The sequence below is a fragment of the Gastrolobium bilobum genome, unplaced genomic scaffold (genome assembly GCF_033153095.1).
Source record: "Gastrolobium bilobum isolate Gb01-03AN ecotype WA unplaced genomic scaffold, APGP_CSIRO_Gbil_v1 utg5503, whole genome shotgun sequence".
Classification (NCBI taxonomy): domain Eukaryota; kingdom Viridiplantae; phylum Streptophyta; class Magnoliopsida; order Fabales; family Fabaceae; genus Gastrolobium; species Gastrolobium bilobum.
The window spans coordinates 57,674-120,399 of NW_026897634.1; the positions used below are offsets into that span (position 1 = coordinate 57,674).

The window sequence follows — 62,726 nt, forward strand, 5'->3', positions numbered from 1 at the left end:
CCACCATAATTATGCTAATTCTGCTACTACAAAAGTGAATGAGGATCCATACTCAGTTGAGGCTGCAATGGATGTATTGAATGACATGGTAGGATTGGAGGATGAAGTGTACCGTAAAGCAGTTGATCGAGTAGTTGAAAGCGAAGCATGGAGAGTAGCATTTATAAAGGCTCCACCTGAGAGGAGAGCTTCACTCCTATAAATTTTTAAATGAATGAAATTGTGTTGCAACAAACTTAATTTTGTCTTGTTTAACGGTGTTGAAGACCATATTTAATTCTTTTTTCGTATGACTATGTTGTGGATATTTTTTTAAATTTTCATTTTTCGTATGACTATGATGTGTGATTTATTTTTTGTTAATGTGAATTTTTTTTTTTTTTGAAATATGTTAGCATTAAATTAATGATAACAATATCTATTGATGCAGTATTGTCATGGCTGATGCTCCTGTTTGTCTGACTTGTGGGCAATATTTTGAACCTTATACTGACGACGAATCAATAGATGAAGATCTTGTTATATCAAACTTGTTGAATATTATTATTAATAATTCAATACATACCAAAGAACCCATTAGGGATAGTAGCTTGACAGGTGCTGAATGGGTTGCAGAACTTAGATCTGGCCACTCAGATAGAATATATGAGGCATTTAGAATGGAAAGATTTGTGTTCAACAAACTTTGTATGTTGATGACACAAAAAGGCTGGTTAGCAGACAGTAGATATATTAGGGTTGATGAACAATTAGGAATTTTTTTGTACTTGATTGGACATGAGAGTTCAAATAGGAATGTTTGTGAGAGATTTCAGCGTTCAGGGCAAACAATTAGCAAGTATTTCAGCAAAGTGTTGAATGCGATGCTTCAATTAGCACGTGAGATAATCAAACCACCTTCTTTTGATATGGTTCCAAAGGAAATTAAGGACAATCCTAAACATTTCCCATACTTCAAGGTAAGTTTTGTTTTAAAGATTCAAGTATTTTTTATTTTCAGAATTTTATTTAATTATTTTCCATTTTAATATTTGATTTTAAATATTAGGATTGTATTGGCGCAATTGATGGCACTCACGTAAGTGCTACGTTACCTGAGAATAAGCAAATACCATTTAGAGGCAGGAAACAAATTACAACCCAAAATGTCATGTGTGCATGTTCCTTTGATATGAAGTTCACTTTTGTGTATGCCGGATGGGAAGGATCCGCAAATGATTGTCGTATTTTTAGTACTGCGCTTGAAACTCCTAAGTTGGAATTCCCTCATCCCCCACCAGGTATGATGAGTTTATACAGAAATGTGAATGACATTTTTCGTTAGTTTCACATTTGATTGTCCTTATTATTGCAATTTATATATTGGTAAATTCTTGTCGACATGTAGGCAAATTTTATGTCGTTGATTCTGGATACCCAACTAGGGATGGTTATTTGACACCATTCAAAGGAGAGCGCTACCATTTGAATGACTATAGAGGAAGACGAAATCAACCCAGATCAACTAAGGAGTCGTTCAACCATAGGCACTCTTCTTTGAGAAATGTAATTGAACGGTCATTTGGAGCTTTGAAGAATAGGTTCCCAATTTTGCGTAAAATGCCTTCATTTTCATTTCGGAAGCAAGCTCTCATTGTGATTGCATGTTGTGCAGTACATAACTTTATCAGGGATCATCAGATAGCAGACAAAAATCTAGCACATTATGCAAATCCCAACATTGCAGCATCAACCCATACATCTGCAACTATAGATGATGAAGGCTCCTCAAATCAAGTGACCCAAATAGACATTATTAAGAAAAAAATTGCAAACCAATTAGCTATAGATAATCAATTGCCCCCAATATGATGTTGATGAATCAAGAGACATATTCGAAATACATTGGAGACTTGTCATTTTTTTTTGTTCAATGCAACATCAATTATTTTTTGCTTTAAGTTATTATGATGTCATGAAAATTTAGTTGAGTGATGTGACTTATGTATATGTATTTATTTATTCATTTGTATCATTAATATTAAGGTAATAATATGATATTAAAAAATAAAATGGTCAAGGGAATGAGAAACAAAAAAATATGAATTGTGAAGATGATTGAAAAATAATAGTTAAACCTATATATTAGCATTTGTCGTAAAAAAAATATATAATAAAATATTATAAATTTTTAGATAATTTTTTTAAATATAAAATTTTGCATTTCGGTTACAATCTATTGTCATTTGCTATTTTATACAGTTGATGAAATCTATAAACAAAAGTAAAGAAATAGATTTTTATTGTGTTATCAAACGTATTTCTGATTCTCGGAATAAAAATAAAATGTGTTATCAAACGTAATTCTGATTCTCGGAATAAAAATAAAATATGTTAACAAACGTAATTCTGATTCTCAGAATTGTTCCAAGGCACAGAAATAGAAAAGAATCATTTCTTTTCAGAAACAGTGTCAGGAATCAGAATAGTTGTCATGCGCAGCCTAAATTAGTGTGAATTTTAAAATTTCAATAACTAATTTCTATAACAAATAAATTTAGCAACTAAATATAAAAAGTGTAGAATATTTTGAGTACTAAATTCCGGTTTCCTCCAACAAAATGAAGAGACATTTATTTTTTCTCGGTCGAATAGAACATTTATGTCTCTTTCTTCTCAGTTTCTTGGCAAAATCATTAGGATTAATTCGTTTTCTCTGTTTGTAAATACTTAAACTTTTCCCAATTCTCACCATCGCCCAGTGATTTGGTACACCTCTGTCTCCTCCGATTCTTCTTTGATTTTTCGTCCCTTTGGAATAAAGTTGTAATCTTTGCCATTCTGGAGAAGTATAATCTGCTATTTCTCTTCCCAGTTGAATGCATGTGATTCTAGTTTATGTTGCGGTGATTATTTGTTGTGATTCTTTTACTCAAATGTTGCTAATTTTGTCTGTGCGAGATGAAAAGCAGTTCTTTTCATTGTCATTTTGTTAGTTCAACGTGAATTTCATTCGATCGACTTAATGAAATTCGAAACTGAGAGAAAAAAAAACACCCTCAGGGTTTTCCATTTAACGTAATGCATAATCCTCAAATCATTACAGGCTGTGTTCAAATTTCTACCTTGCTTTCATGAGGCTTAATTGCATAGGCATTGCAGTAGTACATTGCAAAAATGTTCTACATGAGTCTTACAATGTTATAACTTATAATACTCTTTGCCAGCCAAATAATATGAAATATTGGGTGCTGGAATTTGTAGAGTTTCTCTCTTGTTTAACATTGGGTGATTAGTAGATGAGACTGAAGTGAATTTGGGAATTAAGGTCAATGTTTGGGATTTATGGGATGATTTATATTTATTTAATTAATTTATTGGTTATTTATAAACATTGAAGAATCATGTGTTGAACAACTTGGAATTTTTTATTTATTTTGATCTTGTTCTTTGGTCAACAATAGTCAGATTTCTCTTGTTCAAAGTTGCACATGTAGAAGAGGGAAGGACTGAGCTTCCAAACTTTCCTCTAGAGTAGAGGCAAGGATTAGACTGTCATAATAAGCTGCCAGCTTTCCTTCAATGGGTGCTCCTAAGCAGAAATGGACTGCAGAAGAAGAAGCAGCTCTGAAAGCTGGAGTAGTCAAACATGGGGCAGGAAAATGGCGCACTATACTTACAGACCCAGAGTTCAGTGCCATTTTGCGCATGCGTTCAAATGTAGATCTCAAGGTATGTCTTTCCAACAGCCTAGCTGGTTGTAAGAAGTGTCAAAGAAAGGAATTTTTGTTATTCTTTCAGGTTGGGAATGTTACAATTGCACTAGCCAAATGATCATCTGGGTATTGCATCATAAAAGAAATATATAGAGATAGAGTCCTTTGCTTTGATCATATTGCCAAAGTTATGGCATACCTTTGGTGTACTAGTATATATGCTTTGAACTGTTGACAGGATAAATGGAGGAATATAAATGTGACAGCAATATGGGGATCCCGGCAGAAGGCAAAGCTTGCCCTTAAAAGGAACCTACCAGCCCCCAAAATTGACAATAATAATTTGGCCTTGAGTACAGTTGTTCAACATGATGAAGTTCTCGATACTAAGCCCCTAGCAGTTTCTGGTGGAACATTGCAATCTCCTAATTCAAAAGAACAAATGTCAAGGTTGTAGAAATTCCAGTTAAATGTATCTGCCTTTTCATTATCTAGAGAAAAGAGATTATCTTCATGACTATGTTGCTCTGTTGGTTTACTTTTGTTCTTGAATAGCATTTGGACGTTGTAAACTTGTCGATATAATATTTCTTACTAGTAATTAGCTCTAAGGTTGCATTAAGCCATGTACAAATATACCAATTTTTATAAACGAATAAATAACTGGACTATGCATGCAAAGTTTGTTATTTCCTTTGTAAGGTATCTGGAGTTCTGATCCTTCATTTTTTATGGTGTCATAAGTTTCTGCTCTAAGCATGGCAAATATATATGAAAAAGATTTTTATTATTGCCAATATGGAGTGAAGAAGAAAAGAATAAAAAGATCATAGACTATATATAAACTACGCAATGGTCAAGTGCCTTTGGATGAAATAATATGACTCATACTTTTACTTCCTTTTTACAAAAAAAATTATGTCTTGAGCTTCTTCTCTGACTACATGCATTCCTTGTATGCTTAAGAAAATACTATAAAAAATTTGCAACATCTTTGTACTTTGATTCCTTTGCTTATTGAATTCATGCTTAGGTACATTTATCTTAATCTTGTCATACACCAGTGTGCATTAATTCTAAATTCAAGTGTCTCTGATTTTATATCTGTTTTACTTGCAGTTACAAATAGGTGATAGATAGTTTTCTTCTTTAATGTCACTTCTGATAACAGCAGTCCATCTTGTGCTCAAATGCTAAAATCATGCAGCAATATGCTTTTTAATTATGGCAGCAATATGTTTTTCAATGATGGCAGGTTGTTGGATAATCATGTATTACAGGCTATTGTCAATATGAAGGAGCCAAGGGGTTCTGATAAGGCTGCCATTGCTTCTTATATAGAGGTATTTTTACTTCACTTCACTTATGATAGTAGAATCTAAACATTTCAATATGCTAATGATCATCAAAATTTGAGTGTTATAATGACTACCTCAATTCCTGCTTTTGTGGGCCTCTTTTTTCAGGGTTTTCCCTATCTCATGAATTGGTTAACATATAGGCTTAGACAGTAAATAATTTTTATTTGCGCCTAATGCATCCAATAATTTGCATTTTATATTTGATTAATGGATTATCTATATGTTTCAAAATAGATGTAATTATGTACTAGCCTTCTATGTGAGTGATCTCACAGCAGTAGAAATCTTTGAAACTGAAAGGAAATATTCCTCTCCTAGGTCCATGTAGTGCTCTAGAGGGTGAGCCTTGGAGCAGCGATAAGGTTGCTCCTTTGTGATTGGAAGGTCATGGGTTCAGGTCTAAGAAATAGCCTCTTTGCAAAAATGCAAGGGTAAGGCTGTGCACATTCAACCCTCACCCCTACCCCCACAAATTTGTGGAGCTTTGTGCACTTGGGTTTGCCCTTTTTAGCTCCATAGTACTATATTTTTTATTAGTTGCCTGAAATTTCAACTAGCTATGACATACAACTCACATGGTAGAACTGGTTACAAAAGTAGCATTTGTTTTTTTATTTTATTTAAATATTTCTTTGGGTCAAGTCTTTGTATGTGCTCGCACCTGGCAAGTAACATGTTAATTTTTTTCTCTACAATGGTTCACAAAAAATAGCATATTGAACCAGTCATACTAAGCTATATGCTGCATATCTTGTCTTTAAAGTCAACCTTTACTAGCCTTAGAACATTGGTGAACAGTCATTACAGCTAATATTAGCGTTATAATGTTTGCTTACATACTTGTCTGGATCTTTATATTAAAAGTAATTCTGAAACTTTTCAACTCTTTAGGAAAAGTATCGGTCTCCACCAAACCTCAGAAAGTTACTGTCATCAAAACTGAAGCATATGGTAGCAAGTGGCAAAATAATCAAGGTAACTTTACTATTGGTTACTGCTGTAGCAAAGCCCATTAAGCTCCGGATGCAAACCTGTTAATAGACATATCGAATCTGGATAATGTTTGGAGGCCATACTGAAGTTTTTCGTGTATGATAGAGATAATTTTATAATAACATATATGATGTTACCGAAAGTTAACAGAAAACGATTGACAAAGAGAAATTAATTGGTTATATAATTATGTATAGATGCAAATAGATATATATTTCCTTGTGGCAGTTGCGATGTACAAATCTGGGCATTTACTTTCACAAGAGAGAGAATTCTATTTGAGTTGATAAATTGGTTAATTGCCTCATATATAATAAACAAATATTCCCACTGTAACATAGTCATTTGGCATGCAATTAAATTCAATATATGATAAGTTAATCCTGTGTGTGACATATCTATTGACAGGAAAAACATAAGTTCAAGATTGCACCGAATTCAGCAGTCTCTGAGAAAAGAAGATGCTCCTCCTCGCTACTTCTGGAAGATAAGCCCAAAGATTCTCCAGAAGCGGAAAAGACTGATGTCAACATTCTTTCAAAATCCCAAATTGATGCAGAGCTTTCAAAAGTGAAAGGCATGACAGCTCAAGAGGCGGCTGCTGCAGCTGCAAAAGCAGTTGCGGAGGCAGAAGTTGCCATTGCACAGGCTGAGGCAGCGGCCAGGGAGGCAGAGGCTGCTGAAGCTGAGGCTGAGGCTGCTCAAGTGTTTGCAAAAGCAGCAATGAAGGCGCTAAAATGCAAAATGCTTCATATTTGGTAGCTTTCTTACCAAGAAATCTATGTTGATACCTGTAGATGAGATGGTCATAATTTTATGAGTAAATACCCTTTTTAGTCCCTAACAAAAAATACGGTCCTCACTTTAGTCCCTTACAAAAATAAATTAGTCAGTTAGTCCCTAACAAATTCAAAGTGGACCCATTTAGTTGAAATCGTGGTCCCTCACAAATTCAAAAAAGACCCATATTAGTCCCTCAAAAGGACTAAAATGGGTCCACCTTGAATTTGTTAGGGACTAACTGACTAATTTATTTTTGTAAGGGACTAAAGTGGGGACCGTGTTTTTTGTTAGGGATCAAAAAGGGTATTTACTCTAATTTTATCTAAATTATACTTTCCCGTTTAGAATGCTTTATCACATCCTCAGTGTTTAAATTTTATGTTGGATCTCTGCACTCTCAAGTCAATCACTCCTGTAGAATCTTCAAACCCTTATATATTTTTCTTTTTGCTCTTGGTTACTTAATAATAGTTTGACCAGTATATGGCTCAAGATATTTCTGCAAGTGGTTAATTTGCTCAAAACATCTTAGCCCAACTTTTCACCAAGCTGATCACTGAATTTCTGACAGTGTCTACTCTGCAGCTCTATTCCATAATTTTCCAATGCCTAGCACCTAGTTGTTCCAGTCTCCAGAATAATGGAGTCAAGATCTCAGTTAATATTCTTTTTACTCTTTTGAGTTAGTTTTTGTCAAAGCTTAAACTTTTAGGTGAAGATATATGTATGGTTTTATATTACATCTATAACAGATCCCCTCATGCAAGATCCCTTCAATGTATATGCCCAGTCATAAACCAATTCTAAACCACTTAGTCATAGAGGCTCTAATACTATGTGATGAACCAATTCTCCCAACAGCTTTCAATTTTTGGTGAAGACACATAAATTGTGTAATATTACATCTTTTAACAGTTTCTTTTGCTACTCAACATTAATCCCCACTTTGCTCGCTTGAGACTAACCTCCTTTTTTTTCATAAAAATAAATTCATTAAGATGATTACAAAGAGTTAGGAAATAAGAGATCCTCCTTACAGAGTAAAAGTAAAAAAGAGAAGGAAGTCACAAATGAAGAGAACAGAAAAACATTAATTAAGCAAAGCTTTTGTATCTCTCAACATTTCTGTAAGAGAAACCCCTTAAAAGACCATGGACTTTACACCAAGTAGAAGCCAAACGTCTAATCTTATCACAAAGGAGCTGATCATCCAAAGAAAACTCCTTAAAAGATGAGGGAATTAAGCTCCAACCAAATACACCAAAGAGTGGCATAGTTTGCACATTGCCACAAAAATGTGGCCTCTTTCCTTCTTCCAAAACCAGTAAAGCTAGTCAACAGACTCTGTTCCGAGGACCTAGGGCAAAACCAGCACTCTCTGAAGATGCCAAACAAAGAATTTCATAAAGAAACAACTATAGAACAATGTACGAACAAATGGGGAACTGATTCTGAGTTCGCACCATACATAACACACATACAAGGGGAAATTGCCATATGATGCCTACGAATCTATTGCCATTGCTATTAATTCCATCAAATACTCCTTTCCAAATAAAGGACTTTAACCTTAGGGGGAGCTTTGGACTTCCTAAGCGGTTTATCAAGGTGAAGTGTAACTCTATTTAATGAATGGGTTAGGTATTGAAAGTAACATATACACAAAATCACCCCAGAAGGATGAGAGAAAACTTTCTCATTACATTTTCTTCCAACCAAAAGTGACTCTTGTTAAAGGACGGTTTCTCTCCAAGCTTAATTAGTTGTGTATTTTTTTTTTATTTCTCCACCGATTCATTCATTATCCGACTAATCCGAGCTTGGTCGGACCCATATTGGAGGCTATTCCAAATTTGTTTTTTCCATTCAAAGACCTCGAACTCGAGATTTTTGATTAAGAGGAATAAGCTCCTTACTGCTTGAACCAATGATTTTTGTTGTCAGTGCACTATTGTTATGCCTATATGTAAGTAGTTTGCCTTAGTTCTTTTAGTTTAGTTCTTTTCAAGCTTTATTTAGTACGGCATTATTCCGATGCCTTTATAGAAGTAATTTATGTTTGTTCTCTTAGTTTAGTTTTTTCTAAGTTTAATTAATGCTTCTTTATTCTGATGCTATATAGTAGTTTCTATTAGTTCTTTTAGTCAAGTCTGTTTATTGTTTGTGAATTTGTGCAGATGGTGTGGACTTCTGCTTGTTCATCATCAGTAGAATTGGCTTGAGATAATAGTTCTGCTGCTGCGCTTCCTGCCTTTTCTTAAAACTGTACATAATTTTCGGTTTGTAAATCTGGAATTTGCGTGATGATTCACGAAACATTTTGTCAGGAGTCAGTAATAGCTTATATTTTATTTTCCCTTTTTCTTATTTCTAAAGGAAGAAAATTAGGGGAAGGTTACTAAGTACTTACGGTCACGGAAGAGTGGTAACAGCGATGGAGTGCTGTAATGGAATGGTTGACATCCACCGAGAGTAAATTAAAGAAAACAATTTTTAGTATTGTTCCAATAGCAATATGGATTGTCGTTGCCATGCAGATTATATTTGCTAGAATGATTGTTCTAAGATATTGCTACATTACTCTGGCTATGTAATACTTCCTTTTGAGGTTTGTCAAAGTTATATTTAGGCCTCTTTTGTCTTCTGATTTTTTGACCGTACAGAATACACCACAACTGTGTACGGTATAGATAAAGTTTAGAGAGGCATTTGTGTCATGCAAATTTAGAAAATACTCAGTACTTTTTTGGAGTAAGTTGGGAGATTGGTGAAATTTAGGAAAACCTTGGGAGCAAATAGTACTAAGTTCTTTTTTAACAATTGTTGTGCATCAGCACAATAGAGAAAGCCAGTTCATCTCTGCCGCTCAACTAAGAGGATTTATGATTGTTCTTTGTAAATGTTTTTTGGTTTTGCGTTCTAGTGTTGTAAATGTATAGAAATGCTTAGTGATAACTTTTTATTAACAATCAATATACTCCTGTAAGAATTACAATATCAGGAAACATTCTAAACAATATAAAATGCAAAAAACATGACCAGGCTAAAATATGATATTTGGTAAAATCCTGGATATCACGAGTAAAGTCGAAAGCACAAATCAATTTGGAGAGAACTAAAGAGAGCCTTCTGCACCAGCACTCATCAATGAACAACATGAATTTTACTTGAACAATCTGCAGACAAATTTTGTGATCAAGACAAAAGATTATTTAAACAAGAGTGACATTTTTATCACTTTAGTTTTATAAATTTTAATTGGGTTCCCTTTTTCCAATTACAACATCGTTGCAGATATCAAAATGTTGATCAGAACAAGCTAATTTATGGTGAACAATGTTACAGTTTCCTCTCCTGTTCAGCTAGTATATGTACACACTAAAGAAACTTGGCAGTTACTAGCCACAACCAAGTTTAGAGTGTAACAAGCTCGGATCCTTCTTTTCTCATTTCCTTCCATAAGTCCAATATTTCATATGCTGAGGGTTTATCAATTACTCCATGACCAACATCATCTTCAGAGCTTCCATCATCACAGAGCTCCTCAACTAAACTATCAGAAGACTTGTCAGGTGTCAGATCATCATCACATAAACTCATTCTATCTTCAATATTACAGTTTGGAGGCCTGCAAACCATGACATCATTATCATCTCCTCCATCAGCTTGATCAAGATTAAAGGTAAATGTATCTGGTTCAGCACGGTAACTACCAAAAAGAATATCATTCCCAGATTCAGCACTTCCCATCATCATTCTCCCTGAAATATTTGGCACATTTTCAATTCCACCATCATCAATTCCCTCATTCTGACCATTGATAGTATTTTCACTTCCGAAAGGGATGATACTAGATATGTTTCTTGATGCGCCTAATCCACAAAGAACATGCAATGACCTGGATAAATTTGAGACTGTTGGTTCTGATACCACATCACAATTGCCAAGAGCATCCAACAATTGCTCTAGATTTTCATGACTAATTCTGTCTTCATTTTCCTTAAACAGGACTGTCCACTGCTTTTCAGTCACTCGGAATGGTGCATAAGCCATGGTGTCAACTAAGATGACAGCTCTCTCATAATTATGTTGAGCTATAGCTTGAATCACCAATTCAAAAAAGAGAATATGGTGAGGAATTTCTCCAGCTTCCAGAATCATGTCAAATACATGCTCAAGTAAATGCGACTGCATTGAAACAAAAATATGCCATCAATTTCAATGTTTAGAAAACAAATAATACAAAATCAACCAGTAAGAGGTAACTTTTGTGGTTTGATTGGATGACAGCAGCCACTAGAAATAAGTATAAGAAAAACGCAGTTGGATCACTTCGCTCTGAAAATCATCCAACAAATGTTATTGACACTGATTCTATAGGATAAAGCAAGAACTAAATCACTAATGCAAAGGTTTCCATCAAGATCACAGGTACAAACCTGAATTTGTGTTTATGATGAATTATGCGTATGAATTTGTACATATACTTGCACACAGTACAAATAATTGATAAAAATGGCACAGACATCATAATAGATTATCTTTTTCCACCATGAGTGTGAATTGACGGATGAAATTCATGCATTCTTATGTAGAAATGTAGTTGGGATGTAACACAAATCTTATAGGATATGATACTATGAGCAGAAATATAAAATAAATGCAAAGGCTAATATAAATAATATTTTCTACCTTGCCAGCTCTTGAAGCTTCAACAAGTACAGACAAGTGTTTATTTTGATCAAGCTGATAACCGGAGAGAATCATCTCTCTGTACCAATGCTCAAAGTATTCCCACTGGTGTGCACTGGCAGAAGATTCCAACATTATGTGATATGTGTACACATCTGGGACAACAGAGCTACTACCACCCTCTTGGGGGGCATAAAAATCTGACTTGGCTACTTTAACTTCCTCAAATAACTCTTTAGCTTTGGAAAACATATCATTCTGACCATAAACTTTGAGCATGGTATTTATGGTCCCTATGTTAGGAGCACAGTGCTTTTTCATGCATTCAAATATACATATGCAATCATCAAAATATCCACCATCCATGGAAGACTTAATCATGCCAGTGAAGGTAACCTCCAAAGGCCTAGAATGAGGAAGTCTTTTAATCTTCTCAACCTGCAGTCATAGTTGAAGGAAAATGTATTTTAACAAGGGTTTATAAGTAGCTATATGTTTATCTAACCACGCCCATGCAAAAAAGAAGAGAGTAAACCCCCAAATTCATCCCTAAGAAATTTGGAGTGAACACATCAGTCGCTGAGAAATGAAAGACCCACCTGTGGTTTATATGGAACCACAAGTGTTAGTCACATTGGTCCTTCTCGGGGACGAATGTTTCCATTGCCTAAGGACAAATGTGACCAATATTTGTGGTTCCATAGGGATCATGGAGGGGGTGGGGGGTTTAAGTTCAAATATGTCTGCCGCCCTCAAGGACACATTTGGGGGTTTACTTGAAAAGAGTAAAAAAACAGTACCTCTAGAATAGCATCTTGCCACCTCCCATAGTTGCAGAGGCAACAAGCTAGCTCATAATATACACTGGCTGTTCCCATAACTCCTCTTCTTTCCATTTCCCTGACAGCTTCCACAGCTTCATCAACTTTACCTTCCATCCAGAAAGTTCTCACCAACACTAAGGAAGTAAGATGAAGCATATATCAGCTATCAGGCTATATCGGCTGCCAAATATCAGCATCAAATGATAAGAAGGAAGTAAAAAGCTACCTTTATAAGTAACGGCTTTTGGAACTTCCCCACTTCTCCTCATCTTTCCAAACAACTCATGGACAAGGTCATAATTGCCCGATTGCAGCATTACCTTATAACAAGCACCACCTGTAAGACTTGAATATAAACATGCAGGGTAATAACATATGAAGGTAATAACTTTTACTTCATCAACCAATTTTCCCATTTAGCCATAAATACTCTCAAATATAATATAACTTAAAATTAGCTTGATAATGCGTGGATAAAATGAAAATTTGAGCCATCATACAAGCATGGATACCTAATTCTGAAGCATTAATCAAATTATCAAAAAATGATTACCTTATTAAATCAGTGAAATAGATCTTTAGAGAACATTTTTTCCCAAAAACAGTTGATATTGTACATACGTCACAAGCTGCCTACCTTAATTCCACTTTTTTTACGGAAAAAAATCAATGAAACTGAGCTAATAATAGGAACTTAGAGATAATAGAGCACCAAAAATGAAGAGTTGAGAGAATAGAGAGAAAGAAAGAGATGTTTTTCGTTTTTGGGTATCACGAATCAAGGAGTGATTTTCTCCAAGGGGTGTCCCCTTTGACAACGTTACAGATTATTTCCCGAAAAAGTGCTCCCCCATATAATTTCTGCTATTTATCCAACTAATGGCTACTGATCGAATAACAGTCAGAGTACCAAATAGAGCCCATAATATCTAGCAACCAGCTTCGAATGCAGCCTCGAAGGTATGGATGGAACCTTGGCTATGGGCCAAATCATCAGGAAGACCCAATCACCAACCTGAATGGCAGGGGACATCGGAGTGCATTAGCACATTGTACCATATGAAATTGGGCTATGGTCAAATGACACTTTAGCTGACGAAAGGCCTCATCCCTAGCCAGCATATTGTACATACTTAAAAAGCTGCCTCCCTTAATTCCACTTTTTTTTGTTTAATACAAAATGAAATGGAACTGAGTTACTGATAGGAAATTAGCGAGAATAGAGCACCAAGAATGCAGAGATGAGAGAATAGAGAGAAAGAAAGATATTATCTTTTATTGGGTATCACGAATCAAGAAGTGATCTTCTCCAAGGGGTGTCCCTTTTTACATCTGCACAATGAGCTCGGTTATAGATTATATCCCAAACAGCTACCTTCCCTGTACAATTTTGACTATTTATCCAACTACCTGCCATCCTAACTGAATAACTGTCCTAATATCTGGACTAGCCTAGAAGCTTCTCTTATTCTTTCTAGTATACACTCTCCTTGCCCCCAATAGATTGAGTCTCATCCCTAGTAGTTAACCATATAGAACTAAGTTGTTAGAGACATAACAGGCAAAAGATGATACTGTACTCTTGCCACTTACTTCCATTGCAAGTCCAAAAGTTGCCCCATTAGGTTTCAGGCCATTTTTCCTCAGTTGCTTAAAAACCCATGAAACGCCTTTCCACTGCTTCGATGGAACACAAGCATTAAGTACCTAAATGCAATTGAAGAAATTTGACAGTTTAATCAATCTGCAAAATGGCATTTACTAGAAAGTTATATGATACCTATCTAGTTACTTTCTTACAGCGTTATATATAACCACATCAGGTTCAAGAATTGGATCCCAGTTCCTGCGATACATAAATTTAACTGTTTTGGGTTTCTGCCTCATGCATTCCACAATATTCAGCAGCTCTTTCAGAAGACCAGCTTGACCAAGTGTAACAGCAATGCTGTGGTACGCAGCCATATCAGGATATACATCGACATTTCCCTGAATAAGTTGAAAGTAAATCATCCAGTAACATCACAATAACAATAAAACTGTAGCCTTCACGTGGAAAACAAACAAACTAAGCACTAGATTCTTACACGCATCAAATTGAAAATTTGAAGGGCTTCCTTTGGCTTTCTTGCCTTCCCAAGAACTGCAAGAAGTTTCGTGTAAACAAACCTACAAAATCATTATTAATTTCTTCGTAAGAGAGAACTGAGAATGCAAAGCTCTAATCATGTAAATAAAACAACAAAAATATGGATAGGTAAGAAATAATCATTCATATTATTTGGGGCTTTAATACACCGAGCTGAAGATATGCTCAATTAGCACTTTGCACTACCCACATCATTTATAGCAATCATCGATCATGACATTCGTCTTCCCAACAAGCACCATGTCCAGCAGAGTGTTTAAAATCTGTTCTACTCTTTTCTTTTTTCTGTTCTCTTGATTAACACATTAACAAAAGCTGTTCTATTCTGTCAATATGTTTGTTTAATTGATTGTTTTCTCAAAAATTAAAAACCACAAATAACACAGATTTCTCAAGTGGCCTTGAACAATGGCACTAAACCAAGACAAGTTTATAAAGTCATGCTATGCTAAAAAAATCACCTGCTTTGATATTTCCTGTGATCCTTATAATTGTACACCCATTGGACCACAGAAAGAGCTTGCTTCCAACAACCTTTAACACCAAGCATTTCAACAATCCTCAACAATTGACCCTCCATAAATGGCAATCCCGACAGCTTCATTATCCTTGAAAGCTTCCAATCCCTCGTTGTAATCTCTCTATCACTTAGCCTACATTTAAAATAAATAAATAAACACTCTCCATAACCAAACAAAGATGATAAATTAATGCAATTCCCAGCAAAAACAAATTGAAAATTGAACACGAACCTATCAACAAGAAACCTTATAACCTCAGCCTCGCTGCGTTTCCGTTCCGTGTTCCTTACCCCTAAGCTTTCATTGAACCAATGCTCATTGACTTCAATGTCATCGTCGAAAACCCACTTCAATTCATCCATCTTTCGTGCCTGGAACATTTCCTTCAGCTCCATTAAGCTCTCCCTCTTGAGCTTTTCTCCTCGGTACTTCTTGTTTCCCCTCATACGCTCCAAAAACTCAACCTTTTGAAGCCCTTCCCATGGCTTCCCCGCCATTAACAAAGCCTCACCCTCGTTGCCACTGGCTTTGCCTTCTATTTCTTTTTTGAATTCTCTGTATTCGCGTTTGAGTGCCTGAAAGTGTTGCTCTTCCGACAACTCTTGCCTTTGGGACTCAGTGAGTGGAGGGGGCTGGTTCGCTTGTTTCAGTTTTCGATTGTGTTTTTGGATTTGTTTCTTACGGAGATTGTGGACAATCTTGGGTGTTGGAAAGACACCCTTTTGAATGAGGTTGCGTTTGATTTTGTCGGTGTCTGATTGGAATTGGGCAACTGAGGGAAGAGAAAGAGAGTGTGCTTGCACTTGCAGAGTTTCCATAGATGATGAAGGTGTGAGTGTGAGTGATATGTGAATTCGAGATTATAGTTTTGAGGCTTCAAATATGTCATGATTATAAGATAATAAGTTGGCTAGCGGAAAACACAAGATATTTTCTTAGTGATAATATTACTCTCCCATTCATTTTCTATATTGATGTTTTACCTTGTCACAAAAAATAAATAAATAAAGACAAAGATATGGCCTGTCTATCAAAAAAGAAAATAATTGTTTAGTTTTTTGTTTTTAAAAAAATTTATTTGACGATGGGTGTTTTGTAAAAATGATTCTGATATTGGATGTTGGGAAAAAATGTTTCTGCAATTACTGCAGATAAATTATCTGTATTTATTCTCAAAACGACGTCGTTTTGGTGTTGAAATCTTAAAAAATTATAAATATAAAGACTATTATAACTCTGAAATAAATTAAAATTACAAAAATACTATGATTTTCGTCCCAAAACGATATCGTATTGGACTTATTGCAAATAACTTATCTATAGTAACCGCAGAAAAGCGAAACTTAGATGTTTTGAACTAATTATATTATGCTAAACATACTCATATTGGAGGGCATTGATGGTATGAGTGAAGAATTAAAAAAAATATTGAGTACTTACTAAAAAGTTATCGAGTTGGTGTAGTCAACGGTGACAATTTAAGTCAACACGACGTGATATGATATAAATTTAACACGAATATAAAATAATCGACACAAGCATAATCTGTTTTATTTTGCATGTTGATATAAATAACCTATAAATTTTATGTTTGAAACAAGATACATAATACTAATTTCTACCGTCGTTTTAGTTTTTGTCAACAACTGATAGATCTAAATACAAATCTCTCCTATCGTGTTGAAAATTGTAGTTTTATAAAGTAAATGAATACATGTGAGGACATAAACTCATATAAACTCTGCTCCAAACAACCCGACCCCTAACTGGTACTCAATGAATAAATGTATGTACAACACATGAACATGTAGATGCCCTTAATTTTATATTCTAACCAAAAGGAAAGAGATAAAAACATTGAACGCTAAAAGATAAAATAAAAAGAGTAATATATTATTTTAAACAAATTACCTTTAGCTGTAATAAACTAATAAGTATATCTAAAAAATTTGTCCTTATAATTAATAAATTTTCATTGAGAATTGCATAGTTGCATTCAATGTAAGTGTTTATTGAAAATGTTGAATTTTATACTATGTATATTCACTTGATCAAGACTACTATAGACATATTTTCCGTCCATACATTTATTAATTGAGTTAATGAGTTGAGTGCAGGATGGGGATGGAATTGTGTGGTACAGGTGCTTTATACAGCGCAACCCTTAGTATACAGGGCAACCCTTAGTGGAACATGTACATAGAGAAAATGGAATAGTAAAAAGAAGAACAAACAAAAGAAATCAAATTTTTATGAAAGAAAGAAACCCGATTGAGAAGAAGTCACAGAAATGAGGGGATAATGAGGCAGCTCACGCAATTCACAAACCCTATCCCACACATTTCACATATGGGGAAAGACTATGGTCTTGTCTTTGTTCAAAATTTGTTCTGTTACAGAAACTGACCTATAGATTTATTGAAGTTTTAAAAGTATCTTTCATTTTGTGTTCGATCAAGCAATAAGCATAATTTTGAAGAGTTTAATATATCAACGAAAATTTTCACTTGAATAATGAGTTTGGTTTGAATTTTTATTTTATTTTTTGGATTTTGGAATAATTCCCTTTAGAACTATTGAGTAGATTGTCAACAAGTTTGATGTTTCCATTATCTAAGTCAGCAGTGATCCTTCAAACTTTATGTAAATTTGTAAGGAAAAGACTAGGTTTAAGGTTACCCTACGAACTGATTAAGCTTGACACTCCTTTCAATTCCCAAGAAGACTTTACAGCAGCATAACCTACGGGTGATGTGAACATGATTTTGTAGACATTCGAAACATTTTGCAAATTTTTTACGGCAACGAAATTACGCTAATGATCTGTAGAACTACATATATATGGCCAGATTTCTAGACCGTAGATATAACTTTACGCACATTGTCTATGTAAATTGTAAGTTCTTCACATTTACAACTTCAGAGAACATTGTCATTGTATGAACTTATAAGCAAGTTCTTTGAAAATCTAACTACATATGTAGTAATGAATAGAGGAATAATCATAGTTCTACGTCAATCAGAATTCAGAGCTATATTGGCACTATCCTCAGTTCAGATTAAAACGTGTTGATGTACTTATTCTTCTACCCCATGGGCAGAAGAGGAACCTCAACCACCACGAAATATTGAATTAGCTTTTCTCTTAAAATTGTAGCTTTGGTTGTAGAATGCAAGAATGAAAATCTTCCAACATAAATAGATAAATAAGATAAATTGACAGTCAAAAGAATCCAGCTGAGTAATGAGAATATTCGTATTTGAAAGACTACTGGAAATAACAAGATCAGACATTGCTAATCATTGGGAAAAACAATCTAATCTAATTTACAGAGACAAAAGAATCAATTCCTCTCGCAAATGCAGTTCTTGTCAGTATTCTAAAGATGTAACTAAACTAACAATGACAACATGATTTTACTCATAAAATAACCCTTCAGATATATGCCATCCCGTTTGATTCCCCATTGGACATGAATAACATTACATTATAAAGCATTTGAGAAAAAGGGCAAGAATAAACAAACAGCAACCGAGTTAGACATGCAGATGCCTCCAGCAACATCCAGATATATGTCACAGAGAAATTACAGTAGAGTACAAGACAGAAAGGAGCCTCTCAGTTCTTTGATTTGGAATGCTTTACAAGCCAATCAATAACAGAATCAATGTTGGTCGAGTTTTTACATGAGATCATGAAGCAGCAAACTTCCCTGTCAGTAATTGACTTCAGATCCCTGCATACCATATAACTCTTTCAGCACTAAAGCAATAAAAAGGAAAAACAAAAACAAAAACAAAAGATAGAAGATGTAATATTTCAATCAACACAATACTGTAACTTTCTAGGATTAGTTAGGAAAATAAAAAATGGAAGATTTAACACTGAAATCAATTCAGCACTGTAACTTTCTACGGTTAATTTACTCTGTTATTCCTCCAAATTTACCAGAATAAAAGTGACATATATCTTACATTTGGTCAGTCAAAGCTTGTTCAGACAGAGCTCCTGGTTTGTCAATCTTGTTCCCCAACACCAACAAAGGAATACCACTCAGTGATGGTTTACTCAACAAATCATGCAGTTCACTCCTCGACATGCTAAGGTTATCTGGATCAGCAGCATCAACAACATAACTGCAGGAAATACCATACTAAGTGAACTTGCTAAACTTCATAAATTCAACTATATTAACAGAAATTCAATCATTACAAGATAAATAAAACATTAGAATCCAACATTAAGTTAAATGTATAAGGAGAAAAGAAAAATTAAGCAACAACTACACGATCCAATCACAAAACTGCAAAAGATCTAAGAGAAAGACATACACAGCAGCATCGCAATTTTTGAAGAGAAACAACAAAAGCTGAGAGTCTTTCAGAAATCGGCAGCAGTAAAGCATACATAGTGTGAGTTTTAACTTGTTCACTCTTGGAACTATGGAACTCATACTCAGCAAAGCATACATAGAATTCATCCAATGAAGGACAATCAAATCTGGACAAAGTTTCAATTAGCTATACTCACTTCCATGCTTTACAAGCTGCTCTAAACATGATAAACAATATTAACTAGTTCATAATCAGAAGGGAAAATGAAACGTTTGTTACATACACAATAGCAGAAACCGCACGACAATAACGTTCCCACATGCTGCGGAACCTTGGTTGCCCTCCAAGATCCCATAACTTTATTGTAACATTTCCTTTTGTTACTTTCCTCATATTGAATCCCACCTAGAATTAGAAGAAAAATATATTGATCAGAATCTCATTGCCCTCGATAGGCAGAAAACTTCGTAAAATCTAATAAGTAGAGGAGAAAGCTATAATTAAAAGCATTTGACAAACAGCACTTACCGTAGGAATCATATCCTCGCTATACCCACCCGTCTAGAAACAAGATCAGGAAAATATCTTTCAGTGAATCAGCCAAATCAAGAGAACAAGTCACTAAGATAAAGTCAATATGATTATTATACTTACAGCAACAACATTTACAAGTGAAGTCTTTCCAGCATTCTGAAGTCCAATCAAAGATAATTCCATTTCCTGCTGGAAAAAAAGGCTGCAATCAAATTTACGATGTAAGCTATTTTGAAGAAAGTGTACACCAAGCTCAGACCAAGCATCCAAATAAAAAGTATATACAAAATTCAACTTCCAGTTACGATCCAAAACTTAAAAAGTTTTGAGATAAAAAGAGAAGCATGTTTAGTATTCAATAAATACAAAAAACCACTTATTCAACACTTCACAAATTTCCTATGCAGCAGCTCCTGTCACTAATCCAGTGTTTGGGAACTTCAACTTCACAGTTGAAAATAATTCATTTGAAATGAAATGATTCACAAATCATGAACAATAAACACACAAACCGATTTTCTACATGAATTGAATTCTTAAAATAATATCATTCCAAACAAGTTATATACAATAATTCATTCACTACAGAAAACAAACATGCCCTTATAATTAATTATCACCTATGTAATAATATAGCGAACTATTTTGGAGGCATTGAACATCTTAAAAAGTACTATAGATGATTACACTAAAACCATCGAATAAACAAATCGTTTTATGATCAAAGAGCAACGGCATTGTTGGAGTTGAAAGCTAACCTGCGGAGCCAATTGAGAAAAGATTCCCACATCCCCATTGCTTCTCTTTTCTGATAAAAAAAAAACTACACAAACAAAAACACAGATCTACGATTCTCTTGTTTCACCACGAACCCACACACAGATCTAAAAACACTTCGCAATCCGAATTCACCCTTCGCCACTGTTCATCGCATTCATATCATAGAAACGAGTTTTTTTTTTTCAATTTTCAATTTTTACTTTTATATGTTTGAAATTCCTCTTCGCTTTTGGGATTCTGATTCAACGCTTCGGGAATTTACGCAGATCATAGCCGTTGAATCAGGCGGGTCCCACACAGAAGAGACAAAATGCAGCAGATCAAGAATGGTGGCGATGCACGAGATTAAAGCTCGATAAAGATTTTTTCATTTTAGCTTGTTACATTGAAATATCTGAAGTGCACTCCATCATAACCAATTGAATTTGAAGGTAGGTTGACACGTGTAAGTTCAACAATGTTTATTTTATGTCTCTGGCTCATTATTGTACATCATATGACCAAATAGGCGCTTACAACTGTCGTAGATAGCTAACGTTAGATTTGTAATGATGTGAAAATTAAAAAAGCATTTATAAACGCCAATGGAGTGGTACAGCTGGTAAGGGAATTGTGCTGAATGAGCGAACTGTTAGGGTTGAAAATTTTCTAATTTGAATGTTAGGCAAAATAACTTTAGGGCGTGTTTGTTTCAGGATTTTGTTAAATAATCATGGAGAAGTGTTGCCTGCATTCTGATTAATCCACGTTTGGTTCTTCGATTTTACATTTTTTATCTAGACGTGATTTGTTGAAAATTTACTGTTACAGAATGCTCTTTGAACTGTGGTATTATTTATAAAAATCCGATAAGTTGCAAAATTCAGTGTTACATGATTTGTTGAAAATTCACTATTATCATTTGGACAAGTATTGGTATAAAGGGCAATGTTTAATAAAAGGATAGTTTCGTAAATTCAGAATAGTTTCTCATCAATATTTTATATTCAACCAAACATACTCTTCACTAAATTCACTTAATTTTCTTGGTAAAATTTTACTCAACCAAACAACTTTTTTTACATTTTCCTACCAAACTCAGTTTCCAACCATTTTCCTATCAATTACATTTTTCTATTATTCAAAAAATTTCTCCTCAACCAAACACCCCTCGGTTCAATCATAAACAAATATTTACTCTCTATGGCTCTCTATGGCACTAAAAAAGGGATTAATATTAGGAGTGTTCATCAACTGATCAAAATCGATTCAAACCAGGTTACTGAACCGAAAAATCGATAACCGAATGAACTGAAAATCAATAATCGAATAAACTGAAAATCGAAAAATTGAAAACAAAAAAAAACTGAAAATTTTAATTAGATTGGACCGGTTTTTGAATTGGTTGATGAAAACTAATCAATCCAAACCGATCCAATATAGTAATTCCTCTCTACCTACTTGGGTCTTTCCACAATCATAGTCCAACAATTTCTAAACCCAAGACTCATTAACCCATCAACTGAATTTAAGAAAAAACTTAGTCACATCTTATTAACAAAATTTCATCTATGTAGAGCTACATATCTCATTGCCAAAAAAAAAATTATATTATCGTTTACTGATTCTTTTGTATTTCAAAAAAAAAAAAATACAAAGCAAATATATACAAAAGATGTTATTTGCACAATAATCAGGAAACAAATTTTAGAATTTTCAAAAAACCGAAAACCGATCTAATTCAAACCGAAAAAAGTTGGATTGGATCGGATCGAATCGAATTTGAAAAAAAATTCAAACCAAATGAATGATTATATGATCAAACAGAAAGAATTAGATCGGATAATTTTTGTTTTCAAAACTGATCCAATCTGGACCGCGAATATCCTTAATTAATATCAAGCAAATGGATGGATTAGTATATATAAAATGGATTAGTATATATAAAAGAGGCTCTATGAAGCTTTTTCTTTAAGCCCAATTTTGCATAAACCCTCCTTTTCTCATATTGGAGTTAAAAAAATTCTTTAGTAAATAATTTTTTAGGTTCTTAGCAAAAAATATAGAATCTATTTTAATTCTTTAGAAACAAATATCTATATTAGTTTTTTTTTTTAGAAACTAATATGGGCTTTCTTTAAATTATAAAGGGACCATAATTTTAAATAATTACAATTTCAAAGGAACTATAAATTATTTTTTTCACTTTACGAGATTAAAATAAATTTCGTAATTTTTATTGAGATATTTACTCAATTTCTTCGTTGCTATCGTTAGGTTACTTGTTCACTTTTTTATTCAGGTATACAGTGGATCAATGACAGCAAAGCAAAATCATATTCTAATATATTTATATTTGATGCAAAATTAATTTCTATATAAGATGTGAAAAATATAAGAATATTAATATTTTTTGAAAAAAAAAAAACTATCATCTGTACTCGCCCAATTCTATTAGTCAATTTTCAAAACTTTAGGTTGGGTTATGAATGGGTAAGACTCGAGTTTGAATACTTTTTTTTTATAGTAATAATCGAGTTTAAATACTTGAAATGGTAAAAATAGTATAATTAGAAGAGCCGATCCACAACGGTAGAGTTGAATTTTTTTTTTTTTATTTTGTAATAATATAGTTGAAATTTTTGTTAAGGGGACAAAATTATAATGTATATTTATTTTTTTTAAGTTGCAGTCATGTACATGATAAAAAAAATAAAAAAATAAAAAAATAAAAATAAAGTGATACTCACAACTAACGGCTTCTATAAGTTTTGAGGGAATTAATAACTAATTATATGATTAAAATCAGAAATTATACTCACATATAAATATTTATATAAACTTGAAGGGAGATGATTACCTCTGCTAGTTGCTCCCTTGTTCTATTATTGTTGCCTAAGTATGATTTAGGGGTGATAAATGAGTCAGAGGCTTTCAGGAGCTTTTGGCTCGGCTCGTGAAGGCTCAGGCTTACCTGCCTAATATTGGTTGTTGGAACCAGGCTTGGACTTGTATAAAAGCTCGTTTAGTAAAAAGGCCTCAGGCTCCAATTCAAAAGCTCGGTCTTGGAGCCTCTTAGGCTGGCCTAGTATATTAATTTTTATTTTTATTTATATTTTTTATACTATTTGTAATAGCCATCTCTCTCTTCTCAATCCATTTACCCCTATTTTATTAGTTAAACAGACTTTTTGAATGATTTTGTTCTATATTATGTTGTTTCGATATATATTGAATTTATGAATATTTATGGAATTACTAGTGTTGTTGATTGTATATTCTGTTTGGATAAATTTTTATTGTCTTATTTTTTTCTAAGAGGCTAACAGGCCAAAGCAGGCTTTTATTTTTTGTAAATAAGGCAGGCCACAAACCGATAATTATATTCGTAACAGGTAACATGCTTGGTAAGGCTGACACATTTAATCACAGGCTTAGCCTTTTAAGACCAAAGCTCGGCTCGGCTCGGCCCGTTAACACCCCTTATGATTCATAATTTAGATTCAAATAACGACTTTTCTTGGACGCAAGCAGAGAAAACTGTTATCAAAATGATGTTAAAATCATTGAGAGGGGATAATCTGTGTTTGAAAAATCACTTTGACAATATTTACAGTTTTATGAAATACACATCAAAAATTGAAATATGTAGTAACACAAAGTTAAAGCGTATCGTACGAAAATATATGAATGCATCAAGGAAAAATCAAGCCCAGTGTTCGACATCGTATACGTAAGACAATTTTGTCTTCTCTATAGTGCCCAAGATTCATGGATAAATGTTTCTCGGGATAGAACAAATTATTTCTATTCTTGTGGCGACACTTCCATATTGAATAGCCCTATTGAACTCAACCTATGTCTGACCAATCGCACTAGAGTAATTGAATGCAAATGCAAATGCAAAGAAAAACTCTATTTAAAATTCTGATTGTCTATCTATTTATAGAAAACATAGGGTCATGATTGAAAAGATACACATTCAAGGATGAAACAATATGTCCGTTAGGATGAAGCAACACATTCGTTCGGCGATGAAACGAAACATCTTTTTAAATCAAACTTCTTATTCATAAAAATAATTAATTTAAAAATTAATTTCAACAATCCCCCACATGAATAAGAAGTCCAACTATCGAGACTATATATGGATGTAAGACTCAAATGCAATGTGTGATTGATCACTGAGGAATAACTGCATCGGGCCGGTGGACACTGTAGATACAAGGTATGTTTTGATGATAACAAAGTGACAACAACAAAAAAAGCAAGATCATTTGATCAAGAGCAAAAAGCATCAACCATATGTGGATATTGAAGATGTATGATGTAGCCACACAAGAAGAGTGATGTCATATCAAAGTGGCAAGATCATTGGATCAAGAGCAACAAGGAATATTTAGAAGAGCAATAACAAGATCAAAGACAACTAACCATGGACAACATCTAAGAGAAACTCAATATCATAACCATGGTGAAAAATGATCAAAACCAACAAAGTGTCAAACATTGTCATATCCAACAAGTCAAAGCATCAAGCTCAAGTGAAGATCCAAGACACAAGACATGAAGCTAAGTCTAAAATCATATTTGGAATATATCTTTAGGACTTAGAATATATGTGAGGGTATATGTAGATTGCATTGCATGAGCTCAAAGTTTTTCTCAAAGTAAACGTGTTTTTCGAATTGCATGATCATAGCCTTTATATACTTGAAAGAAAATTGAAAAACTCATGAAAAAGATCATTGACATATTTTATAACTTCAAAACATATTTACCAAGTCAAGATCTTTCATGAAAAGTGGTTGGAAGCAAGTTAGAACACATTTGAACATAGAATTTGCTGGATAATTTTGCTGCTTCGTTCCATACAATTTTTCGTATCAAAGATGATGGATTTAGATCTTGTGTTATTCATAAAAGTTGTAGATCTTTCTTTTATCTTTCCAACAAGACCAAGATCACCTCAAGTTATGTGTAAAATACGAAATAATGTTATTGTTGTCGTATTTCCAACCTTTCCAACAGGTTGGGAATCGATTCCTTACTCTCTGGAAATGTTGGGAATCGATTCCCACTCATTGGGAATCGATTCCCCCTACGACAGAAAGCCTATAACGGCTATAAACGACTAGTTTTGCTAAAAATCACTATAAATACATTCCTTATGACCCAAAAATCAGTGTTTTAAAACTCGAACCGGTCATCGAACCGGTCGAGGTACTAGGTCACTGGTTCAACCGGGTTGAACCGGATTTATTGTTCACATATTAAAAATATAAAAATATTACTTATATTAATAAAAATTCACATAAGAAAACTATCAATGAGCTTCAAAAAATAAATTGATTTTCAATGATAGCAAATATTATATATTTCTAAGCTTCTAGCTCTAGAACATATCATAATATTGGATTAAAATTGCAATATAAGTCAAATGCACCTTTTGTGCTTGACATGATACTGATAAATTAAATCATGACAACAAATAGTATGCATGAAATATACACTAAGAAAAAAAGTGTCACCGTTATCATGATAACAAATAGTATGCATGAAATATACACTAAAAAAAAGTGTCCACCGTGATGAGATCATGAGACCATCCATGTTTATCACCACTTAACTTCATGAGATCATTATAAGATGCAACTAAATTACATAAACGAACTGCACTAATCTAAAATACCTTATTATTTTCACTTACTATTAATCATATTCATCATAAAATATGAATATGATTTAATTCAAGAGTTCTTATCAACAAAAAAAAATTACCAAAAAAAGAAGAAGGAATAACCGGTCTAACCCAGGTCAACCGGGTCACCGAGTCGCCAGGTTTCGGCCGGGTCAACCGGTCCAATCCGGGTTGACTGCAGAAGCGGTCCAACTACCCGCTCGGACCGGGGAACCCACCGGGTCACCGAGTCCCGGGTCGACCCGGTCGGTCCGAGCCGAGTTTTAAAACACTGCCTAAAACGTTAAGATCACCATTCCTACACATCCTAAGGATGATTTGAGAGCTTCTACACTATCATTTGCATATTCTTTCATATATTTCAAAGATCAAACATATTTGAGCTCATATCTTGAAAATCCATATACCCATAGTGCTTCAAGTTGTATATCCACACTTTGAGAGTGTATATTCATTTCCAAATATTTCTCTCTCTATATTCTTGACTATTAGTGAAAGATTTGATCGAGCGGCTTCATTCTGGACGTAGGTCACAAGTGGTGGTGACCGAACCAGGATATATTGTGTTTGCAATTCTCTAAACTCTTTATTTCTAGCATTTTAATTGCTTCCTTGATATCTTGTATGTGCTAGAATAAGTTCTATAATTGTGATATAATATATATTATAGATTATTTGAATGTTGTTGTAAATAATATTGATTATTTAGTTTTTATTTAGTCATTTATTGTTGTATTGGGCCAAGCCCTTTGTTGTATTGGGCCAAGCCCATTAGGTTAAAAGTAGGTCAAATATTCTCTATAAATAGAGAACCCTTTGTACACATTATTTACAATTCTATAATATATTAGAATACCCTTTTTCAAGTTGGTATCAGAGCTCTCGATCTGAGGGCTTTGCTTCCGCACATATTATCTTTTTTTTTTAACAAAACCCTAATTTCTTTGCCTCTTGCCGCATCAGCCGCCACCGGAAAATTTTTCCGGGGACCTTTTGGACCAAGGGGACCATTGTTAACCTTATTTTTCCTCCGATCTATCATTCTACGCATTGTTCCTCCGCCACAAACGACCGAAACACCTCTGACCGCCTCTAATCAGATCTGTCTTCACTGTTTGGGCCACTTTCCGGCGACTTTTCAACCGCGACCACCCACAGACAGGTGCGCGCTCACTGGACGACCACACCAGAAAAATCTCAGCCGGCGAAGCCCATCCACGCGCTCTCACGCGCCGCCCTTTTCCCGGCGAGTGAATCCCACGCGCAGCTCCTTTCTCCAGCGCGTGGAGGAGCGTACGACCGTGTTTTTGGACCGGACCACCACCATTCTTCTCTTCTTCTTGTCTTCTGTCTGGATCTGTAATTATTTTTCTGATCAGAGGTCATTTGATATTTTGTTTGGTTGATTTTATCGCTGGTTGTTAACTTTTTTTGTTAAAGAATGGCCGAGCATGATAGTTCTTTGATCTTATCTGGTAAGAGCACACGTTCTATATCTCTTCTTGCACTGATTTTAAAACCTCATGGATTTTGGATTCTGGTGCAACTGATCATATGGCTTGTCGTACTGAGTTGTTTTGTTCTTATCATCCTACTGTTGGTAGTCTAACTATATCCGTAGCTGATGGATCCCATAAATCAGTTATTGGTTCTGGTAACATTCAAATTCAACCTTCCTTGTTTCTTAAAAATGTTCTTTATGTTCCTCAGCTTTCTACTAATCTTATCTCCACTCAAAAACTTACAACTGATTTGAATTGTTCTATCACATTTTTTCCTTCTCATTGTCTTATTCAGGATCTTACCACGAAGAAGACAATTGGAGTTGCTAATGAACAGGATGGGTTGTATCATCTCCTTCCAGACCATGCTAGCAAAAATCAGTTATTAATGACACGTCATCCTTCTACTGCAGAGTCTATGATTTGGCTCCATCACAAGCGTCTGGGGCATCCACCATTTAGTCTTTTGAAGTCTATGTTCCCCTCTCTGTTTCTCAATAAGTCGGTTGAGACCTTTCATTGTGATGTTTGTGAATTTGCAAAACACCATCGAGTGTCATTTCCTTCTAGCACTATTAAAAGCAGGGAACCTTTTTCTCTTATCCATTCTGATGTTTGAGGCCCTTCTAAAGTGCACAGTGTTTCAGGTGCAAGGTGGTTTGTTTCTTTTATTGACGATTGTACTCGGATAACATGGATATACTTGATGAAAGACAAGTCTGAAGTACCAGAGATATTTATTCGGTTTCATCACATGGTTAAGACTCAGTTTGGTAAGGGTATTAAAAGACTCAGATCTGATAATGGTACTGAGTATGTCAATCAACGCCTGTCACAATTCATTTCAGACAGAGGTATGATTCATGAGCTCACATGTGTTGATACCCCTCAACAAAACGGGGTTGCTGAAAGGAAAAATCGTCATCTTCTTGAAGTTGCTAGAGCACTACTTTTTCAGACATCTGTTCCTAGTTCTTATTGGGGAGAAGCAGTATTAGCTGCAACTTTTTTGATCAACCGTTTACCTTCACGGGTCCTTAACAATATCAGTCCTATTCATTCCATGACTTCCTTCTTTCCTTCTGTTCCCATATTGCAGAGCCTTCCACCAAGAGTGTTTGGATGTGGTGCCTTTGTCCATGTTCATAAACAACATCAGAGTAAGTTGGATCCTAGGGCTCTTAAGTGTGTCTTCCTTGGTTATAACCCTTATAAAAAAGGGTACAAGAGTTATCATCCACCAAGTCGGAAATTTTTTGTTTCTATGGATGTCACCTTTCAAGAATCTGAATCTTATTTCCTGGGTCCTCATCGTCAGGGGGAGAATAGTTCTTCAGAAGACTCGTCCCCTTCCTTCTTTGAGTCTGCATCAATCTTCTCTCTTCCTAGTGTGTCTGCTCCTGGTGTGTCAGAACCTTCAAATACACTTGAGATACAACCCATACTGTCTCACCAGCAACCTCAATCGTCTGAACCACTGGTAAGTCCTGAATCTCCTATTTCTTCTGAGTCTCCTGAATCTCCTGTTTCTGATTCTAATATTATTTCCTCTCATGATTTGTCTATTTCTTCTGATATCTATAATGACTTACCCATTGCTTCTACTTCTGATGACTTACCTATTGCTCTTAGAAAAGGAAAAAGATCTTGTCACAAGAAAACTTGTTCCTCTTGTACTCAATACCCTATCTCCCACTTTGTTTCCTCTGCTAATCTTTCTGTGCAGCACAAAAGCTTTGTTTCAGCACTAGATTCTATTACAATCCCAAAATCAGTACATGAAGCCTTGAAAGATAGGAATTGGGCTCAAGCTATGCAAGAGGAGATGAATGCTTTGGAGAAAAATAAAACATGGGAGGTTATTGATAAACCCAACGGAAAGAAAGCAATAGGGTGCATATGGGTTTATGCCCTGAAATATAATTCTGATGGCACTCTTGAGAGATATAAGGCTCGATTAGTGGCCAAAGGTTACACTCAAACCTATGGCATTGATTATGAAGAAACCGTTGCTCCAGTTGCAAAGATGAATACAGTGAGAATCTTGTTATCCCTTGCTGCCCATTACAATTGGGATATAAATCAATTTGATGTGAAAAATGCTTTCCTCAATGGTGAGTTAGAAGAAGAAGTCTACATGGAAATCCCGCCTGGTTTTGATTCTGCGAAGGGGAAAAATAAAGTTTGTAGATTAAAAAAGGCCTTGTATGGATTGAAGCAGTCACCTCGTGCTTGGTTTGGAAGATTTACTAAGGTTATGATGACCTTAGGATACAGACAGAGCCAAGGAGATCACACTTTTTTCTTCAAGCACTCCCAAAATGGGAAGCTTACTGTGCTCCTTGTATATGTTGATGATATTATTATCACAGGTGATGATTTTGTGGAGAGACAGATTCTGCAAACACGGCTTGCCTCTGAGTTTGAAATCAAAGACCTTGGGAAACTGAGATATTTCCTAGGGATAGAAGTAGCTCATTCAAGCAAAGGAATTTTTATTAGCCAGAGGAAATATGTTCTTGATCTTCTCAAAGAAGCAGGAAAGCTCGGGTGTAAACCCTCTAATACTCCTATTGAGCAGAATCACAAGATGGGCTATGAAGAAGAGAGTCCTCCAGTTGATAAAGGACAATATCAACGGCTAGTTGGGAAATTGATATATTTGGTCCATACTAGACCAGACCTAGCTTATACTGTTAGTGTTGTCAGTCAGTTTATGCACGATCCAAAGGAAAAACACATGCAGGCAGTAGAGAGAATTCTTCAGTATCTTAAAGGTACTCCTGGTAAAGGATTGTTATTCCGACGTGATGGCAATCTATCTTTAGAAGTCTACACAGATGCTGATTATGCTGGATCCGTGACTGACCATCGTTCTACCACTAGTTATTGCATGTTTCTTTGCGGTAACTTGGTGACATGAAGAAGTAAGAAACAAGATGTGGTTGCCAGATCAAGTGCAGAAGCTGAATTTCGAGCTATGGCTTAAGGCATTTGTGAGTTACTGTGGCTGAAAATTGTACTTGATGATCTCAAAATAAAATGTGAGGGACCTATGAAGCTGCTATGTGATAATAAGTCCGCTATTTGTATAGCTCATAATCCAGTTCAACATGATCGGACTAAACATATTGAAGTCGACCGCCATTTCATCAAAGAGAAACTTGATAGCGGGTTGATTACCACTCCATACATTCCCACTGGGCGTCAATTAGCTGATCTATTAACAAAGGGGCCTCCTTCAGACAGATTTCAAGAACTTACTAGCAAGCTGGGAATGATAAATATCTATTCCTCAGCTTGAGGGGGAGTGTTGTAAATAATATTGATTATTTAGTTTTTATTTAGTCATTTATTGTTGTATTGGGCCAAGCCCTTTGTTGTATTGGGCCAAACCCATTAGGTTAAAAGTAGGTCAAATATTCTCTATAAATAGAGAACCCTTTGTACACATTATTTACAATTCTATAATATATTAGAATACCCTTTTTCAAGTAATGTATTGATTAGCTTTTCACATATCAAAGATTGCTTGAAATCATTATTTAGAAACTAGAAGGGGGGGTTTTTGCGAAAATCTTGTAATACTCAATTTACCCCCCTCTTGAGTATGGAAGCCACATTCCTAACAAGTGGTATCAGAGCTTAGTGCTCAGTTAGAGGTTTAACCACCTAGAGTTAAAGATCCTTGTTGGAGCTTCCAATATAATTTAATTTTAAATCAAAAAAAAATACAAGGCTTTAAATGTGATAAACCACCATTCTTTGATGGTGAAGATTTTGAATATTGGGTAAAAAGAATAGAAGTTTTTATTCAATCAATTCATCTTTATATGTGGCATGTTGTAGATAAAGGTTTTTCATTGAAAATAGAAGAATGCATAAATGATTTCAATAAAAGATGTTTTGTCTTCAATTTATAGGCTATGCAAATGCTTAGAAAAAGTTTATATGATGATGCATATACCAAGATCAAACATTGTAAGAATGCTAAAGATATATGAGATACTCTTGTTGCTATCTTTCTTGTTAATGATAACTTTGTGCATGAAGATGGATATAGAGAGCAAGTAGAGCAAAACCTATTGGAAGACGACAATCTTGATAAAAATATTCAAGAAGGAATTGAAAGTAATCAAGGAATCTCAACATCTCTTTTTGAGGATGATGACATTCAACTTGAGGTAACAAATACCAAACTTGATTATGTTCCTTCACATGATAATTTGCAATGTGCGTATGATGATTTGAATGATAGCTTGTTGAACTTGAAAAATAGAAATTTGGTTTCTATACAAAGTATTTGCTTCATTGAAAATCAAATTGAATCTTTGAAAAATATATATGATTTTCAAGAAGAGGACATACCCTTGAATTGTGAATCCTCAACCATTCTTAAAAATTGCATTGATGTTGATAATCAAGTTGAGGAATTATCATCCAAACTTTCCATAATTGATAATCTTACATGCTCATATTCCATGTTTGAAAATGAAAATAATAATGATATTTTTGTACATGAAAAACCTAGAAATGATTGTGGAAATAATAGCTTGGATAATGATAATAGCAAGAAAACCAAAAATTTAAAAGTTGAGCTTGAAAAGAACAAGTTATCTTGCAAATATATTGTATGTAATTATTGTGGTAATAGGATATATTTCTCATTTGTGCTATCATAGAAAAAATTCTTGCATAAGAAATAACATGGTTTGGGTTGCTAAAGATTCTATGAATGCTAATTTTAATACTCAAGGACTCAAGATGAAATGGGTACCAAAAAGTCTTCCTAGTGTTTCAAATATGCAAAAAATTAATCACGAGGATAGACAAAAGTGTCAAGAGAAGAAGAAATCCTCAAGAAGAATGCTTCCAAGGCCCAATGATAGAATTGTCAATCAAAGAAGAAATGAGACATCAATCAAAGCCTCCCACAAACTTAAGATAGAACCTAGAAGATTCAAAATCCAAAGAGAGAAACAATGGGTAAGAAAAACTCCTCATTTGATTGCAAAGGCCAAGGTATCAAATGTCTTTATCTCTTATGCATATTCACTTGTAAAGCCAATGAATGTGAAGTATATTCCCTATAAGTCCTAAGCAATTGATAAAATCATGTGTGCTTGATTTGAATGTTGAAAAATTATATTTAACAGTTTGTTCATCTTCAAATCTAGAAATTTTTATAATTTTTTATTTACCACAAAAGTCCCAGTATTTACGTGAACATGGCTGTTCAGTCAGAAATTCTGTTTTGGACGGGTAAACTTTAATTGATCATATCTTGAGCTATAGAACTCTGATTATGGTGATTCTTATCTTATAAGAAAGCTTAAGATTTGTACTATATTATATATATATATATATATTTTGAATTTATGAGTCATGCCCAGTTTCAATATGATTCATGCCTAGTTTCAAATACAAATTAACTGGTTTGAAAGGATAGAAATGAACATGCTTTTAGCTTTGTGCTTAATGCTAATTGAATGGTCAATTTATTATGCTTAATTTGTTTATAATAGTATATTTGTTCTTCATGAGAGCATAATGGATTGATGATCATGCATTAATCCTCGTGGATCCAAAATTTGGATACCAAAAGCACTTTAAGTTGTTTACTAGGATTACAATTACCTCAAGCTTGCATTTAAATGAAATAATATTTTTCAACTTGAGGATTGTAAGATGTGAATGGATTCAAATTCTAAGAGGAGATGCAAACATGGAGGCCTATTCCACGCTTTCAAGAAGACTTGACACTCGGAAGTTGAAGTTATTTATAAGATTGGTGATATCAATCTCTTATCCTTTATTATGCTTTAAATGTTATAAATTGTTTGAGAGTTGATTGAATATCCTAGTATATTCTAAAGTGGTGGTACTCTAGCAATATCCCTTATATGTCATCATATATGCTAGTATGTTATAAGCACACACATGGTTGCAATACAAATGATAATCTCCTTGATCTTGAGTTTATGATTACCTTTGTATTTACATGGAGATACATATGCTTAAAAATGATTTGACTTCTTTGTTATGTGCGTAAATGTTTGACACACTTACTTGAAACATGGAAAATCAAATAGCTTCTTGTTTGAAATTTCTTGATATATGTCACACTCTTTGAAACAAGAAGAATATAATTAAAATGCTAATTCCATGATCTTTCAAGTGTTGCTTTTTGAAAAGGAATTGTATCTTTTGGATTGACATGTGTTTGTGTTTGAAATCGCTTATCTATCACAACATGCCTTATATAATCATTACTAATTTCAAAATGTTTCAATATGTTTTGATGATAATTGTGTACTTGTTAATCTTTAATCATGCTGAAATATTCCTAAAGATTCAAGTGCATATATTCCATGGTTGATAATGTAATACATGTTTCATATTGTATGTCAATCTAATTTATGCTTCGAGATGTGCTTAAATGATATTTGTTGCTAACCTTTGATTTGAAAAGTATAACACCTTGCATTTCTAAATTAAATATTAAAATATTAAACATGGATTAAATAGAAGGATTAGTGAAAATCCTAGAAATTAGGTCAAAATACAAAGGAAGGGTAAAACGATAATTAGCCAGACACACAACACAAAATGAGGGGGAGTAACATTATGCATTTTAAGAGAATATCTGTTATGCTAACTATTTCTCAATTTTAAGTTTGTCATCATCAAAAAGGGGGAGATTGTAGATACAAGGTATGTTTTGATGATAACAAAGTGGCAACAAAAAAAAAAGCAAGATCATTTGATCAAGAGCAAAAATCATCAACCATATGTGGATATTGAAGATGTATGATGTAGCCACACAAGAAGAGTGATGTCATATTAAAGTGGTAATATCATTGGATCAAGAGCAACAAAGAATATTTAGAAGAGAAATAACAAGATCAAAGACAACTAACCATGAACAACATCCGAGAGAAACTCAATATCATAACCGTGGTGAAAAATGATCAAAACCAACAAAGTGTCAAGCATTGTCATATCCAACAAGTCAAAGCATCAAGGTCAAGTGAAGATCCAAGACACAAGACATAAATCTAAGTCTAAAATCATATTTGGAATATATTTTTAGGACTTAGAATATATGTGAGGGTATATGGTAGATTGCATTGCATGAGCTCTAAGTTTTTCTCAAAGTAAACGTGTTTTTCGAATTGCATAATCATAGCCTTTATATACTTGAAAGAAATTTGAAAAACTCATGAAAAAGATCATTGACATATTTTATAACTTCAAAACATATTTACCAAGTCAAGATCTTTCATAAAAAGTGGTTGGAAGCAAGTTAGAACACATTTGAACATAGAATTTGCTGAATAATTTTGCTGCTTCCTTCCATACAATTTTTCGTATCAAAGATGATGGATTTAGATCTTGTGTTCGTCATAAAAGTTGTAGATCTTTCTTTTATCTTTCCAACAAGATCACATCAATCTGACATGAATAGCTCAAGTTATGCGCAAAATATGTAACAATATTATTGTTGTCGTATTTCCAACCTTTCCAACATGTTGGGAATCGATTCCTTATGATCAAGAATCGATTCCCACTCTCTGGAAATATTGGGAATCGATTCTCACTCATTGAGAATCGATTCCCCCTGCGACAGAAAGCCTATAACGGCTATAAATGTAAGAACCCGCACCGTTAATTAAGGAATTTAATTAATAAATTACGAGAAAATAGGAAATGATTCCATAATTGACCCTAATAATTATTTATGAGGCTTAATAATCGTAATAAGTGATTAAGAATGCTAAAAGTCGCTTTTCGGAAGAAAAGTGCAGATACCGGTTCTGCTAGTCGGTATAAATGCGTGCCAAAAAAGTATCCCGGAAAATTAATGTAAGTGCATGATAATTATAGAATAATATGTAGGACTTGTAAAACGAGTTTCAAGTCCAGATAATGAGAACTGGTGCTAGAAACCGGTAGTGGCTTTGAAAAGCGCGTACCGGAAAGTTGCTTAGAAAATTATAAAAAAAATATGATAAATCTTAGAAAATTATGTAGTTTCAGAATCCAAATTTTGGGATTAAAATGCTAAGCGTAGCAATTAAAGTTAATACTGTGTGTTTAAGAGTGTTTGGGCTATAAATACTCCCATTATGGGCACAAAACCCTAGGACCAGATTTCTATTCGTGAGTAACTTGGAGGCTGACCAGAAAACACTCCTTCCTTGCCTTCTTCACCATTTCTTGAGCAAGCATTCACCTTTGATCCTTGTTCTTCCATTTAAACACTTGGTGAGGGTGAGGGTGAGGGTTGGCCTTGGGACTACATTGGGGTGGTGTTTCTGAGTTAGAGAACCTGTGTGAGGGAGTTTGAAGAGCTGTGTTTGCTGTTCTTGAGGGGTGTGACCTTTTGTTGGCATTTTGATGCTTCAAGGTGTCTTCTTGTTGAGTAAAAGAGTCATCTTGTGTTCATTTTCGTGCATCCTCTTGTGACAGTAGCTTGAGACTGATTGTGAGCTCCAAGAGCATCTCCCTTTGCTGTTTTTGAGCTGTGGTATGTGTACCAACCTTTAACTTGAGTTTTAAGGCTTAAAAATGGTACCTTGATGCATCTAATGACTAAAAGATGATAACTTGTTGTTGGGTAATGTTGAACACACCTAGAAATGCATGATTAGATGTATAAAATCGGTAAAAAGGGAACCTTTTAGGGATATCTTCACGAAAATGCAGAAACTGCATTCTGTCGTGAGATATCCGGATATTTGTCGAACTGATATCCGGATATTGGATATCTGGATACGTGGTTTTGGGATATCCGGATATTGGATATCCGGATATGTGAATCTGTATATCCGGATATTGCATATCCGGATATGGACAGTGAGATATCCGGATATTCTGGGATTTCGCAGAACAGCAGTTGTGCTGTGTGTACAGTAGGCTATTGGGGGTTTGTGGACCCTAGTTTGATGAAGTTGAACTTCTGTATTTAATGGATTAAGCCAGAATCATGGGATTAAGGGCTTGTGGCTTTGTTAGAAGCTTTAAGACTTGAAAACGTAATGAAAAGGCGTTGTCTTAATATTATATGCTTGTGGTGCATGTTGTTGATGTATTGTTGGTCCATAACAGATTGTGAATCTACTGTGTTTGGACTTTGAGCTGTGGACTCTTGGCTTTTGGAGTTAGCTTGCAAGGTAAGCTTTCGTGTCCTCGGTTTAGCCATGTTGTGGTACCACCATGTCCCATGGGGGTATGGTTTATGCATGCTGTGTACATGCTTTTGAATATTTGATATGTTGATTGAACTTTATATGTGATGGATTTTAATATGCATGTGTTGTTTCATCTTGACGGGAAGCCTGAGTATGTAGCGTCATACAAGACGGTGTACCGGGGTGAATGCAAGTGGTACTTGCACGGTGTGTAGGTGATAGACGTATACCTGCACTGTCTCTGGCCAGTAGATTAGTATTGACACACATGGCATGATTATCTGCTGCATTGCATTGTTTTAGAAATGATAAATGATAAATTTCTTTTGAACTTATATTGCACATGTAAGTGAGCTTGGGGTGGAAGATCCTTGAGGACTCACTGACTTACTGAGATTTCTAGATTAGAGATCTTACCCCATGTTTGGGGAATGCTTATTTCAGGATCAGGTAGTATGGGTACTGATGCCTCGGGCGACAGGAGGCCGGAGCTTAGCTGATTATGTTTTACTGCTTTATGTTAGCATGACTGGATTTGGGATGTTGTTTATGTTTTCCGCTATTTATGATATGTTGTTGTTGAGACTGATGTTGGGCATGTTGCCTTATTTGAGTGAGCATGGGGATTGTCCATGACACTTTTGTTAGTACTTTTATATTGGAGTTGTATAACTGTTAGATGGTCCGGTCTGCATTGTTGTAGTTCCATGACTAGAGCCACACTTATATCATCTATGTTATGAGGTTTTTCAGTTAGCTGTTTTATTGCAATTACATACAGTGATGTTTTATTAATTGATTATTAAGCAAGTTGGTAATGTTAATGGCATCATAATTGAAAAGAAAAAGTAATTCTGTATTTTAATTAAGCGCAGCTTAATACGATATTATGATAACATAACCGGATATATACGGGGTGTTACAATAAACAGCTAGTTTTGCTAAAAATCACTATAAATACATTCCTTATGACCCTAAAATGTTAAGATCACCATTCCTACACATCCTAAGTATGATTTGAGAGCTTCTACACTATCATTTGCATATTCTTTCATATATTTCAAAGATCAAACATATTTGAGCTCATATCTTGAAAATCCATATACCCATAGTGCTTCAAGTTGTATATCCACACTTTGAGAGTGTATATTCATTTCCAAATATTTCTCTCTTTATATTCTTGAGTTGAAAGGGTTGTGAGACCCATTGTTTGAGAGGTAGCCAAATACCTAAGTAAATTTGGAGTGAATTGTAAGATTGCCAAGTATCCATAAAATTGAAGATTATAAGGTATCCAAGAACCCGAAGTCTTGGAAGATTGTAAAGGTTTGTCAAGCACCCATGAAGCTTGACCATTAGTGAAAGAGTTGATCGAACGACTTCAGTCTGGACGTTGGTCACAAGTGGTGGTGACCGAACCAGGATATATTGTGTTTGCAATTCTCTAAACTCTAAACTCTTTATTTCTAGCACTTAAATTGCTTCCTTGATATCTTGTATGTGCTAGAATAAGTTCTATAATTGTGATATAATATATATTATGGATTGTTTGAATGTATTGATTAGCTTTTCGCATATCAAAGATTGTTTGAAATCATTATTTAGAAACTAGAAGGGGGGGTTTTTGCGAAAATCTTGTAATACTCAATTCACCCCCTCTTGAGTATGGAAGCCACATTCCTAACAGACACAATGCCTTGTAACTAGCCCTAGTGAGATCTATCAGATTTACTCAGTCAATCGGTGGACATGATGCCTTGTAACCATCGACCTTGTGTGTAAACCAAGACAATAGAAAACACACAATTGTTCCTTAGACATAGTTGGTCCTCTATATGTATCCATTTTGGCCTTGGGCACCTTTTGGTTCTGCAGGTGCATTAGAGAATATAGCCTTGCAATATTTTCATAGAAGCAACCCTCACTTCACACCCACATAGGTGATTTTTGGCAATGTATCCCAACATACACTGTCTGAACACATCAGAATCAGAAATCATTAAAAGCTTACTTGTTTACCCTTTACTTATGCATTGCCTTGTCTAGGAATGAGTATGAGCTTTGAAAAACTCTACGATGCTTATCCGTCAATCTTTACTTTGTTTTCTCTTTGAATCTAGTTCGAGGGATCTCCACTCTTCTAGGTAGAGTGTCCGCAATAATCAACATTTTAAAGGCCTTAAACTCATTCCTTTCGACAAACTACACATAAACTCTCTAGTTAAACATTTAGTTGACAGATCCGTATTAATATCACTAGAGAGTAATTGTCTCATAGTATCATGTCTCCAATATATATATATATATATATATATATATATATATCTTGAGACTTATCATTATATATAACACTTCTTGCAATTCCGACTACTACCTTACTATCATAACGGATGTGTAATATCAAATAATAATAATAATTTATTTTCAAATTACCGTTAATTGTTACACATTAGAACAATATTATCGTTTGATAAACTAGTAGTTTGACATTACTATAATGTTTCGCTCAAAAGTCATTAATACTGTAAAAATTCATTTACCAAGAAAAGTAGACTATAGATTCATTTAAATGTTTAAAAATAGCTAAACGAATAATTATGTTTAAAATTCTGAACTTGACAAAAAATTCTTATAAAGTTATACAATGAATAATTTAGACTCGCGTATAAAGCTGATGTAACTGTACAGATTTAATTACATATTATATTTAATATTAATTAAATTGTGCATTATTTTTTCTGTCATCAATTAAAGAATATATTATTATGTCAAAAGTAGTGTATTATTAGGGAAAATTTTCTGGATTTTGGAATTCAACCCGCAGATACTCAAATCGTCAGTTGCAATATCAAATAATAATAATAATAATAATAAGTTTAATTATGTTGTTGTATATATATATATATATATATATATATATATATATATATATATATATATATATTTACAAAATAAAATAATATTAATATATAAGTAAATATTATAGATATCAATAAATAACATTGTTATTTGTATTATAATAATTTAACTAAAAGCAAATAACACAAAATTATAACATTGTATATATAAGCTATCTATTATATGTAGTAAAAAGATTATGTTAGTATCATGAAATATTATATGATAGTAAACTATTGTGGTATACAATACAAATATTGCTTTATTGTAAAACTATAATAATATTACAGTTATCCTTGTATACAAAAAAATAAAAATAAGGAATAATAAATCATCTAGAAGAAGCAACATGGAAGATGAGATAGGTTTGATAAGATTCTCTTAATATGTAATGATTGTTTTTTTTAAGGTCAGTTAAATTTGAAGGAAAATTTATTTAGTTTGATTAGAATCTAAATATATGTAATGATAAGCCAAGTCAAAAAGGGGTTATATATATATATATATGTAAGTGGGGTTGTTGAATGAAGAAGGGAAAAGTAGAGAATCAGAGGCATAAAGGAGGCGAAAAGGGAGACACAGAAGCGAAAAAAAAAAGCCAAGAGAAGGAAGAAAAAACTTTCTCTCATTTTCTCTTCTTTTCGCTATTCTTTTAAAATTTTTAACGGTACTGTTATTATGCCAAATTCTTTTCTTAAATTTCTTTTCTACTTGATTTTATTCATATCTTTAGCTTTATTATTAATTAGTCCTAAGACCTTTTTTTTAAAAAAAAAGTTGATTACTGGTTAATGAGTTATTTGGTACCAAATAAATATTAAAAGAATGTGTAATTTTAACTGTAAGATATTGGTGTGAACTGACCCATAAAGTTTTGAGATCAGACAGTTAAAGGGTAAGAGACGCCTTATCATGGTTTGAGCTCCGCCATACAAAATTTTTCACATGCAGGAGACCCATAAAAATTGGGTATTTAAATAGCTTCAGTTAAACATTATACAATATAGTGTTTATTATTATTCTATTATTGTTTCATTTTTCTATTAATTGAGAGAATGATATTTTCTGTTACTATAGCTGTAAATAGTTATAGTTAAAAAAAAGCCTCAATATTACTGAGAAATTTTTTCATGTTTTATTTGTGTTGCTAACCTTTCCAGAAAATCATAATGCCTAGCCTAAGCTTGTCAGGTGAAGGATGGAGTATCAATGTTTACTCTTACGATGATCGCATGAAATTCTATATTGTAGTAGAAAATCAAGGAGCTGCTGCAATATTCTATGCTGAAAGTGTTGAGACCTACACCTATAGACTAGATTAGGAAAAGACCCATGTATTGTATAATTATGTGATGTAAGGATGTAAAATATAAATAAAGTGATGTAATATATAGTAGGATGTAGGACCAGTGTAAAATAATTCCAGTATGTACCTAACTCAACGATATGTATAAAGTGATGTTGGAAGATGTTTATATAGTTCTTTTTAATTGTTCTTATCATTAATAGTAAAGTTTAAGAAATCAGTTTATATCTATTAATAACGTTAGCACCTCTCCATTTTATTTCTTACTATCTAATGATACAAGAAAATATAATTTAAAGAAGTCAGGTAAGATTCTTTATATTAATTAAATTATAGAGTATGTTACATTTTATGGTATCAGAGCAGCAGTCCAGGTAAGAAAAAAAATTAAATTAGTATAGTTGCTTGGTATTTTGTCACAGATAATGCATATTTTGAGTTATTTTAATGAGCCTGATCAACTCATTATCATAAAACAATATATGTAGATCTATGGCAGATACAAGGCAGACATCTTCAACTTATGAACCAGAATTTACCCCAATAATTGATGCATTTACCCGAGTGGCAAAAGCTCTTAGAGAACAGACTATAACTGATCAACAAATTATTCAGGAGCTGGGGGAGGATCGTGCAACCAAAAATCACACCCATAATTCTGAAAGTGAAAGTGGAGCTAGAACTGCATATACTCAGGGAGGACCTAATGTTGATTATAAAGGACTCGCTGAATTTCGTAAGCATAAACCTTCCACGATGCATTAGAGAATATAGCCTTGCAATATTCTCATAGAAGTAACCCTCACTTCACACCCACATAGGTGATTTTTGGCAATGTATCCCAACATACACCATCTGAACACATCAGAATAAAAAATCATTAAAAGCTTACTTGCTTACCCTTTTCTTATGCATTGCCTTGTCTAGGAATGAGTATAAGTTTTGAAAAACTCTACAATGATTATCCGTCAATCATTACTTGGTTTTCTCTTTGAATCTAGTTCGAGGGATCTCCACTCTTCTAAGTAGAGTGTCCACAATAATCAACATTTTAAAGGCCTTAAACTCTTTCCTTTCGACAAACTACACATCAACTATCTAGTTACATATTTAGTTAACAGATCCGTATTAATACCACTAGAGAGTGTGTGTGTATATATATATATATATATATATATATATATATATATATATGACTTAGCATTATATATATAACACTCCTTGCAATTCCGGCTGCTACCTTACTATCATAGCGGATGCATATAGCAAACATTAATTTTAGCCAATTCAGAATACCCCTAAGGTGTAATCCAAAAAAAAAAAAAAAAAATACCCCCAAGGAAGTTACATAGCCACTCGGCTACCCCACAAACTCTATCAGAGGCAATAAATTATACTTCATGGTCAACCTTGTAATATATGTTTGCTTCGATGGTTTCCAAGACACAAAATGAGACCTCCTACATTCTAGAAGATTATGCGTAAATGGTTTTGATGATGTCAAAGCATGGAGAACTCATTTTGAAGATGCTAAATGTAAGAACCTGCGCCGTTAATTAAGGTATTTAATTAATTAATTATGTGAAAATAGGAAATGATTCCATAATTGAACCTAATAATTATTTATGAGGCTTAATAATCATAATTAGTGATTAAGAATGCTGAAAATCGCTTTTCGGAAGAAAAATGCAGATACCGGTTCTGCTAGTCAGTATAAATGTGTACCGAAAAAGTATCCCGGAAAATTAAGTAAGTGCATGGTAATTACTAGAATAATATGTAGGACTTGTAAAACGAGTTTCAAGTCCAAATAATGAGAACTGGTGCTAGAAACCGGTACTGGCTTTGAAAAGCGCGTACCGGAAAGGTGTTCAGAAAAATATAAGAAAAGTATGATAAATCTTAGAAAATTATGTAGTTTCATAATCCAAAGTTTGGTATTAAAATGCTAAGCGTAGCAATTAAAGTTAATACTGCGTGCTTAAGTGAGTTTTGGCTATAAATACTCCCATTATGGGCACAAAACCCTAGGATCAGATTTCTCTACGTGAGTTGGGGCTGACCATTTGCTGGTTACTGTTCCATTGGCTTTCCCTTCCATTTCTTGAGACAAGTTGTGATCTTTCTTTAGTTTCTTCACATTTCCACCTTGTAAACACTTGGGAGCAGCCTTGTGGGAGTGAAATGAGGGTCTTTTCTGAGTCTTAGCCACTGTTTGAGTCAGTCTTGAGGGATGAGTTTGGAGGTTGAGTAGTGGAAGCCTTGGTCTTGCCATTTGTGAACTCCAAGTGCCTATCTTTGTGGAGAAAGGAGCCATCTTGTTGTGCATTTTCGTGCACCTTCTTAGTCAGAATTGTGAGGAGCTGTGTTGAGCTCCAAGAGCATCTCCATTCTGAGTTTTGAGTCTTGGTATGTTGTACCAACCTTTAACTTGAGTTTTAAGGCTTAAAAATGGAAGCTTGATGCATGTTAAGGTTAAAAGATGATAACTTGTTGTTGGGTAAGGCTTAACACACCTAGAAATGCATGATTAGGTGTTTAAAATCGGTAAAAGGGAACCTTTAAGGGATATCTTCACGGAAATGCAGAAACTGCATTCTGTCGTGAAATATCTGGATATCTGCCCGTGGAATATCCGGATATGGGATATCCGGATATTGAATATCCGGATATGTACAGTGAGATATCCGGATATTGCATATCCGGATATGGTCCCGAGGAGTATCCGGATATTCTGGGATTTCGCAGAACAGTAGTTGTGCTGTGCATACAGTAGGCTATTGGGGGTTTGTAGACCCTAGATTGATGAAGTTGAACTTCTGTATTTAATGGATTAAGCCAGAATCATGAGATTAAGGGCTTGTGGCTTTGTTAGAAGCTTTAAGACTGGAAAACGTAATGAAAAGGCGTTGTCTTTAATGTGTATGCATGTGGTACATGTTTATTGATTTATATTTGGTCCATATCATATTGTGATCTGCTGTGATTGGACTTTGAGCTTGTGGCATTGGATAGCTAGCTTAGAGGTAAGCTTTCGTGTCCTCGGTTTAGCCATGTTGTGGTTCCATATGTCCCATGGGGGTATGGTTATATGCATGCTGTGTTACATGCTTTTGATGTTTTGGAAATGCTGTTGAGCTATTGTATGTTAGTGCCTTGTTGATATGCATGGAGGTGTTCCACCTATACGGTAAGCCTGAGTATGTAGAACATACAAGAGGGTGAGGCTGTGGGTGAGGTACAAGCGGTGTTCCTTGTACTACATGTAGGGAATAGACGTATTCCTACATTTCTCTGGCCAATAGATAGTGATAGACACACATGCCATAGATATCTGTTGCACTACATAGTTTTGGAACTGATAATGATATAAATGCTTTTTGAACTTATATTGCACATGTAAGTGAGCTTGGGGTGGAAGATCCTTGAGGACCCCTTGTCTTACTGAGATTTCTAGTTTAGAGATCTCACCCCACGTTTGGGGAATGCTTATTTCAGGGTCAGGTAATGTTGAGACCTCAGGCGGCAGGAGGCCGGAGCTGAGTTAGATTGCTGTTATATTATGCTGCCATGATTGGATGCTGGATTTGCATGCTGCTTATGCTTATAGCTTCAGTTTATGTTTATGGAGTTTTGTGTTGAGACTTGTTGTTTACTATGTTATTTGGTGAGCATGGGGATTGTCCATGACACATAGTATTATTATGTCTTGAGTCTTTTGGAGTTGTAATAATGTATCAGGATATTGTCCGGATTACTTGATGTAATGTCGTGATTTAGATACACACTTTATCTATATATTGAGGTATTTCAGTAGATGTCTTATTGCAATTTACATACAAGCGATATTTTATGAAACTGATTAAGTAATCAAGTTGGTAATTGATAATGACGTCATAATTGAAAAGAAAAAGAATATTCCACATTTTTAATTAAGCACCGCTTAATACGATGTAATGTTAATATTCCGGGTATACACGGAGTGTTACACGAAAGTTTCTGGTTAAATAAATTTTAGATTCTTTGTAACACATTAAATATATCTCTAAGCATGATTTCAAGCTCCATTGCATCTCATATTAAAATTTAATAATTTTTTACGGGTTTAGTTAAAATTATAAACTAAATCAATTAATTAAATAGGTTTTAGAAATAAATAGTTTTAAAATTAAGTGACATTAATAAAATAAAATAAAAATATAAAACCCATCAAAAGTAGCTTTTCCAAAAATTTAGTAATCAATATATAAAATCTACAGGTCACGTAGGTTAATACTTTTGTAAAATTAAATTAAATAAATAAAAAATAAAATAATATAAATTTTTTTTAACACATCTGAACCATTTAACATTGTAGATGTGGTCTTGGTAGGATAAGTTAGCTTTTTGTTGGTAAAGCATTTTTTCTATTAGTAAAATAAGTGGCAAAAATCGAGAAAAGCTCTGTACAAGAAATCAAAAAAAAAAAAAAAGATTCAGTTCATTTTCTGAGATCCCCTTCATCTTCTTCGTTCATTCACGCTAAGATTGTTCTTCAAAAATCCATCTTCTTCGACCTGCAAAAATATACAGCACCTATTATGAGCGAAAATTTTCATTGAGATTAAGTCTCGTAAGCTACCTTGTGTGAGAGTGATATGTGGTGTTCCTCAAATCTTCCTCCCAAAAAAAATCCCCAAATTTCCATCAACAAATTTTCTCTTCTTGAACCCTAAACAAAGTGCACCACTGTTGATGAGTCTCTTGATCGATTTTTGAGTCAAGATTCGGTGATTTGGAGTGTTGTTCATGATTCTACAAGTTTGGAAGGATTTAATTCAAGATTCTTGGAACTAAGGTTAAAGAACCCTAACCACATTGTTTTACTTTGCTGAAAATTTGAGATCTCTTGAGGTAATATCTTAAACCTTGTTTTGAGCATCCTTTGGTATATTCTTGAGACGTGATATTGGTGATTTGATTTTCTGTTTTTATTTTGATACATTGTGAGTATTCAAATTTTTCTATTTTGAGTAAGAAAGCTTGTTGCTGCATTTTCTCTGTAAAATAAAAGGTCTGGTACGTTTTCTATTGATATACATCATATAGAAATCATTTTGGACATATAGGGACCTAAGGTAAAATTAGTAAAATTGTTATAGCTGTGTGACTGTTATCTGAATTGAACTTGCAAAATAATTTGATAATTTTCAATCTTGTTGAGTTGGTGTGGTGATTGAGCTTAATTGTTCAACTTTGTCTAGACTTTACAGATTTAAGGATCTACTAAGAAATTTTTTTTGAAAAAGTTTGGAACACCTATTCACCCCCTCTCTAGGTGTTCCGTACGCGTCTTGAGTAAGAAGCCACTTGCCCAACACAAAACCCCCACCAAGTGTGTTCACATACTTGCTTATAGACTTAGTGTCACTAGAGTTGGTGATTCAATTTGCATCACAATCCATATGCACCATTATTATGTGCATATCCAATGAACACACAGTCCGCTATATTTGGTATGATCTTAACCCTATTCGGTTTTGGAATCACGACCTTTGCCAAACACCCCCAAACTTTAAGATAATTCAAGGTAGGCTTTCTACCCTTTCACATTTCATGAGGGGTGTTTTTTATTTTCTTGTGGGATACTCTATTGTATAATTTGTCATTAAAAATGACTTTTCTCCATAAATTTTGTGATAAACCAGACGTCAACAACATCATTTCATTTTATTTTTGGTTCTTTATATGCAATTGCATTAAATTATAGCACATAAGGAGCAATGTTTCAAGTATAGTACCATACTCCAAACAAAGTTCATTGAAGATGACATCACTCATCTATTTTGCAATTGCTCCTTATTGCATTTATCTATTGATTTAACATTATTTGACTATAACACATATATCAAATAATAAACTCCAATTTCACCATAAAACAATTCACAATCATCACATCATTTATGGCATCCAAATCATGGGCAATTGGAATAAAATCATACAAATTTGAATAAAATCAACTCAAAGATTTGACCACTTTGGTCGTCAAGAAACTTACCATACTTTAATTCCTATATGCAAATATTGTGCAAACAATTTTAGGATTTAAAGTTCCACATTAAATCTTAATTCCATCAACATCACAACATATGTTTATATGCACACAACTTGACTTTGACCATGTCATCACTAAGATAGTCCTTTCAAGTTCGTATGGCATCAAATATTTACTAAATATAAAACTCTTATATCCATCATGTTATAAAGTGCATTATGGGCAAGAATAATTTACATACAGATAAAGACCATACATATCAATATATATGACATCACAAGAATTAATTATTTCCCATAATCAATAATATAATAATCAACTCAAGCCATAAATATTTCTCATTTCTCATATTTGTCAATAGAAATTAAATCTAGTTTAATTTACACAAAATTAAACCCAACAAATCAATCTAATGATTGATACCAAAAAATATGACAGTTATACATACTAAATGAAATTTCCATGAATATATATTAGAAGCATGTCAAATTAAACATAGATAGGCATGCGTACGTGTTTTGTAATCAGAAACAAACTAATGCCAAAAGCATGTTATGATGCAAACATCATGCACGGTATATACATGCATGCATAAATGCAAAGTGGTTGCAATCTAAATTTTTTTTCCAAACAACACCTCTGAGATAGCGGAGATCTGGTACTGTTGTGAGCCTCGAGTTTTTTCTTTAGTAGTTTATAGTTGGACTCATGAATAACTATTGTTATTTAGGGTTTCTAAGTTATTTGTATTCCCCTTATAAACAAAATGCTTTGTAACGAGTGTGGTAAGGAGAATATAATAAAATATTACTGGACGTAACTTAATTCAAGTAAACCAAGATAAATATGTGTCTCATTTTTTCTTCCTTTTTCTCTTTTCTGTTTTGCAAATATATGTGTTTATGTATTTTTAACCCTATATGTGTGTCTGATTGTTCGGTCCCAACACTTCTGAATTTGCTATTGCTTGAATAAAATTAAACCATTTTAGATTTTAAAAAACCCTATTTTTTCAAAGTACGAGGACCTTCTATAAAATAAATTTTACATGTGTTTTTACGGATGGCGCATCCTATGCCGTTTAAACCAAAATTTTATATTTTATGTACCCAAAAAAAAGTATTTTTTTTTCTAATAAATACTGATTTAAAAATTCTTCATTATATTTTAAAATAAGCCTAATTCTTTCTCTTAAATTTAGACATATGTTGTAGGATTGATAACTAATTTAAAATTATATTTATATTTTGAATGTGTTTTGATATATTTTAACCTATTTGTTTTAATTTGTATTTAGTGTATTTCTGGAGTTGTTACAGAATTTTTATCTGCCACACACTTTGTATTCTGAAAAGTATATAGATAAATTTTTGAGAAAAGTGTGTGTCATTTACAAAGGATGTAAAGTCGTGTCATTTTAAGTAAGAGAAAGAGATAAATCATAGAGGGGGAGAGTGGACAAAAAAATAAAAATAAAGATGTGAGTCTCACTTCTTTTTGTGAGTGAAATGACACAAATTGTGTCATTTAAAAGGATAGACAATTTTCCATAAATTTTTTGATACAAACTATATTGCAGGGAAAATGACAGACAAATTTTTTCTGCAAAAGTTATACTCTTTATTTATAGGGGAAGGATATACTTACTACCAAAAATATTTACCACTTTTACAACAAATTTAATCATCGTTGATTTTCGTCAATCTAACGGTTATAATATATTGAAAATTATTGGGTCGCACTTATTAATTCCAAAAAGTCAAATAAATTATAACCGTTAAATTGACGAAAATCAATGATAATTAAGTTGGTTATAAAGATGATAAATATTTTTGATAATAAGTATATCATGACCCTTATTTATATACCTTTCTACTCTTAATTTCTTACGTTATCTTTAAATTTTCAAGTTTCTTAATATGGTATGAAGAATCATGACATCCATTATGAAATAATTTCTATCTTCTAATGCATACCGTAGATTCTTTCCTTTCCCCACTATCCTTCATTTTCTTTTCTTTTTAGAAAAATCAATAAACTAACCCACAAATAGTGTGCAACACAACACTTAAAATAATCTTCAAACACATCCCTGCCATAGTTATACCAAACATGTTGTGAATAAAACTCAGTTTTCACTTGCTAAAATGAAATTTAGGATGTGCAAACTATAATCCAATAATCCAAACATATTATTCATGGTTGAGGTAGAAAACTTGCACAACCTTTATTTTTATGGGGCATGTTATATTTATATACTTTTTTTGCTTATAAACTCTTACAAATTACACTAAGTACGATCGGTCCTACTTTTTAGTCATGCAGTGTACGACCGGTCGTACTTAGTGTAATTTGCAAAAAAAGTTTGTAAACGGATCCTATCCCTATTTTTATAATATCCCTTTTAAATTCTTAAAAATGAAAACGTAAAATAAAAAAATATAATATGAGAAAAATGTTTATCTTTATAAAGGATATAACTTTGTGTCATTTTAGATCCTAACCGTGTATTTCTGTCAATCAACGATTATAATTTGTTACGAATTATTAATTAATTAATAAATTTAACCTAATAAATTATAACAGTTGATTCAACGACTAGGATCTAAATGACACAAAATTATATCATTTAAAAAGACAAACACTTTTCTCTTATAATATTTCCAAAATTATCACTAAAAATATAGGAAAAAGTGTTTATCCTTTTAAATGACACAACTTATATCATTTCACTCTCACAAAGATGTGAGACCCACACATTTATTTCTTTTGTCAACTCTCTCTCCTCTTTTATCTATCTTTTTTCTCTCTTAAAATGACACAACTTTACATCCTTTAAAATGACACACACTTTACCCAAAAATATATTATCTTGGAAATAAAATTGAAACACAAACAAAACTCGCCGTCAATTAATCTTTGAGACATGAGATGTCGCCTCCTGTCTTAGTCAAAACGTACTTGGAGACAGAACAGTTTCAACTTTCAACCTATGCCTATCGTTATTTAAGAAAGCAAAAGCTAAGGGAATCATTCATATTTCATAGTTCTTCTAAAACCCTTGTTTGACATGACCCTGGGTTCGGTAACAAAAGACAAAAAGCACCCTCATACGGGCATCTTTGGTTGCAAAGTCAACGTAATCAACCTAGATCCAAATTGCACACAAAGTTAACTACCCAACAACAAAAAACAAAATCATCTTTATTCATTTCCTCCAATTCGAACCGGGAAATTATGGACTCAGCTTAGTGTGGTGGTTGCGTCAGTGTGTCTACAACGACAAGGAGAACCCCATGTCGGCTAGTTTTGCTAATTTCATAGTTCGGGTTGTACCAGGTTAGTGTGTTCGTTCTGTTTCACCCACACTTTCGTTTTGAAAGTTTTAATATATGGGTCTGAATACTTTGATTCAGTAGCAAGAGTTGTGCTTTGGGATACTTCTAATCAACAAGTGTTAGAGGGGTAACTTGCAAACAATATGCTTTTAGGGCTGCTTACAATTTAATCTTGCAATGAAGATGGATATTACCATTTTACTGGTAAAAATACATACATGTTAAACCCAATTATGCAATGTTTACTGTCACCATTTTCAGGGTTTTTTTTTTTACCCATAACTCCTTTCCCTAAACTGATTTTGCCATGATAAAATACACACATGTTTTATTCCCATCTCATGTGAATTAGATTTTTGTGACTTCTGTTTGATGGGGTTATCGGGTCTCCATAGGTTGCATTTTGTTAATTGCAATTTGCAGCCTTACGTTGAAGATAAAAAGGAAGAGAAAATGAGGATAAGGAACCTATATAGAACACCAACTACTCTACATTGCAATGCAGGGAACAGATGTTGTTCTATGTCAGTTGTGCTATGGAGCTTGCTAGGATGCCTATTTTTTCTTTATCTATATTCCACTATTCACCACAAAGATGGGGAAGGCAGAGTGGTACAATTGCGTGTTAGTGGTCATCATCCTCAATTTCGTGAACTTCAACAAGTGGAAGAGGAGAACATCCAAATTCCCCCATCTAAGGGGAAGAGGTCCCCTCGGGCAGCAAAACGCAGGCCTAAGCCTAAGCGAAGAACCCCATTGGTTGATGAATTCTTGGATGAAGATTCCAGACTGAGGCACGCTTTCTTTCCTGGAAAAAGAAGTGTTATAGATCCTATGAAGGCTACGGGGAATGATAGTTATTACTATTACCCTGGGAGAATTTGGTTGGATACTGATGGAAATCCTATTCAAGCCCATGGAGGGGGCATTCTATATGATGAAAAATCAAGAACGTACTATTGGTATGGTGAATATAAAGATGGACCTACCTACCGTGCTCACAAGAAAGGAGCTGCTCGGGTTAGTTATTTTAATTTAATGAATTTTTGTTTTAACCATAAGTTAATAATTGTCCTGATGGCTATAATATATAGTTTATTTAGCTTTTTGTATTTCATTCAATGAATTTAATGGTTGCCAATGACTGAAATTGTATGAATTTTCTGCAATGTTTTTATTCACCCATATAAGGCTCAGAAATCTACCAATTATAAGTTCTTATCACTGAACAAAGTTTCTACTTCCAGGACATTTCTTATCACTGAACACTGATAATCCCTGAAATTTCTCCTAAATTCTACAATCCCTTTAAATTGTTACACGAGTCAGAGGAGAAATTACATGACACTATATTCAAAAATAAGGAGAAAAAAAAAAAAAAGATCTTAGCTCCACCTGGTGTTCCTTCCCTCATCCAGTTTCCAAGGCTTTAATTGGTAGCAAGAATCAGGGAAAATTCTTTACAAGAATTCAAAATGTGCTGCTAGGTGAAAGGCATCTGATCTGTAGCAAGTTCATATATGGAGTGGCCTGGGAAAAAACTTTTGTTTATGCATCCAAAAAACTTGGACAATCTTTTCTTTTATATTTTCAACTTTCTATTGTCATGAGCAAAGATGGTAAGACTAGTGAGTTTGTTTGCAGAATGCTTTTGGCCCCCATTTTTTTTTAATATGTGCTTTTGCTTTTTCTCCCAGGACTTTATGGACATGAAGTAAACTTGTTTCTCCACTTTAAACTTGCTTTTTTTGTTCTAGTAATGGTGTTATTACCATGTGCTAAGCCTATGCCCTACTGTAATAATCTCATCTTCCGTTAGCTTCCAAGGGGATTTTTTTTTTCAACCAACCATGCATATTTACTCAGCTGCATACCCTTGTGAATTTTCTCTCTCTCTCTCTCTCTCTCTCTCCGTTAGGTGGACATTATAGGAGTTGGATGCTATTCTTCTAAGGATTTGTGGACCTGGAAACATGAGGGTATTGTATTGGCAGCAGATGAAACAAATGAAACCCACGATTTGTACAAGTCTAATGTGCTTGAGAGGCCAAAAGTGATTTACAATGAGAAGACCAGAAAGTATGTGATGTGGATGCATGTTGATGATGCCAATTATACCAAAGCTGCTATTGGCGTAGCAATTAGTGATGCAGCTGATGGTCCATTTGAATATCTAGGTAGCCAAAGGCCCCACGGATATGAAAGCAGGGATATGACAATTTTCAAAGATGAAGATGGTGTGGCATATGTAATCTACTCCTCTGAAGAAAACAATGTACTTCACATTGGACCCTTGACTGAAGATTATCTCAATGTGACATCTCTCATGAGAAGGATTCTTGTGGGACAGCACAGAGAAGCTCCAGCTTTATTCAAGCACCAAGGCACATATTACATGATCACATCAGGCTGCACGGGATGGGCCCCAAATGAGGCACTGATTCATGCAGCTGATTCAATCTTGGGGCCTTGGAAAACTATGGGAAATCCATGCATTGGAGGAAACAAAATGTTTAGACTTGCTACCTTCCTTGCTCAGAGCACTTTTGTGCTTCCCTTACCTAGGTTCCCTGGTTCATTCATTTTCATGGCAGATAGATGGAATCCAAGTAACCTGAGAGACTCAAGATATGTCTGGTTGCCTTTGATAGTGGCTGGACCTGCTGATCAAGCAATGGAGTACGGTTTTGGATTCCCATTTTGGTCAAGAGTTTCTATCTATTGGCATAGGAAATGGAGACTGCCTCAGGGGTGGAGCACATTCAAATAATGTTGTTTCTCGTTGTACATTTGTGGTCATATATGAAAACTCACTATACATCTTACCAAGTTGCATGTCACGCACTTGATAGAAAGTTCACTCACTCTTTGAGGACACGGACATAGAAATTTCAGTCTCAAGAAGATGCTGTGCTTTTGACACCTTTCAATGATTCTCTCGGGTTACTATAAGTTGACTTTTTTATTTTTTGGCGTTACCAGTTATACAATGTTGAATTGCTTCACATGCAGTAGAGGTGTGTATAGTAGGTTACCTATGAAATTCATAAGAATATGTAGTTGATTTGACCAAATCTTTCTTGCCTGTTGGTGAGATTCAAATTTAAAAATATCAATGCAGCTATTAATTTTTATTGATTAACCGCGTAAATTGTATAATAATTTTCCTTTAGAAATTTTCGTAAAGAAGATGGAAACAGAGGGTTTGGTTACAGGCATTCTATTTAATGATGTTTGACTCTTGTTTTTATTGTGGTATTTTTACCTTTGAGTTTGACTGTTATTTATTTATGAGTTCTACTAAGATATTGTTTCTCTTGGTTTGGTTCATCCCTTTTTTCAAAAAAGAAAATTGGGCCAAAATTCGATAAACTGAGATGTGCTAAGCTTAATTGTAGGAAGGCCTTATTATGGGCCTAGTTCTGGTAGCCAGTAGGTTGTTATCCAAGTAATGGACCCAAGATATGGTGTTGGCTGTTAAATTACATAAAGCCACAACATGTAAAATATAATCCAAAAATGAGTAGGAGATGTCACATCATTTTAATTTCAATTGCAAGTCCCGAGCCAAAAAAAAAAAATGAAGTTAGAAGTTTGATGTTAATTTTCCTTCTTTTTCATTATTGCTTATCTTTTAAATAGCAATATGAAGTTATTCCATTATTGTCGGATGGAAGAACTATGGAGCGTTTGGTATGCGGTATTCTTCAGGATTTTCGGAAAATTGAATTTTTCTAAATTTTAAATTTTCAGATATTATCGTAAACTGAATATAAAAATCATATTTTTAAAAATCGAGATTCTCAGATAAAAAAAATTTCTCCTCTACCAAACGCTATCTAGGAGTTTTGTTTCAAAATAGAAAATGCAGACAGAGAAACAAAATCCTGACGTACTATGAGTTGGAAATTAAACACTTGAGTTATCTTTCTACTTGAACCTGGTCCCATAAAAACATAAAAGGCATAAGCTGGTTGTTGTCATTGCTATAGAAAAAGGATACTAAAGCTTAAACATGTTGAGGGTATGGGCCAGCATCAAACTCTCTTTAAAAATACACTAAACGAAAGCAACTATAATTGTTTTTAACTCAAAAGAGGGGGAAAAGGTGCAAAAGGAGAGTTGATATGTTAAGTTGGAGGGGGCAAGTACCACCAGAAGTTTAAGTTAAGATATGCATGCAACCCTAAAAAGACGAACCCACTACTCAATAATTTTTTTCCATCTCATTGTTTATGTACATACTACTGATTTGGCTTTCATGGGCAGAAGGTACCTCCAATGAACCCTTGCCTTCATGAAAAAGTTTAGGCTTTTGTAGGGGGCACACAGAGGTTAAAGCTAAAATTTTGTCATATATAAAGATGATAGACTTTAAACTATAGAGAGAATGGGAGGAATGCTGTTAAAAAGAAAAAGAAAAAAAGAAGAAGACCATTTTCTTTTTCGGTTTGGCCATTAAAAAAGAAGACCATTGCAAGCATAGCGTGCTGGCCACTAAAACCCTTATGCAACTAATGTGCTATACTCCTTTTTATGGATTCCCAAAGCATAAACCTAACTTGGAGGCCGTTCTAAGATTCGGTGGCATAAAAATCCCAAAACTTTGTGATAGATATCAATCTTAACTACTTTCTGTTATAGTCTTAACTACTTTCTGTTATAGTCAGTTAGTTTACCTTATGTCATGGTTAGTTCACTGTTATAGTTAGTTTACAGTTTTGTCCACATGGTTGGACTTGCACCGATTCATTTCATCTAGGACCAATACTATTAATAGGTCCTCCTCTGTAAATTGTTGATACTTTTTTATTATTCAATTCATTGATGACTTTCCAGTTTATTACATTTTGTAAGATGGTATCAGAGCTCTATGTGGAGCTCTGATAATCGCCGTTCAAATTTTTGCTGTTCCTTTTCATCTTCGTAAATCGTATTCATCGAGAGAGGTGATATGGCGAATCAGAACTCCACTTCTGAAGCTTCCGCTTTTGATATTTCAGATCCAGGTAATCCTTATTACCTTCATCCAAGTGAAAATCCTTCACTTGTGTTGGTCTCTGCACCATTGAGTGGGAGAAATTACCATGGCTGGGCTAGAGCCATGAAAATGGCTTTGATTTCAAAGAATAAGTATTCCTTTGTCAATGGAACGATTTCAGTTCCAGAAACTTCAGATCCTAAGTTTGCTGCGTGGGAAAGGTGCAACACCATGGTGATTTCATGGTTACACCGATCGATTGCTGATTCTATTTCGCAATCCATTCTCTGGATGGATTGTGCAGTTGATGTGTGGAATAATTTGAAGGAACGCTTCTCACAGTGTGATGTTTTTAGAATTTCTGATCTACAGGATGATATTTACAGGCTGCAACAAGGTGATAGTTCCATTAGTGATTATTACACAAAGCTAAAAATACTGTGGGATGAACTTGAAGCTTTGCAACCTACACCTACATGTAGATGTGTTAAACCATGTTGTTTGATTGCTACACAAGTCAAGGAGATTCGTGACAGAGACTACTCCATCAGGTTCCTAAAAGGATTAAATGATCAATTCACTCATGTAAGATCTCAGATCATGCTAATGGACCCGTTACCTAATGTGAATCGAGTTTTTTCGTTGGTGACTCAGCAAGAGAGGCAAATCACGCACTTGGAAGGTACTGTTCCGAAGTTTGAAGCTCCAAAAGTTTTTTACAATTCTGCTGATCAGAATTATGCAAGAGGACGAGGAACCTTTCGAGGCAGAGGTCGTGGGTTCATAGCAGGACGAGGGAGGACAGGATCATCTAGGCTATGCACTCACTGTGGGAAAACTAGCCATACTGTTGACACATGTTTTGAGAAACATGGGTATCCTCCAGGATATAGGCAGAGAAATCCTGTACACAGAGCAAATGCAGCTGGGGTAATGGATGAGAATCAAGGAGCAGAAGCATTACCCTATATCAACTTGGCTGATCAAGGAAAGGACAGCTTTACCAAATGTCAATATCAAGCTATACTTGACATGATTCAGCAGCAAATGCAGCAACAAAACTCAACTACACACATGAGTAATTTGGTGCACACTAAGGCTTTCAACATAAGCGATGAAGCATCAAAATCTCAAGGTAATTTTTCAATCCCATGGATTCTAGACACTGGAGCAACAGATCATATTACTTGTTGTTATGCAAGTTTATGTCATGTCATGAAAATTGATGCCATTCCAATTTCTCTACCAAATGGAAATGTTGTATACTCTCACTATTCTGGTGTAGCCATGCTCACAGACTGTTTGACCTTGAAAAATGTCCTGTATGTCGAAGGGTTTACTGTGAATCTCATATCAGTTAACAAGCTTATTCATGACATTAACTGCCATGTATTGTTTCAGCATCAAATTTGCATCATTCAGCAGAAACCATCAAGGAAGATGATTGGTTCTGCTGAGTTAGACAAGGGATTGTATGTCCTTAAACAAACTTCCAACAGTGAAGATAAGTCCATCCATACTCAGGAAGGCAATGTGAAGACAGAGAGAATAGTTGATTTTTCTAAAAATAGCTATGCTATTAAAAACTGTATAGATGATGTGTGGCATTTACGTTTGGGCCACTGTTCCAAAGCTGTAATAAGAGCAATGATGCTCCAATTTCCTTTTATTGCATGTAAAAACATTGATGACCCTTGTGACATTTGTCATTTAGCAAGACAAAGAAAAATACCTTTTCCTATTAGCTATACACGTTCAGCTTCCCCTTTTGATCTTGTGCATGTTGATATATGGGGGCCATGTTCAATTCCATCAATACATGGTTATAGATATGTTTTAACTATAGTTGATGACAATACCCGTTTTACTTGGGGAATTCTCATGAAAGCCAAATCAGAGGTGAGAAATCACATTCAATCATTTGTATCTCTCATTGAAAATCAATTTAACAGAACCATCAAAGCATTTCGTAGTGACAATGGACCAGAATTCTTGATGACTGATTATTTTCATAAAAGAGGCATATCACATCAGACTTCTTGTGTTGAAACTCTTGAGCAAAATGGAGTAGTGGAAAGAAAACATCAACATATATTGAGCATGGCTAGAGCAATTTTCTTCCAAAGTAAAATCCCTCATGGTTTGTGGTCTTACTGTATTGTGCATGCCATTCATCTAATTAATCGGTTGAACACTCCTGTGTTAGCAAATAAATCACCATTTGAATTGTTATATGCTGAGCCACCAACAATCATGCATCTCAAGGCTTTTTTGGGTGCCTAGCTTATGCTTCTACAACTATAGGTAATCGTTCAAAGTTTGACCCTAGAGCAAGGAAATGTGTTTATCTTGGTCACAAGGATGGAGTGAAAGGCTTTGTACTTTATGATATCAGTTCCAAACAGATATTCCTCTCAAGGAATGTTATCTTTTATGAACAGCATTTTCCTTTCACTGAGGAACAGTCATTTCCTCATGCTCCCTGGCCACTAGGAGGTGATCTTAGCAACCCATATGATGTTCCTTATGTCAAGGAAACTGATGTTGTCTCTTACAATCAGGATACTGACTCAATACCTATTGAGCCAACAGGACTCAACTCAGAATTGGTAGCTGGACATTCACTTGATCAATTGAATGCACACACTGTGTTGCCTGTTTCTCCCACTGCAGTAGATGCTTTGCTTCCAGAAATCATTCCTAGACGTTCCACTAGACCAAGGATGCTTCCCACACATTTGAAGGATTTTCATTGCAATCTGTCAGCCACAGTCCAGCAGACACCCAACTCCACATCAGGTTGTTTGTATCCACTATCTTCTGTTATATCCTATGGAAAATGTTCTAGTAAACATTCATCTTTTTGTCATAATATTAGTGCTTCTATTGAACCCACTACTTACCAACAAGCCTCTCAATCCGATGAATGGATAAAGGCTATGAATGAAGAAATTGAGGTACTCAATAGAAACAAAACATGGAACTTTGTTGATCTGCCTGCAGGAAAACGACCAATAGGATCAAAATGGGTTTACAAGATCAAGCATAATGCCGATGGTTCTATAGCTCGCTACAAAGCCCGTTTAGTAGCAAAAGGATATAACCAAATGGAGGGTGTTGACTACTTCGAGACTTTCTCACCGGTTGCTAAACTTACAACCATTCGTCTTCTCTTAGCAGTAGCTGTGTCTCAAAATTGGCACTTGGAACAATTAGATATTAATAATGCCTTCCTCCATGGTGACCTTTCTGAGGAAGTGTACATGTCAGTCCCTAATGGAGTGCATTGTCCTCATCCACACATGGTTTGTAAGCTTCAAAAATCTCTCTATAGCCTTAAACAAGCTAGTAGACAATGGAACTCTCGATTAACAGCAGAATTACAACTTCTTGGATATAAACAGTCTTCTGGTGATCATTCCTTATTCATCAAAATCACAGGTAGCTCATTTACTACCTTACTGGTTTATGTGGATGATTTGCTTTTGGCAGGAAATGATATGCATGAGATCAACCGTGTTAAGCAACATCTGGATCACCTATTCTGTATCAAGGATTTAGGTCCTCTTAAATTCTTCCTTGGACTTGAGGCTGCTCGATCACAAAAGGATTGGTCCTCAATCAAAGAAAATATGTCCTTGAATTGTTAACGGACAGTGGGTTACTTGGAGTTAAACCAGCATCCACCCCAATGGAACCTACTCTTCGTTTACATCAGAATCAAGGCAAGCCTTATCATGATCCAGCATCCTATCGTCGCCTTGTAGGCCGTTTATTGTACCTCACAAACACACGCCCTGACATCTCCTTTGCAGTGCAGCAACTTAGTCAGTTTGTTGCCAATCCAATGCAACCTCATTTTGATGCAGCCATCAGGGTTTTACGTTATTTGAAAGGGTCACCAGCAAAGGGACTTTTCTTCCCTTCTACTAACAGCTTGCACCTTTTCAGCTTTGCTGATGCTGACTGGGCCACTTGCCCTGATACCAGGAAATCAACTACTGGTTTTTGTGTCTTCCTTGGTTCTGCCTTAGTCTCATGGAAATCAAAGAAGCAAAGCACTGTTAGCAGATCTTCAGCCGAATCAGAATATCGAGCCTTGGCTGCCCTGACTTGTGAAATCCAATGGTTCACTTTTCTTTTAACTGATCTTGGTGTCCCTCTTCTACATCCTTCACCAGTTTACTGTGACAATAATGCTGCCATCCACTTAGCTCGAAATCCTTCTTTCCATGAACGCAGTAAGCATATAGAGCTTGACTGCCACATTACCCGCGAAAAGTTGAATTCAGGTCTCATTCGCTTGTTTCCAGTTCCATCTGCCCAGCAGCTTGCAGACTTCTTCACTAAGGCTCTTCATCCTAGTCCATTTCACGGTTTCATTTCCAAGTTGGGTCTGATAGATATATACCTTCCAACTTGAAGGGGGGTGATAGATATCAATCTTAACTACTTTCTGTTATAGTCTTAACTACTTTCTGTTATAGTCAGTTAGTTTACCTTATGTCATGGTTAGTTCACTGTTATAGTTAGTTTACAGTTTTGTCCACATGGTTGGACTTGCACCGATTCATTTCATCTAGGACCAATACTATTAATAGGTCCTCCTCTGTAAATTGTTGATACTTTTTGATTATTCAATTCATTGATGACTTTCCAGTTTATTACATTTTGTAAGACTTTGTTTATTTGTAAAACTCTAATATCCTTAAATATTATATCATATATGTTTCGTTAGGATTATGATCATTTTATACCGGTACAAGTGTTGGGCTTCCTCCTTCAATGCTAAGTCCAAGCCTATTGAGAGGTTTCCTAAAAACCCTAAACCCTAGATCTCACCTCCTCTATATATATTCATTAGATGTGGGTGGAGGCTAGGTTAGAGAGAAAAAATTGAGAAAAAAATTATTTGAGAGCAAAGCTTTAAGCTTTGTATTTGAGAGATCTCTAGAGAGAGTTTGAGTAAAACATCTCTAGGGTAATTTGATTATCCCCATTGTTGGAGAGATTGAGTTAACCACCACATTGGTGTATTTTGATTCTTTGTATCCATTATTTTCATAGTGGACGTTTGATCTGGACTAGGTCCTGTGGGTTTTTACTTCTTCATTGGATAAGGTTTTCTAACGTTAAAATATGTTTGTGTTCTCTTTCTCTCTCTCTCTCTCTCTCTTTCCTGTTTGTGTTTTTGTTTTTCGCTGCGCTACCCGACCTGGTGAAGTTCAGGCTGAGGTAATTGCCGAGATCCAAGACCCAGGATCCTGTTGACTGACTTCCGCAAAAAGGCTGTTAAGCTGAGCTTGAGAGAACCGAGTTCCCAACAGTGGTATAAGAGCTCGAGTTCGACGGGTTCTGAGGGAGACGAGATGGAGACCAGTGGCATAATCCATGATGGAGAAATGTTCAATCTGACTGCAGAAAATTTCACCTATTGGAGACCGATGATGGAAGATCATCTCTATTGTAAAGATTTACATGAGCCCATTATCCTTGATGAGAGACCGACAGGTAAGACCGATAAGGAGTGAGAGATTCAGAGTCGTAAGGCGGTAGCTACAATCAGAAAATATATAGACAAAAGTCTCTTTGAGCACGTGTCCGAGTTCACGAACGCATACGAGTTGTGGACGAAGCTGGAGTCCATGATTCAGAAGAAGACTCCCAAGAACAAAGCACACCTGGTTCGTCGACTTGTGCAGCTGGAATATAGGGACGACATGAGCATGATTGAACACCTCAACACCTACAAAGGTATTGTGAATCAGCTGCCAAAGGCTGAGATGAAAATTGATGACGAGATGCAGGCTTTGCTGCTGTTGAGCTCGCTGCCAGAAAGCTGGGATACTTTGGTGGTCACCTTGAGTAATTCGACTCCAGATGGAAAATTGAAGATGGATGCCGTAACAGATAGTCTCCTGAATGAAGAAGCCAGGAGAACAGAACGAGGTGTTTTGAGCACGTTTGAGGCCAACGTTGTTGAGAATAGAGGGAAATCTGACTCCCGGGGTAGAAGCAAGAGCCGGAGTCGAGATCATGATAGAAGAGGAAAGTCCAGAGGTCGGTCAATGTCGAAATATGATTTAAAGTGCTTCTAGTGTGGAAAGACAGGTCATAAGAAGCTAGACTGCTGGACACTACAGAATGACGAGAAGAACAGCTCTGTGAAGCCGAATCAGATTATTCTCAAGAAGAGGGAAGACAAGAGCACCACTACTGTGGCTGCCAACTCGGATGTCGAGATATTCCTCCTTGGTGAGGATAATTATTTGAATGTTGCATACGATGACTGCACCTAGATTGTTGACTCTGGTGCCTCTTTCCACGTTACTCCACACAAAGATTTTTTCTCCTCTTACCGAGGTGGTGATTTTGGAGTCGTGAAGATGGGAAATCAAGTGATCAGCAAGATTGTTGGTGTCGGTGATGTAACCCTGACCACAGATATTGGGTGCCGACTTGTGTTGAAAGATGTAAGGCATGTTCCTAACATGCGATTGAATCTAATCTCGGTAGGCAAGCTTGATGATGTCGGGTTAGTGAACTACTTCGGTAGTGTTAGATGGAAGCTGGCCAAGGGAAACTTGGTCGTGGCCCGAGGTAAGAAGGAAGGCTCCTTGTACGTGATGCAAGGAAAGATCAATGGCGGAGAAGCCAATTCTGTCTGAGATGGACCTAGCTTGGAGCTATGGCACAAGCGCCTCGGCCGTATGAGTGAGAAATGGCTCCAAATCCTGAACAAGAAAGGATTATTGACCGGGTTAAAAGGCCAAGCGTTGGAGAGTTACACGCAGTGCCTAGCTGGAAAACAGCACCGGGTTTCTTTTGTGAGACCGGATAAACCCAGAAGACGCAGGTATATTCTTGACCTTGTCCATACTGATATTTGCTCCATGTCAGAGAAATCTTTTGGAGGAGCTCAATATTTTGTTTCATTCATTGATGACCACTCCCTCAAAGTGTGAGTTTATTTGTTGAAGTCTAAAGACCAGGTACTCCAATCCTTTAAAGAATTTCATGCTATGGTTGAAAGGGAGATTGGCAAGAAATTGAAGGTGGTCCGATCTGACAATGGTGGCGAGTATTGCGACCCTTTTGATGCATATTGCAGAGCGGCCGGATCCGA

At 34.8% G+C, this 62,726-nt stretch overlaps 6 protein-coding genes across 10 annotated transcripts; 4 read left to right on the forward strand and 2 right to left on the reverse strand.

The window, feature by feature from the left end:
* Window positions 1-437: 437 nt before the first annotated feature.
* Window positions 438-1,851, forward strand: LOC133308852 (protein ALP1-like). The gene is made up of 3 exons (XM_061509573.1): window positions 438-959; window positions 1,049-1,280; window positions 1,388-1,851. Exons 1-3 carry the CDS (start codon window positions 438-440, stop codon window positions 1,849-1,851), a joined length of 1,218 nt encoding a protein of 405 aa, XP_061365557.1.
* Window positions 1,852-2,610: 759 nt separating this feature from the next.
* On the forward strand, window positions 2,611-9,414 carry LOC133308867 (telomere repeat-binding factor 2-like). 3 transcript variants are annotated; one of them, XM_061509600.1, is made up of 7 exons: window positions 2,611-2,748; window positions 3,444-3,711; window positions 3,934-4,145; window positions 4,951-5,038; window positions 5,948-6,031; window positions 6,458-6,807; window positions 9,010-9,414. In XM_061509600.1, coding segments are annotated over exons 2-7 (885 nt in total). In that variant the 5' UTR covers window positions 2,611-2,748; window positions 3,444-3,561; the 3' UTR covers window positions 9,011-9,414. The 3 variants fall into 3 exon arrangements, with proteins under 3 accessions (XP_061365584.1, XP_061365585.1, XP_061365586.1); XM_061509601.1 differs by lacking the exon at window positions 2,611-2,748 and adding an exon at window positions 2,769-2,885; XM_061509602.1 differs by lacking the exon at window positions 2,611-2,748 and adding an exon at window positions 2,806-2,828.
* A 658-nt stretch (window positions 9,415-10,072) lies between these two features.
* On the reverse strand, window positions 10,073-15,839 carry LOC133308866 (pentatricopeptide repeat-containing protein At5g67570, chloroplastic). The gene is made up of 9 exons (XM_061509599.1): window positions 15,250-15,839; window positions 14,959-15,150; window positions 14,436-14,517; window positions 14,149-14,337; window positions 13,942-14,055; window positions 12,575-12,668; window positions 12,325-12,482; window positions 11,525-11,962; window positions 10,073-11,020 (listed from the first exon to the last, which is right to left on the reverse strand). The coding sequence occupies exons 1-9, from the start codon at window positions 15,834-15,836 to the stop codon at window positions 10,247-10,249; spliced, it is 2,628 nt and encodes an 875-aa protein (XP_061365583.1). The 5' UTR covers window positions 15,837-15,839; the 3' UTR covers window positions 10,073-10,246.
* Window positions 15,840-18,285: 2,446 nt separating this feature from the next.
* Window positions 18,286-20,824, reverse strand: LOC133308868 (ADP-ribosylation factor-like protein 8a). Of its 3 annotated transcripts, XR_009751229.1 has the most exons (7): window positions 20,646-20,824; window positions 20,008-20,089; window positions 19,882-19,914; window positions 19,637-19,758; window positions 18,994-19,155; window positions 18,430-18,755; window positions 18,297-18,386 (listed from the first exon to the last, which is right to left on the reverse strand). XR_009751229.1 is itself a non-coding variant. In XM_061509603.1 (6 exons), exons 1-6 carry the CDS (start codon window positions 20,681-20,683, stop codon window positions 18,638-18,640), a joined length of 555 nt encoding a protein of 184 aa, XP_061365587.1. In that variant the 5' UTR covers window positions 20,684-20,824; the 3' UTR covers window positions 18,286-18,637. The 3 variants fall into 3 exon arrangements, 2 of the variants coding, with proteins under 2 accessions (XP_061365587.1, XP_061365588.1); XM_061509603.1 differs by having other exon boundaries at window positions 18,286-18,755; XM_061509604.1 differs by having other exon boundaries at window positions 18,286-18,755; window positions 20,008-20,073; window positions 20,646-20,780.
* A 10,951-nt stretch (window positions 20,825-31,775) lies between these two features.
* On the forward strand, window positions 31,776-41,263 carry LOC133308853 (uncharacterized). Its single transcript, XM_061509574.1, has 3 exons — window positions 31,776-31,830; window positions 31,903-32,480; window positions 41,102-41,263. The coding sequence occupies exons 1-3, from the start codon at window positions 31,776-31,778 to the stop codon at window positions 41,261-41,263; spliced, it is 795 nt and encodes a 264-aa protein (XP_061365558.1).
* A 9,132-nt stretch (window positions 41,264-50,395) lies between these two features.
* Window positions 50,396-53,711, forward strand: LOC133308870 (uncharacterized). The gene is made up of 3 exons (XM_061509606.1): window positions 50,396-50,620; window positions 51,125-51,639; window positions 52,538-53,711. Exons 1-3 carry the CDS (start codon window positions 50,578-50,580, stop codon window positions 53,387-53,389), a joined length of 1,410 nt encoding a protein of 469 aa, XP_061365590.1. The 5' UTR covers window positions 50,396-50,577; the 3' UTR covers window positions 53,390-53,711.
* Window positions 53,712-62,726: the final 9,015 nt, after the last annotated feature.

Bases quoted from the DNA above. Each gene is read 5' to 3' on its own strand.
- LOC133308867 (XM_061509600.1), top strand. From the start codon at position 3,562: ATGGGTGCTCCTAAGCAGAAATGGACTGCAGAAGAAGAAGCAGCTCTG. The intron at 5,039-5,947 runs GTATTTTTACTT...TCAACTCTTTAG, and splicing joins CCATTGCTTCTTATATAGAG to GAAAAGTATCGGTCTCCACC. The intron at 6,032-6,457 runs GTAACTTTACTA...ATCTATTGACAG, and splicing joins CAAGTGGCAAAATAATCAAG to GAAAAACATAAGTTCAAGAT.
- LOC133308852 (XM_061509573.1), top strand. From the start codon at position 438: ATGGCTGATGCTCCTGTTTGTCTGACTTGTGGGCAATATTTTGAACCT. The intron at 960-1,048 runs GTAAGTTTTGTT...TTTAAATATTAG, and splicing joins AACATTTCCCATACTTCAAG to GATTGTATTGGCGCAATTGA. The intron at 1,281-1,387 runs GTATGATGAGTT...GTCGACATGTAG, and splicing joins ATTCCCTCATCCCCCACCAG to GCAAATTTTATGTCGTTGAT.
- LOC133308853 (XM_061509574.1), top strand. From the start codon at position 31,776: ATGCAAATGCTTAGAAAAAGTTTATATGATGATGCATATACCAAGATC. The intron at 31,831-31,902 runs GTAAGAATGCTA...TTGTGCATGAAG, and splicing joins ATATACCAAGATCAAACATT to ATGGATATAGAGAGCAAGTA. The intron at 32,481-41,101 runs GTATGTAATTAT...TAACCTTTCCAG, and splicing joins AGTTATCTTGCAAATATATT to AAAATCATAATGCCTAGCCT.
- LOC133308866 (XM_061509599.1), bottom strand. From the start codon at position 15,836: ATGGAAACTCTGCAAGTGCAAGCACACTCTCTTTCTCTTCCCTCAGTT. The intron at 14,338-14,435 runs GTAAGAATCTAG...CAACTTATTCAG, and splicing joins AAATTTTCAATTTGATGCGT to GGAAATGTCGATGTATATCC. The intron at 11,963-12,324 runs GTACTGTTTTTT...CTATGACTGCAG, and splicing joins GGCAAGATGCTATTCTAGAG to GTTGAGAAGATTAAAAGACT.
- LOC133308868 (XM_061509603.1), bottom strand. From the start codon at position 20,683: ATGGGGATGTGGGAATCTTTTCTCAATTGGCTCCGCAG. The intron at 19,156-19,636 runs GTATGTAACAAA...TATTTCCTGCAG, and splicing joins CGTGCGGTTTCTGCTATTGT to TTATGTTGTTGATGCTGCTG. The intron at 18,756-18,993 runs GTAAGATATATG...TATGGTATGCAG, and splicing joins CAAGCTTTGACTGACCAAAT to GGATCTGAAGTCAATTACTG.
- LOC133308870 (XM_061509606.1), top strand. From the start codon at position 50,578: ATGTCGGCTAGTTTTGCTAATTTCATAGTTCGGGTTGTACCAG. The intron at 50,621-51,124 runs GTTAGTGTGTTC...ATTGCAATGCAG, and splicing joins CATAGTTCGGGTTGTACCAG to GGAACAGATGTTGTTCTATG. The intron at 51,640-52,537 runs GTTAGTTATTTT...TCTCTCCGTTAG, and splicing joins ACAAGAAAGGAGCTGCTCGG to GTGGACATTATAGGAGTTGG.